Genomic DNA, 72,089 nt, shown 5'->3' with positions numbered 1-72,089 from the left:
GTGAGATTCAAATTTTCCATTGTTTAATTCCAATTGAGTATCAAGAATTATTTGGAATTGATTTTCATGCTTGTGTGTTTGATTATTGATTGATCACCTGATGAGTTTTCATACAATCTATAGCTAAATTAGAAATCAAATCCGTAATTGTTTGATCTCTTTAATTTTTGAAGAAAGTGCAATTAATAATTTTTCGCTTGTGAGTTTATTAATTTGTAGGAACAACGATTGACTAGATTAAATACATCCGCTTGTGTATGTGTTGTCTAAGTTCATCAATTTCACTAGTTTGCATGATATCTTGGATTTAAACCTTAATCGCTTGTATTGGATTAATTCGTTGGTAAGGGTTAGAATGCTTGTGTCTAGTTAACTAAAATTAAGATAAAATAGGAATTAAGTTTCCAATGATGAATATTCAATGAGAATTAATTATTTGTAGATAATCGATGATCGAATGAATAATTTCAAGGGTGTAGTCGACCAAAACCTAGGCTTGTTTTAATTAACTGTTTCATTATTATTTTAATCTTGCATGTTAGTGATAAAATTTAATTTAATTTGTTTTAAATTTTTAGTAGTTAATTTCAAAACTAAAAATCCCTTATTTATTTATTTTTAGTATTTTTAAGAACACGAATAAATTTTACTTTCCTTGTGAGAACGATACCTACTCTTGCTACTACATATTTTATTTATCTGAGTTGAATTGGGTAATTTGGGCGCAATACGACTAAGCGCTACCAAATTTTGGCTTCGTTGTTGGGGAAGACGTTTAATTTATTTGTGTTCTTATTTTTATTTTTATTTCTATTTTTTCCCCCCAGTGCTTCTTTGGTTTGTTCATGCTTGCAGTTGAATCTTCAGAAGAAGAAGAATTTTTCTACGATTCTGAGATAGATAGAACTTTTCATCGACGGAAAAAGGAAGCTAGAAGGATATTTGAAGAGGAAGAAGAGGTTCCATTCGAAGAACTTGAAGAAGAGATGGCAGCCAACGCAAATATGAGCTTGAGACAACTTGGCACTCCTGATTTAAACCAATAGCCTTTATGCATTACTTTTCCCACTCTGGAAGCTAATGTTACATTTGAGTTAAAATCCGGATTAATTCACTTATTACCTTCGTTTAATGGTCTTGAAGGTGAGGATCCCCACAAGCACTTGATGGAATTCCATGTGGTATGCATGAGCATGAAACCCCATGGAGTAACAGAGGAGCAGATCCAACTGAGAGCTTTTCTGTTTTCGTTGAAAAATGCTGCGAAGGATTGGCTATACTACCTACCTCCTGGATCCATCACAACCTGGACTACAATGAAGAGAATTTTTCTGGAAAAATACTTCCCAGCTTTTAGAGTAGCAAATATCAGGAAGGAGATTTATGGCATCAAACAACAGATGGGGGAATCACTTCAAGAATATTGGGAGCGGTTCAAAAAGCTCTGTGCTAGCTGTCCGCAACATCAGATAAGTGAAAATATTTTAATCCAATATTGCTATGAAGTTTTGTTGCCTCATGACAGGAGTATGGTAGTGGAGTAGTGTTTTTTGATAAAACACCGCAAGCAGCAATGAACCTAATAAAGAATATGGTTGCCAATTCTCAGCAATTTGGCACCAACAGAAGTGATTCTGCACCCAGAAGGAGTAATGAGATAAATGTTTCTTCTCTTGAACAACAACTGATTGATCTGACGTCTCTTGCTCGTAAAATGGCTGTAGGGAATGGACAGAATGTGAAAAATTGTGGAATTTGTGCTGCGATGGGGCATTCAACTAACATGTGTCCCACACTTCAAGAGGAAACAGTCGAAGAAGTGAATGCCACTGGAGAATTTCCCGGGCCAGCACAACAGAAGTATGATCCTTATTCCAACACATACAATCCAGGTCGGAAAGACCATCCCAATCTTAGATACGGAAACCCTCCGGTGAATCAGTCTGCACCTCACGTGCAACCGAATACTCAAGCTTAAAAACCACCGTATCATTCTCCACCACAACGTCCTCAAATTCCAGCGCCTGGTGAGTTTCTAGAAAACATTGTTAAGGATCTTGCAACTAATACTTTAAATTTTCAACAGGAAACGAGAGCAAGTATCCAACACTTGAACACTCGGGTGGGACAGTTGGCAACCACAATCAATAGGTTGGAGGCACAAAACTCTCGCAGTTTACCATCTCAGACAGTGCCTAATCCGAAGGAAAATGTGAGTGCAATAACTTCGAGGAGTGGAAGGGATTTGAAGGTTCATGAAGAAGTGGTGCAAGAACCAGTACAAAACGAAGATGTGAAGGAATCCAAATTAGAGGATAATGAGCTTAATCACGAGGATACATGTAGTGACCCGTATCCGTAATTAGCGATTAATGTGTAATTAATCGTATGATCATGTTTTAATTTAGTAAAACATGATTAATGAAATTTTGGATGGAGTAACGAACTTCAGAAATGGACTCAGAATGATCAAAAATGGCCCGAAGGGTAACCAAGAACGGAAGCAACGTTTGTGGATTGGACGCAACGTTCTGGCCAGCTGATGTCATCCGTTACGTCATCAAGATGACGTCATTGCTTACTACCATGATGTGACAATCGGATGCAACGATGGTGGAACGGACGCAACGTTCGCTAACGGACGCAATGAACCCCGAACGGACGTTCCGATCTCTGTTTATAAATAGAGGTGTCGAGGCTCATTTGCAACTCGCATCTCTCCTCTCTTCTCTTTCTTTTCTTAGCCTTCTAACTTAGATCTAGGAAATTCTAGGCGTCCTATTGGGAATCCAAAAGTAGCGGAGCGATCCCGGCATCGTAGCGGAGTTGGGCCTAAGTTTTGGAGTAGTCGCCATCAACAGGCTGACGACGGACTCAGGTATATCTTTTGCTTCCTAAAATTATTTGGGAGTATGCAATATCTTAGTTAAGTATTTTAGATCTTAATGAATGATGCATGAGTATTTACATTGTAGAGCTGATGCTAGGCTTGGAACCTAGAGTGGGACTGCTAGGACTATCTGCAGTAAGGTACGTAAGTACTGACTGAGATGGCCAGCATGATATATGATATATGTGTTGCACGAGTATGTGCTATGTGTTTCCCATGTTTTACTACTTTAGCACATGCATATTTTTACGTACTGGATTACATCCCGTGAGATGTGAGTCATTACAGTTTCCATCGATGATGAGTTACTCCTTATGGATTCGTGTCTGGGGACACTCAGCCCCTGTTTTTGCTATCACTAAGATCGGCCACGATGGTGGGTTTTGACGCTATAGTTGATAGGGGAATATAGGAGCGACATCGCGGACTAGCTATCCGGCATTGTCATGTATATTCATGGCGCCTCTGAGTACTGTTTTACTCTTGTTTTAAAGTCATTTATGTGCTGCATATATTTTATATATCATTGCTTATGTATTGAGCTTAGAGCTCACGTCCTGTCTTTTCTGTGTATCTGGAAACCCCATTCGATGGGGCAGGTGTAGGTGCAGTCATGCAGAGTCGAGCACCAGGAGCTTGGAGTAGCCAGTGACCAGTGAAAACAGCAGGATTAGCTGTAGGTCTTTACCTTAGGATTATTTGTAATTTGATTGGGATGTATATAGGTTTATTTAACCGGTTGTATTCTATCGGTCAGTTTTTATTTAAGTCTTCCGCAACAATTTATTTTAAATGCATGCTTAATTATGCTCTAACTCTGATTAGGTAGTGGATCCGGGTTGGGTCGCTACAATACACCAAAAGGTAAGTTTTCTCCCCTTTCTGAGTATAAACCCGTACCCCATTTTTCCTTAGCGTTGAAAGATTCTAGGAAGGATGAAGGTATTAAGGGGTTGTATGACACTTTTCGTAGATGTGAGGTAAATATTTCATTGTTATATGCTATTAAACAAGTACCTCACTATGCTAAATTTTTGAAAGAATTATGTACTGCGAAGTGAAAACAAAAGTTGAAGGGATGTAAAAAATAGAACTAGGAGAACATGTTTATGTTATGATTCAGAGAAGGATACCCACAAAATGCAAGGATCCAGGTATGTTTTCGATTCCTTGAAAATAGGAGATGTTCAGCTTGATACGGCCATGTTAGACATAGGAGCATCGATTATTGTCATGACATATTCTACTTATGCTTCCTTAAAACTAAGGCCTTTGAATGAAACTGCAACTGTTACACAGATGGCTGATATATCTACTATTTATCATAGAGGTGTGATAGAGGATGTTCTTGTGCAAGTTGGTAATTTGGTTTTTCCTGCCTAATTTTATGTGCTTGACATGAAAAACAATTATTTGAAGAGCCCAATTTTGCTAGGAAGACCATTTTTGAAACTTCAAAGTTCATCATAGATGTTAATAATGGTACTCTCACTATGGAATTTGATGGGAAGGTTGTTAAGTTTAATATTTTTGATACCCTGGAAATTCTTAGTTGTGAAAGTGTTGTTAATGTTATTGATGTCAATAATCACTTGTCACAAGAAAACAAGAAATTTGTGAATGGGAATAAGTTAGAGAAAGTTGTTGCAAAATATGCTAAACACTCCAATGATAAGATTTTCCTTTTTGATTTGCAAGCATCTAGGACTGAGCCAAAACTTCCTCCAGATCGATCAAAAGTTATACCCATGGGAAAAAAAAGAAGTTAGCAAGAGACGGGGACCAGAAATAAATCAAAGCAGAATAAGCGGAGATAAAAAATAACTGCAAAAACTCTCAAGTGGGTGAAGGTGGACAAGACAACTAGATATGAACCACCATGAGCATCAGAAGCATATAGTCTGGCCGAAGACAGTAAACAGAGGCGCTGGCTGGGAGGAAACTCAGTGTCCTTTCCTTTCATTTAGTTTTTGCATTTTATTTTCGTTGTTTTCAGAACCAAGTGCCGCCACCTGATCCGCAATCCAAGTTTCAATATGATTCTTACGTTATTCCGTCAGACGTCGAAGAGGACGACAACGTCAACACTTGAACCAGGGGAGTTCTGTTTTATATTTGCATATCATTGTCATTTTGTTTTTTGTGTTGTGGTGTTTGTGTATTTTGTTTCTGAATCATTGAGGGCAATGTTTTAGATAAGTGTGGGGGGTGCATTTATTGTTTGGCATTTTGTTTTGCATTTGTTTATTGCATATCTGCATATAGTTCATGCATTGTCTTGTTTGTGTTTCTTGTTTGTTTCGTATGCATAAGTAGAGGATGATTTTTAGCCTATGATGATGAAGTAGGAAAGAATGAAATTTGTGAAAAAATTTACTCTTGATTGGATATGAGAAATCGTAGGTTGAGTAGTGAATATTTTTAAGCACACGTATTTAACAATATTCACGTATCGATGTAATTGATGATGTTTGTATCTGTTGGACCATTGCATGGCAATAGGTGTTTGTTGATCTTGATAGTGTCTTTTGAGTTCCAATGATTTTTATAACATTACATGTACGATCTTAGGCGCACCTGTGAATTTTATGAAAATTATTGAGAAAATGAAATTAACTCCATCTGGGTTATGAGCAAGAGATTGAAATCCTAATCACCTTGTTCTTGACTAAGTATGCGGATAAAATAGGGTTAACTTTTTGAAAAAAAATATATATATTAAATAACAATTCCATCCGGGCATGGAAGTGATTGAAATTCTAGTCACTAGTCCATAGCTAAGTTTGCGGATCCAATGGGATTGTAGTTCCATCCGGGCTATAGACGAGGGGATTGAAATTCGAATCCTATCTTAGTTATAGCTAAGTCTGCGGGTAAATAATGGGATTTTAAAATTGTCGGGTGCAAAATTCGACGGTGCGTAATTTATCTCAAGAGAGTTGTGTTGTGTTTAAGGATTGTTGGGAGAAGAGTTCTTGATAGTGAAACTCACAATGATGTGTCCTAGGTCGGAAAACAGTCTTAAAACTATGTCTTTTGAAGTTGCATGTAGCTGGGGTAACATGACACACACACACATTCACATTCTACTGAAGGTGTATCATGAAAAATCGAGAGTATTCGTAAGCTTGTTTTTGTGTGAGAAACTTCGTTGAGGCTATGATATTCATGATTCGTCCTTGCTTATGTTTTTGTTATGTTTATACATTGTTTTTGCATGACTTTCTTGAGGGCAAGCAAGGATTAAGTGTGGGAGAATTTGATAGTCGTGTTTGTGTTGCATATTTTAATGTCATTTTACTGTTGGTTTGCATGCATTTATATGTTTTAATTTAGTATTTTGTTCGTATTTCATGCATCGTATCTACATTACATGTTCACGGTTTATTGTGTAGGAAATGATATTTGGTTGAAAAAGTTGCACAGAACCGTTCTCGCTTGATCTGTTGTTTCTTACCGATCAAGCGAAAGAAGAAGTGATTGCGGGACAGAGCACGCTGCGCTCGATTGGTTAATTTCTATCGATCGAGCGGCCGAAGGAGAAAATGTGGAAGATTTGGGTAGAACTATGTGCGCTCGATCGGTCATTTTATACCGATCGAGGGCGACGTATGTAACACCCGGTATTTTTAAATACGTAAATCCGCATGCATAATTAGGGTATTTAATTATTTAAATTTATGATTTATGGGTTAAATAATTATTTGAATTATTTGTGCATGATTTAATTTATTTTTAAGCATTTAACCCATAATTAGTGATTTTTTATGATTTTTAGTATTTTAATTATTTTATCGCGTAGACGGGACCGTGGACGGACGAGATGACAACTTTCTATCCAATTTATTTCATGAGCCTTTTTAGAGTCCAAAAATATTATTTTGAGTTTTAGTTCCTCAAAATTTTTAGTATTTAATTTTATATAATTTTAGGAGTCCGTTTTTATTCAAAATAAGCCAAAATAATGACTTTTTATTATTTTTAAAATTTCCTTAATTATATATTTCGGGATTTATGATTTAGTATCAGATTTAAATCTTTTAAGTGGAGTTTAAATTATATTATTTTGTATATTACTAACCTAATTAATTATATTATCTATCTACCTAATTTTAATTATTTTAAAAACCTAAAATTTCTATCCAACTCCACGCCCAAGACCTATCAGCCGCCTCCCCACTATTCCTCATCCTCTTCAGCCTCCATTGCCACGCTCCAGCAGCTTCCAGCACCTCCATAGCCTCAACTCTTGTGGTTTTCAAGTCGAATCATCGTCCCGTCGTCCCGGACTCGTCGCCTTCTCGTTTTCTCTACTATTTCGGTGAAAGGCATGATTTTCTTCTTGTTTTTAACATCATATCAGTATGTATTATGTAGGTTAAGGGTAGGCATCGAAATTCTTTAAGTATTTTTCAGAAAATGGTTGAAGCTTGTTGTTTGCATGCATGTTCATGGTTCACGTTGTTTTGATGGCATGGCTTGGTTCAGGGCTGAGGGTTCGGTCAGGAGGGGTCCTTGGGTGCCTAAGGATCGAACCATGGTCAGGTTGCAGGCTGGGTGAGGGCTAGCCGATCGGGTTTTGCTTGGAAGGGGCTGTGAGTGCAGTTTAGGGTTAAGTGGAAGAGTGGTTTGGGTTCGAGCTAGGGGCCATGGCTGGGGCTGAGCCATGATAGGTTGGGACCGCCCAGATGTGGGCTACATCTGGGCGGCAGTGCTCCGGCCAGGGGTGGCCGGAGCCGGCCGAAAGCAGGCCAAGAAGGCCTGCTGCTCTCGGCCGAGAGGAATCAAGGAGGGGGGGTCGGGTTTAATGTCCTGCAGGGTTCCGGTTCAGGTTGTGGGGCTTGGGTCGGGTCAGTAGGTTAGTGGGTCGGGTTAAGTTGGTCCGGGTCCGGGTTTGGTGGGTCGGGCTCGAGTCTTTTTATTTTTAAAGTATTTTAGGAATTAATTGGTTTTTGGGCCAATTAATTAGAAATAAAATTATTTGGGTTCCCAAATAATTTTATTTGGACTTTTAAAATTTTAATTAAGTTAGTCCATTAATTTTATGGGCTTTTGAGTCCATAAAAGTTATTGGGCCAGTCTTTGGGTTTTTGGGCCCATTGGGCCAGTTTAAGTTGTTATTGGGCTTAGAATGTTTTAAGTGGGCTTTAATTATTTAATTGGGCTTAGAATAATTTTTATTGGGCTTAAGTATGTTATTGGGCCAGTCTCAGTGTTAATGGGCCAGATTTAAGTAAATGGGCTTGAGTGTTAGGGCCAGCAGTCCAGGACCATCCATGAGAAAATTTGCATGTGTCCTGATTATATATTTAATTATTTTTATGCATTGAAGTTATTTTAATATTTATATGTTAGTAAGAAATTAAATTAAATATATATGAAGGACACACATTTTATTCAAGTACATGCATTCATGAAATAATATTTTATGCATGATTTAATGTTTAAGGTTGAGCAAGAAAATATTTTATGTTGGAAGTTGAAGTAGTGTGACAATTTAAGGGGGATTCATCCCCATATGATTGAAGGGCAGTTTACTGCCAATTTAAGAGGTGATTCGTCACCGGCCACGTACGTTGGTTTCCACGCTGATCAGTATTTAATGTATGATTTAAGGTTACACTATGGATACAACCATGCTATGTTAGAAAATTAATTTGCTCAACAATGTTATGTATTATGTTATTTTTTTAAGTTAATGTAAGTTATGTTATGTTATGTTATGATATTTTTAAGCATGCTCATGTATACGTATGTATTAGTATGAAATTGATTTAAATTATTTTAAACCCTTGTTATGTTAGCATGTTGGGCCTCTAGGCTCACTACACTGGTATGGTGCAGGTGAGTACATAGAGGAGGATGTAGCTCCCACCGGAGGCGATGATGTATGAGCGGACATGCAGTGACCCCGTGACCGTGATAGATGTCTGAGTCACAGTGCATGTTTTGAGTATTTTTAACATGATACATTTTTATTATTTTTCAGTATTTGTGGTTTGAATATTTCATTGGAATATTTTCAGTGCATGCAGACTTTACTCATTTTTAATTATGCAGTATTTTTAATTAAATGTTTGACTCAGATATTTATTTTATTTTAAAGGATGCATTTTTATTTAAGTATTTAATTGTTTATTTATTTATTTATTTTTAAATCTTTTTATTTTGTGCATATATGTATGGGCATATATGTACATATTTTATTTAGTAAGTATAAAAAAAAAATTTCCGCATATTTATTTATTAATTATAGAGTTAGGGTTGTTTCAGTTGGTATCAGAGCACGGTCCTTGGAGGGGTCATTACTGCTATGCGAGCTCAGAAATCCACGCTACCGGTCTGTAAGTTTTAAGTGTTTATAGCATGATTTAATTTTTAGAATTTAAGTTAGCATTAATGTGAGACCCCGATTCTAATCATCTAATCAAGAATCAATCCTATCAATAGACATCCAAAGATCCAAGAGATAAAGCAAATTTTTTTTTTTTTTTACACAGGGTGACGCGCGGGCGCGCCACCCGAGGCGCGGGCGCGCATACAGACCTGCCCAGGCCTCCGAGAAAGGGAGCAGAACGCGCGGGCGCTCCTCACCAAGCGCGGGCGCGCATGGCCTGCTGTTTTAGCTCAAAATAAGGCTCCAAAAGTGCAATCCAACACCCGGAAAGGCTTCGACATGATCCAACTAACACTTTCCAACAACGAAGTATTCAATTACACGAAAGAGTAGAACATGCATCAATTCTAAGTTCCAAAATCCAAAATACAAATCGAGTCGAATACAATCTAAGTTTGATTTCAAATTCGACTTCTACAACAACAAGGCCTCACTCTATCAACTCATCCACCTAGCCATGCGATCTCTGACTCGGTCCTGCCCCACCTGTTGCCAAGCACACATACAAAGACAAGACAACAGCCGGATAATCCGGTGAGAATAATATTCCCAGTAAAAGAGACAAACATGCAATATCATAAAAACATCTCAAACGAAATGCATCATCTTCTAGATATTCATAAAACAACCATGAAATTCCACAAGCATGTCTAAAACTCAATTCATATGCATAAATGCAATGCATGTCTTTAAATCTGAGATTATCAAGTCGGATAATCAAAACATTTCAGCTTTTGCTTTTGGGATCCTGAGGACGAGATCACGTAAACAACTCACCGACTCTCCCGATCGAGGTGGTGCTACGTATCTTCATCCTCTAGACTTTGGTGCAACTATAAGGAGTATGCTAGCACTAGGTGAAACAGCTACACCCAGGCCACTCACAATATAATTCCCAAAACGTCTATCATCAAAAGGGTCGTCCTGCCCGCTATTCAAATCAGGGTTCATATGCTCAATATGAATGCAATGCAACATAACTCAAATAATCAATTAACATGCAAGTATGTGATTTTTCCGGAACACTCGAATCAAGTCGGATTCGAGTCATTCGTTCCATTCCATTCCAAGTCATCTTATACCTCTTTCAACAACGTCGATGCTCCAAACCTGGAAACAACATCGATACAAGAATTCCAAATCAAAATTCCATTCCAAATCAAGTTCAACGATAAAGATAATTCAATTCAACTTTCGAGGATGGATCAACTCGATACCAAACCTCGATCAACTCTTCAACGATTCGAAAGCTGCCAATTCGGAACTCCACGATCTTCAACTAATCTGCGGAGATAAAATCAATCCAATATCAATCCATTCAAAACGAGCAACTCCCAAAAAAACTCAAACGAATCTCCAATTTCCAAAATCTCAAACCGGCGGCATAACGGCTATAAATTCAACTAACCGAAAATGCAAACAGCATAATATCACTCTAAGCAACTCATACCAATCAACATTCAACCAAAACAATCCAATTCCAACAAATCACAAAACTTTTTCGAAAATCCCTTCAAAAATTCATAACAAATCCGAACGTCGCTCTAATTCAAAACTGACAGATAACAAACGATCAGAACTCCGCCAGGAACAACATACTAGAATCTAAATCGATTCTAACCACCTCCGAAAAACAAAACATATCCGATCGGAGAAATACTTACGGTATAACGAAGCTCTCTCAGCCGTGATCGCTAATCTGCCTTCAGAAATAATTTCTAACGGACGGATCGTGCTCGGGGTGAAATCCAAAAGCTTGAAAAGCTTATCTCACGCCTTCAATGGAGGAATCGGTTGGGAGAGAAGAGGGTGGAGTGAAGGAGAAGTCAAAACAAGGTATAAATATCTAATTAAGTCCATATTTGCATTTTAGTCCCTGAAAAATCCGAAATTTGCAAAAAGGACCCTGATCAAAATCAAGTCGGCTCTTGAACTCTGGAATCTCCGATTATCTCAAATAAAGTCGATTAAGATAAAATCGGGGCGTTACAATTCTCCCCCTCTAAGAAAAGATTTTGTCCTCGAAATCGACACGGTTCCAACACGAACTCTGTTCTCCAAACTACTCCTTCAAGTTTGTCAATCAAAAGTCGACTCCTTCTCTACAGAAAATCCTCCTAAGCTCAGTCACAATCGAATCATCTCTGGTTTCAACTCAAGGCATAACATCCAAAGTTCGACTCGTCTAATCTGGCTGTCCGTCGTTCTGAGGATATCGAACTGAAAAAGTTGAAATCAGGCAACAAAATCTCATCGAAGTCCTTGCCGAAAGAATGAGCGCATCAAGGATCTCTGTCTAAACTGACAGACTTCAACAAAAACAAGACATCTGATGACCTCTGACAAGATATCAATCCTCTAATCTTGACTGAAAGTCATTCTGTACGGAAAACGGTAGCAGATTCCAACAATCGGTCAATCAAATCAGATAGTAGATAAAATAAGAACAGCTCAAAACATCGGTTGCTGCATACAATTCCTCAGATAAAATTCGCAGTAAGAAATCTCATACAATCTAATCCTCTTCTCTGCTTTCAAATCAGTTTCGTCTGCTAAAATAATTACTCCAACTCTTAAGATTAGAACAGATCACGTGAATTTCCGCATAAGACAAATAGAAGAACAGGTCTTCAAATCAATAAGATCGCTACGAGCTCAAAGTCCAGATTTAGACATTGAGTCTCGAGCGTCTTCAACTGTCTCGATGTCTAGACTATAGCGCAATTCCACTTAATAAGAATACATCTCCAAAATCTCGATAAGAAAAGATCGCTGATCGACATAAATTCCATCATCAAATCATAAAATCGAAGAAGACCATTCGATCCAAAAGAATTCAGACATCGAAGAAAAACATACAACTGCTCGGCACAAACATCTGCTATACGAGTCTCAAAAGCTCCGAAAGATCAGTACAATTCTCATTCCAAAAAGATAAGAAATCAGCGATAAAAATTCCTAGTCTCAACTAATTCTTCTAAAAGATCCGGTTAACAGAAGTTAACAACACTACTGGAGTATTCATCAATTCGAACGATTCAACAATTTAAAAGAGGCACATTAAACATAAACAGATTCTTCAATAAGAAGGCAAGAGATTCGCCAGTATCTAACAGTCCAATAAGAATAGGAAACTCAATATCGAACGTTACCTGATCTGTCATTATCGGGTGCAGCCTGAGTCTGCGGATCCTCAGACAGAGCAAAAACTCGTGCCTGCTGTCTGGGAGGCTGGCTTGCATACTGATTACCTTCCTGAACATTCTGTTGCTGAGGTTGGAAAGAGTGGACAGTAGGTGCTTGCTGCTGAGGCTGAGCTGTCTGTCTCGGGAAAATTCCACTCTGAGCTTGCTGAGGAACACGCTGAGGACACGTTCTCGCAAAATGCCCCGCCTGGTTACAAATATGACAGCTTCCAAAAATACCTCTACACTGATCACTGGAGTGACGACCTCCGCAGTTGGCACAAGACATGCCTGACTGTCCCGAACTCTGTCCCGATCCATACTGCCTCGAACCACTCGAGCTCGAAGAACTGGTTCCGTGCTTCTTAAACTGCTTCCCCTTCGGGAGATAGTAATCCTTCCTGTTACCTCCACTGCTACCACCCTCAGAACTCGGTGGTTGGTTCTGAAACTGAAAGGATTGATTTTGGTAATGGAACGGTTGGTTTTGGTATTGAGAAGATTGTGCCTGAAACTGTCCTTGCTGCTGCTGAGGCACAAACTGATTTCCTCTCTGTCTCCACAAACCTGCTTCTGCTCCCTTTGCCTGATTCATGGCATCCGCAAAGTTATTAGGCCTGTTGGTATTTACCAACGTGAAGACGTCGGGGTTCAAACCATTAATGAACTGGTCGGCTTTAGCTTCCTCATCGCTGGCAATCAGCGGTGCAAAACGTAACAGACTATCAAACTTGGCTACATACTCTTCAATATTAAAATTCCCCTGCTTCAGATTTGCAAACTCGGCTCCCTTGTCCTTTCGGTACGACATGGGAAAAAACCGCTTATAGAACTCAGACTTGAAAAGAGCCCAAGTAATTTCCATACCTCTACTCTCCATTGCTTTCTTCGTCAGGATCCACCAACTCTTAGCAACCCCACGAAGCTGATGAATGACTAACCTGATTCAACGGTCATCTGTGTAATCGATGGAATCGAACAACTGATCGATATCATCCAACCAACTCTCACAGTCAACTGGATTTTCTGAACCCATCAACAACGGCGGATTGAACGACTGAAACCTTTTTAACAGGGTTTCCATAGGCGTCGCTGAAGCATCCATCTCCACCGTTTCAGTACTAGCTTGCTCAGTTGTAGGAATAACTAGCGGTGGATTCCTATTAATAACTCGTCGAGGACCCATCTGATTATCAAAGGTTAGGACACAAGATATCTCAATCGCTGCAATTCGGTGCCCTTGCAACCTCTCAGAATTTCGGATACAGGTGAAATACAGTTCATATCTCAAATAATTCATGCTTCATATTTCAAATCATAAAATCATGTAAATCAAGTAATTCTCAACAACAAAGCATGCTCGCATGGTATTTAAATAAATCAATTTAAATAACTCAATCACATGCGAGAATCAATTCATGCGGACTCGATCTACCCCGCTCACTTCTAAATTCAGTCCAAGAATCTTATCGCTCTGATACCACTTAATGTGAGACCCCGATTCTAATCATCTAATCAAGAATCAATCCTATCAATAGACATCCAAAGATCCAAGAGATAAAGCAATTTTATTTTTATTTTTTTTACACAGGGTGACGCGCGGGCGCGCCACCCGAGGCGCGGGCGCGCATACAGACCTGCCCGGGCCTCCGAGAAAGGGAGCAGAACGCGCGGGCGCTCCTCACCAAGCGCGGGCGCGCATGGCCTGCTGTTTTAGCTCAAAATAAGGCTCCAAAAGTGCAATCCAACACCCGGAAAGGCTTCGACATGATCCAACTAACACTTTCCAACAACGAAGTATTCAATTACACGAAAGAGTAGAACATGCATCAATTCTAAGTTCCAAAATCCAAAATACAAATCGAGTCGAATACAATCTAAGTTTGATTTCAAATTCGACTTCTACAACAACAAGGCCTCACTCTATCAACTCATCCACCTAGCCATGCGATCTCTGACTCGGTCCTGCCTCACCTGTTGCCAAGCACACATACAAAGACAAGACAACAGCCGGATAATCCGGTGAGAATAATATTCCCAGTAAAAGAGACAAACATGCAATATCATAAAAACATCTCAAACGAAATGCATCATCTTCTAGATATTCATAAAACAACCATGAAATTCCACAAGCATGTCTAAAACTCAATTCATATGCATAAATGCAATGCATGTCTTTAAATCTGAGATTATCAAGTCGGATAATCAAAACATTTCAGCTTTTGCTTTTGGGATCCCGAGGACGAGATCACGTAAACAACTCACCGACTCTCCCGATCGAGGTGGTGCTACGTATCTCCATCCTCTAGACTTTGGTGCAACTATAAGGAGTATGCTAGCACTAGGTGAAACAGCTACACCCAGGCCACTCACAATATAATTCCCAAAACGTCTATCATCAAAAGGGCCGTCCTGCCCGCTATTCAAATCAGGGTTCATATGCTCAATATGAATGCAATGCAACATAACTCAAATAATCAATTAACATGCAAGTATGTGATTTTTCCGGAACACTCGAATCAAGTCGGATTCGAGTCATTCGTTCCATTCCATTCCAAGTCATCTTATACCTCATTCAACAACGTCGATGCTCCAAACCTGGAAACAACATCGATACAAGAATTCCAAATCAAAATTCCATTCCAAATCAAGTTCAACGATAAAGATAATTCAATTCAACTTTCGAGGATGGATCAACTCGATACCAAACCTCGATCAACTCTTCAACGATTCGAAAGCTGCCAATTCGGAACTCCACAATCTTCAACTAATCTGCGGAGATAAAATCAATCCAATATCAATCCATTCAAAACGAGCAACTCCCAAAAAAACTCAAACGAATCTCCAATTTCCAAAATCTCAAACCGGCGGCATAACGGCTATAAATTCAACTAACCGAAAATGCAAACAGCATAATATCACTCTAAGCAACTCATACCAATCAACATTCAACCAAAACAATCCAATTCCAACAAATCACAAAACTCACTTTTTCGAAAATCCCTTCAAAAATTCATAACAAATCCGAACGTCGCTCTAATTCAAAACTGACAGATAACAAACGATCGGAACTCCTCCAGGAACAACATACTAGAATCTAAATCGATTCTAACCACCTCCGAAAAACAAAACATATCCGATCGGAGAAATACTTACGGTATAACGAAGCTCTCTCAGCCGTGATCGCTAATCTGCCTTCAGAAATAATTTCTAACGGACGGATCGTGCTCGGGGTGAAATCCAAAAGCTTGAAAAGCTTATCTCACGCCTTCAATGGAGGAATCGGTTGGGAGAGAAGAGGGTGGAGTGAAGGAGAAGTCAAAACAAGGTATAAATATCTAATTAAGTCCATATTTGCGTTTTAGTCCCTGAAAAATCTGAAATTTGCAAAAAGGACCCTGATCAAAATCAAGTCGGCTCTTGAACTCTGGAATCTCCGATTATCTCAAATAAAGTCGATTAAAATAAAATCGGGGCGTTACAATTCTCCCCCTCTAAGAAAAGATTTCGTCCTCGAAATCGACACGGTTCCAACACGAACTCTGTTCTCCAAACTACTCCTTCAAGTTTGTCAATCAAAAGTCGACTCCTTCTCTACAGAAAATCCTCCTAAGCTCAGTCACAATCGAATCATCTCTGGTTTAAACTCAAGGCATAACATCCAAATTTCGACTCGTCTAATCTGGCTGTCCGTCGTTCTGAGGATATCGAACTGAAAAAGTTGAAATCAGGCAACAAAATCTCATCGAAGTCCTTGCCGAAAGAATGAGCGCATCAAGGATCTCTGTCTAAACTGACAGACTTCAACAAAAACAAGACATCTGACGACCTCTGACAAGATATCAATCCTCTAATCTTGACTGAAAGTCATTCTGTACGGAAAACGGTAGCAGATTCCAACAATCGGTCAATCAAATCAGATAGTAGATAAAATAAGAACAGCTCAAAACATCGGTTGCTGCATACAATTCCTCAGATAAAATTCGCAGTAAGAAATCTCATACAATCTAATCCTCTTCTCTGCTTTCAAATCAGTTTCGTCTGCTAAAATAATTACTCCAACTCTTAAGATTAGAACAGATCACGTGAATTTCCGCATAAGACAAATAGAAGAACAGGTCTTCAAATCAATAAGATCGCTACGAGCTCAAAGTCCAGATTTAGACATTGAGTCTCGAGCGTCTTCAACTGTCTCGATGTCTAGACTATAGCGCAATTCCACTTAATAAGAATACATCTCCAAAATCTCGATAAGAAAAGATCGCTGATCGACATAAATTCCATCATCAAATCATACAATCGAAGAAGACCATTCGATCCAAAAGAATTCAGACATCGAAGAAAAACATACAACTGCTCGGCACAAACATCTGCTATACGAGTCTCAAAAGCTCCGAAAGATCAGTACAATTCTCATTCCAAAAAGATAAGAAATCAGCGATAAAAATTCTTAGTCTCAACTAATTCTTCTAAAAGATCCGGTTAACAGAAGTTAACAACACTACTGGAGTATTCATCAATTCGAACGATTCAACAATTTAAAAGAGGCACGTTAAACATAAACAGATTCTTCAATAAGAAGGCAAGAGATTCGCCAGTATCTAACAGTCCAATAAGAATAGGAAACTCAATATCGAACGTTACCTGATCTATCATTATCGGGTGCAGCCTGAGTCTGCGGATCCTCAGACAGAGCAAAAACTCGTGCCTGCTGTCTGGGAGGCTGGCTTGCATACTGATTACCTTCCTGAACATTCTGTTGCTGAGGTTGGAAAGAGTGGGCAGTAGGTGCTTGCTGCTGAGGCTGAGCTGTCTGTCTCGGGAAAATTCCACTCTGAGCTTGCTGAGGAACACGCTGAGGACACGTTCTCGCAAAATGCCCCGCCTGGTTACAAATATGACAGCTTCCAAAAATACCTCTACACTGATCACTGGAGTGACGACCTCCGCAGTTGGCACAAGACATGCCTGACTGTCCCGAACTCTGTCCCGATCCATACTGCCTCGAACCACTCGAGCTCGAAGAACTGGTTCCGTGCTTCTTAAACTGCTTCCCCTTCGGGAGATAGTAATCCTTCCTGTTACCTCCACTGCTACCACCCTCAGAACTCGGTGGTTGGTTCTGAAACTGAAAGGATTGATTTTGGTAATGGAACGGTTGGTTTTGGTATTGAGAAGATTGTGCCTGAAACTGTCCTTGCTGCTGCTGAGGCACAAACTGATTTCCTCTCTGTCTCCACAAACCTGCTTCTGCTCCCTTTGCCTGATTCATGGCATCCGCAAAGTTATTAGGCCTGTTGGTATTTACCAACGTGAAGACGTCGGGGTTCAAACCATTAATGAACTGGTCGGCTTTAGCTTCCTCATCGCTGGCAATCAGCGGTGCAAAACGTAACAGACTATCAAACTTGGCTACATACTCTTCAATATTCAAATTCCCCTGCTTTAGATTTGCAAACTCGGCTCCCTTGTCCTTTCGGTATGACATGGGAAAAAACCGCTTATAGAACTCAGACTTGAAAAGAGCCCAAGTAATTTCCATACCTCTACTCTCCATTGCTTTCTTCGTCAGGATCCACCAACTCTTAGCAACCCCACGAAGCTGATGAATGACTAACCTGATTCAACGGTCATCTGTGTAATCGATGGAATCGAACAACTGATCGATATCATCCAACCAACTCTCACAGTCAACTGGATTTTCTGAACCCATCAACAACGGCGGATTGAACGACTGAAACCTTTTTAACAGGGTTTCCATAGGCGTCGCTGAAGCATCCATCTCTACCGTTTCAGTACTAGCTTGCTCAGTTGTAGGAATAACTGGCGGTGGATTCCTATTAATAACTCGTCGAGGACCCATCTGATTATCAAAGGTTAGGACACAAGATATCTCAATCGCTGCAATTCGGTGCCCTTGCAACCTCTCAGAATTCCGGATACAGGTGAAATACAGTTCATATCTCAAATAATTCATGCTTCATATTTCAAATCATAAAATCATGTAAATCAAGTAATTCTCAACAACAAAGCATGCTCGCATGGTATTTAAATAAATCAATTTAAATAACTCAATCACATGCGAGAATCAATTCATGCGGACTCGATCTACCCCGCTCACTTCTAAATTCAGTCCAAGAATCTTATCGCTCTGATACCACTTAATGTGAAACCCCGATTCTAATCATCTAATCAAGAATCAATCCTATCAATAGACATCCAAAGATCCAACAGATAAAGCAATTTTTTTTTTTTTTTTACACAGGGTGACGCGCGGGCGCGCCACCCGAGGCGCGGGCGCGCATACAGACCTGCCCGGGCCTCCGAGAAAGGGAGCAGAACGCGCGGGCGCGCATGGCCTGCTGTTTTAGCTCAAAATAAGGCTCCAAAAGTGCAATCCAACACCCGGAAAGGCTTAGACATGATCCAACTAACACTTTCCAACAACGAAGTATTCAATTACACGAAAGAGTAGAACATGCATCAATTCTAAGTTCCAAAATCCAAAATACAAATCGAGTCGAATACAATCTAAGTTTGATTTCAAATTCGACTTCTACAACAACAAGGCCTCACTCTATCAACTCATCCACCTAGCCATGCGATCTCTGACTCGGTCCTGCCCCACCTGTTGCCAAGCACACATACAAAGACAAGACAACAGCCGGATAATCCGGTGAGAATAATATTTCCAGTAAAAGAGACAAACATGCAATATCATAAAAACATCTCAAACGAAATGCATCATCTTCTAGATATTCATAAAACAACCATGAAATTCCACAAGCATGTATAAAACTCAATTCATATGCATAAATGCAATGCATGTCTTTAAATCTGAGATTATCAAGTCGGATAATCAAAACATTTCAGCTTTTGCTTTTGGGATCCCGAGGACGAGATCACGTAAACAACTCACCGACTCTCCCGATCGAGGTGGTGCTACGTATCTCCATCCTCTAGACTTTGGTGCAACTATAAGGAGTATGCTAGCACTAGGTGAAACAGCTACACCCAGGCCACTCACAATATAATTCCCAAAACGTCTATCATCAAAAGGGCCGTCCTGCCCGCTATTCAAATCAGGGTTCATATGCTCAATATGAATGCAATGCAACATAACTCAAATAATCAATTAACATGCAAGTATGTGATTTTTCCGGAACACTCGAATCAAGTCGGATTCGAGTCATTCGTTCCATTCCATTCCAAGTCATCTTATACCTCTTTCAACAACGTCGATGCTCCAAACCTGGAAACAACATCGATACAAGAATTCCAAATCAAAATTCCATTCCAAATTTAGTTCAACGATAAAGATAATTCAATTCAACTTTCGAGGATGGATCAACTCGATACCAAACCTCGATCAACTCTTCAACGATTCGAAAGCTGCCAATTCGGAACTCCACGATCTTCAACTAATCTGCGGAGATAAAATCAATCCAATATCAATCCATTCAAAACGAGCAACTCCCAAAAAAACTCAAACGAATCTCCAATTTCCAAAATCTCAAACCGGCGGCATAACGGCTATAAATTCAACTAACCGAAAATGCAAACAGCATAATATCACTCTAAGCAACTCATACCAATCAACATTCAACCAAAACAATCCAATTCCAACAAATCACAAAACTCACTTTTTCGAAAATCCCTTCAAAAATTCATAACAAATCCGAACGTCGCTCTAATTCAAAACTGACAGATAACAAACGATCAGAACTCCGCCAGGAACAACATACTAGAATCTAAATCGATTCTAACCACCTCTGAAAAACAAAACATATCCGATCGGAGAAATACTTACGGTATAACGAAGCTCTCTCAGCCGTGATCGCTAATCTGCCTTCAGAAATAATTTCTAACGGACGGATCGTGCTCGGGGTGAAATCCAAAAGCTTGAAAAGCTTATCTCACGCCTTCAATGGAGGAATCGGTTGGGAGAGAAGAGGGTGGAGTGAAGGAGAAGTCAAAACAAGGTATAAATATCTAATTAAGTCCATATTTGCGTTTTAGTCCCTGAAAAATCCGAAATTTGCAAAAAGGACCCTGATCAAAATCAAGTCGGCTCTTGAACTCTGGAATCTCCGATTATCTCAAATAAAGTCGATTAAGATAAAATCGGGGCGTTACAATTAATTTGAAACAACTTATTTATGCATGGCGATTTACGTAAATAAATATGTGGTGGTGCAGAATGCCTCCGAGACCAGTTAACAGACGTGGGGGACCTCCACCTCCACCTCCATCTCCGCAGAACCCTATTGCAGCATTGGAGCAGGCCAATGCAAATATGATGGCAGGGATTACTGCTCTGTTAGAGCAGCAGGCTACTCGCCCCAGGTTGTCCCACGAGGAGGACGTTGCTGAGAGGTTCCAGAAGAAGGGACCCAAGGAGTTTGTTGGTACCACCGATCCTTTGGTGGCGGAGGGATGGATTCGCTCTCTGGAGTCCATCTTTGCTTATATGGGGATCACAGACACCGACAGGGTGAACTGTGCGACGTACATGCTGCGGGGTGATGCAGCGCTCTGGTGGGAGGGTACAGCCAGGGGAGTTCACCTTCCTACACTGACCTGGGCAGAGTTTAGGCGTATCTTCTACGCCAAGTACTTTACTGAGGATGTGCGCAGTCGCATGATCCGTGAGTTTATGAGTCTCCGTCAGGGGGACAAGGCCGTGGTTGAGTATGTGAGGCTGTTCGAGAGGGGCTGTCACTTTGTGCCCTTGATTGCTGATAGTCCGCAGGAGAAGTTGAGACAGTTTGTGGAGGGCCTGAAGGCTGATATCAGGAATGATGTTCGTATGGCAGACGTCCTTACTTATGAGTCTGCAGTCAGTAGAGCCTTGCGTTCCGAGGAGGGTCGGAGAGAGATCCAGAGGGAGCAGCAGGGGAAGAGGCAGTTTCAGGCTGGGTACCAGCGACCATCTTCGCAGCCTCCTGCGAAGAAGCAGTATACAGGGCCGGCTAAGGGCCCGAATCAGCAGCAGAGGCCGCAGCAGCAGAGGGGCGGGGCCCCTAATGCCATAGCTTATCCTACTTGCCCGAAGTGCCAGAAGATGCATTCGGGACCTTGTCTATTGGGAGCAGGAGTTTGCTACCACTGTAGGGAGCCAGGGCATCAGATAGCTAACTGCCCCAGGAAGAAGAACACCGCTGGTAGGGTGTTTGTGATGCAGGCTGAGGAGGTAGATCCAGACACTTCCTTGATCACCGGTATATCTTATCCCTAGCATATTAATAATTTTCCTTTGGTTAAAAATTTAGTCTTTAATTTGGAATTCTTGTTATTTGGGTTATTTAACTGCATGTTAGAATAGGAAGCATGTTTTACTTGTGATTAGAATTAAGAATTTGTAGTGACTCGTTGGGGAAAATTTAGTAGTGGTATGAAACTGTTGGGAATTTTCTGCGTGCAGGGAGAATTCTAGTTGGAGGCAACTCCACGTTTGCGTTGCTAGATTCAGGGGCTACGCATTCGTTTATCTCCCTGGAGTTTATCAGGCGGGTAGGCATCACACCTGAGAGTAGTGACAGTGGGTATGATGTTACTATGCCGTCAGGGCAGATTATTTCTACCTCGAAGGTTATTCAAGGACTGGAGTTAGAGCTGCAGGGACACTCCATTCGAGCAGATGTAGTAGTTTTGCCATTGAGTGGATTCGATTTGATTTTGGGCATGGACTGGTTGACAGTCAATGGAGCTTCGATTGATTTTCGTCGGAGATCAGTGTCAGTGAGACCTACAGTGGGCGACCCATTCACTTTTCATGCATCTCAGAGCAGTGGTATTCCTCAGGTGATATCTCTTATTCAGGCGAGGAAGTTGTTGAGACGGGGTTTCCAGGGGTTTCTAGCGAGTATTGTCACGACTTCAGAGCCATCTAGCAGATCATTATCAGAGATAGAGGTGGTTCGTGATTTTCCGGATGTCTTTCCGGAGGATGTTGCAGGAATTCCACCAGTGAGAGATGTGGAGTTCAGCATCGACTTAGTGCCAAACACCGTGCCTATCTCTAAGGCACCGTACAGACTTGCTCCTACCGAGATGAAAGAGTTGAAGGAGCAGATTCATGAGTTGTTAGAGAAAGGATTTGTTCGTCCTAGCTTTTCTCCGTGGGGAGCTCCGGTGTTATTTGTGAAGAAGAAGGATGGCAGTATGAGACTGTGCATCGATTACCGGGAGCTCAACAGGGTCACAGTGAAGAACAAGTATCCATTGCCGAGGATAGAGGATTTATTTGACCAGTTGCAGGGAGCTTCGGTGTTCTCCAAGATCGACCTGCGATCTGGTTATCATCAGTTGCGTGTTAGAGATGCAGATGTGTCCAAGACTGCTTTCAGGACACGATATGGGCATTACGAGTTCTTAGTGATGCCTTTTGGGATGACCAATGCTCCAGCGGTTTTCATGGATCTCATGAACCGAGTCTTTCAGCCATATCTAGATCAGTTCATCATAGTCTTTATTGATGATATTTTGATCTATTCTAGGAGCATCGAGGAGCATAGACAGCATCTTCAGACAGCCTTGCAGACTTTGAGGGAGCATCGGTTGTATGCCAAGTTCAGCAAGTGCGAGTTTTGGCTTGAGCAGGTGGCATTTCTTGGCCACATTATTTCGAGAGATGGGATTGCAGTTGATCAGTCTAAGGTTGAGGCAGTGCAGAATTGGGGTATTCCGAAGAATGCTTCAGAGATTCGCAGTTTCTTGGGTTTGGCAGGATATTATAGGAAGTTCATCAAGGGTTTTTCCTCTATTGCAGTACCCTTGACTTCCTTGACCAAGAAGAATGCGAAGTTTATCTGGAGTTCAGACTGTCAGAGGAGCTTCGATCAGCTGAAGGAAGCACTCACTACTGCACCAGTGTTAGCGATGACAGTACCACACGAGGAGTTAGTGGTGTACACCGATGCGTCTAAACTGGGTTTAGGCGCAGTGCTTATGCAGTGTGGTAAGGTTATTGCATATGCGTCGAGGCAGCTGAAGATTCATGAGCAGAACTACCCGACGCATGACTTGGAGTTGGCCGCAGTGGTCTTCGCTTTGAAAATCTGGAGGCACTATCTGTATGGCGAGAAGTGCAAGATTTTCACAGACCACAAGAGTCTCAAGTACTTCTTCACACAAAAGGAGTTGAACATGAGACAGCGCAGATGGTTGGAGTTGGTGAAGGATTATGACTGTGACATTAGCTACCATCCGGGTAAAGCTAATGTAGTGGCCGATGCTTTGAGTCGGAAGTCGTCAGTGGTATCATGTTTGACCGTACAGTTACCACTACAGAGCGAGATTCAGAGATTTGGCTTGGAGTGTTATCCGAGTGGTCGTGCACCGAGCTTGTTAGTGTTGACGGTGCAGCCAGTTCTGCGAGATCGGATTAGAGAGGGACAGTCTACTGATGAGGAGTTACAGCGATGGAGACAGAGAGATGAGGCTAGAGGTAATCTCTTGTATACAGTGGAGGATGGTATCGTTCAGTACCGTGGTAGGATATGGGTACCGAACGTCGATCAGTTGAGAGCTGAGATTTCAGCAGAGGCTCACACATCTCCGTACTCCATTCACCTCGAAAGTACGAAGATGTACAAAGACTTGCAGCTATTGTATTGGTGGCCCGGGATGAAGAGTGACATCGGGAGAGTGGTGTCAGAGTGCTTGACTTGTCAGAAAGTCAAGGCAGAGCATCAGCGTCCAGCAGGACTTCTTAGACCTCTTCCTATTCCGGAATGGAAATGGGAGAATATTACGATGGACTTTGTGGTTGGCTTACCGAGGAGTGCCAGAGGTTTCACAGCGATTTGGGTGATTGTGGATAGACTCACCAAGTCAGCTCATTTCTTGCCGGTGAGGACTACCTATACTTTGACACAGTATGTAGAGCTTTACATCAGAGAGATTGTTAGACTGCATGGCATACCAGTGTCTATTGTGTCAGACAGAGATCCGAGATTCACATCTGCGTTTTGGAAGAGTCTGCACACAGCTTTGGGGACGAGGCTTTTGTTCAGTACAGCATTTCATCCCCAGACAGATGGTCAGTCTGAGAGGGTGATCCAGGTTCTCGAGGATCTTCTGAGAGCTTGTGTCATTGATTTTCGGGGCTCTTGGGAGACTAGACTGCCATTAGTGGAGTTTACCTATAACAACAGTTTTCAGTCGTCTATAGGTATGGCTCCTTGTGCAGCATTGTATGAGAGGAGATGTAGATCTCCTGTGCATTGGGATGAGGTTGGTGAGCGGATTTTGCTGGGTCCTGAGATTGTGCAGCAGACAACTGACATAGTGACTCAGATTCGAGATCGGATGAGGACTGCTCAGAGTCGGCAGAAGAGTTATGCAGATGCCAGACGACGAGATTTGGAGTTCGCTGTAGGTGATCACGTATTCCTGAAGGTGTCACCTATGAAGAGAGTAGTGCGTTTTGGCCGGAGAGGCAAGCTTAATCCGAGGTATATAGGGCCATTCGAGATCTTGGAGAGAGTTGGCACGTTGGCCTACCGTTTAGCTCTACCACCAGGGCTAGCGGCAGTGCACAACGTTTTCCATGTATCCATGCTTCGGAGATATGTCTCTAACCCGTCGCATGTGTTGGATTTCGAGCCCTTACAGTTTCCATCAGATCTAGTGTATGAGGAGAGGCCAGTACGGATCTTGGCAAGGGAGGAGCGGAGGCTTAGGACGCGGGTCATACCGATGGTCAGAGTCCAGTGGCTGAATCACTCGGAGGAGGAAGCTACTTGGGAGACCGAGGCAGACATGAGGACTCGCTACCCGGAATTGTTCGGGTAAGTACTTTAATTTCGAGGACGAAATTCAATTTAAGGGGGGGAGAATTGTAACACCCGGTATTTTTAAATACGTATCCGCATGCATAATTAGGGTATTTAATTATTTAAATTTATGATTTATGGGTTAAATAATTATTTGAATTATTTGTGCATGATTTAATTTATTTTTAAGCATTTAACCCATAATTAGTGATTTTTTATGATTTTTAGTATTTTAATTATTTTATCGCATAGACGGGACCGTGGACGGACGAGATGACAACTTTCTATCCAATTTATTTCATGAGCCTTTTTAGAGCCGAAAAATATTATTTTGAGTTTTAGTTCCTCAAAATTTTTAGTATTTAATTTTATATAATTTTAGTAGTCCGTTTTTATTCAAAATAAGCCAAAATAATGACTTTTTATTATTTTTAAAATTTCCTTAATTATATATTTCGGGATTTATGATTTAGTATCAGATTTAAATCTTTTAAGTGGAGTTTAAATTATATTATTTTGTATATTACTAACCTAATTAATTATATTATCTATCTACCTAATTTTAATTATTTTAAAAACCTAAAATTTCTATCCAACTCCACGCCCAAGACCTATCAGCCGCCTCCCCACTATTCCTCATCCTCTTCAGCCTCCATTGCCACGCTCCAGCAGCTTCCAGCACCTCCATAGCCTCAACTCTTGTGGTTTTCAAGTCGAATCATCGTCCCGTCGTCCCGGACTCGTCGCCTTCTCGTTTTCTCTACTATTTCGGTGAAAGGCATGATTTTCTTCTTGTTTTTAACATCATATCAGTATGTATTATGTAGGTTAAGGGTAGGCATCGAAATTCTTTAAGTATTTTTCAGAAAATGGTTGAAGCTTGTTGTTTGCATGCATGTTCATGGTTCACGTTGTTTTGATGGCATGGCTTGGTTCAGGGCTGAGGGTTCGGTCAGGAGGGGTCCTTGGGTGCCTAAGGATCGAACCATGGTCAGGTTGCAGGCTGGGTGAGGGCTAGCCGATCGGGTTTTGCTTGGAAGGGGCTGTGAGTGCAGTTTAGGGTTAAGTGGAAGAGTGGTTCGGGTTCGAGCTAAGGGCCATGGCTGGGGCTGAGCCATGATAGGTTGGGACCGCCCAGATGTGGGCTACATCTGGGCGGCGGTGCTCCGTCCAGGGGTGGCCGGAGCCGGCCGGCAGCAGGCCAAGAAGGTCTGCTGCTCTCGGCCGAGAGGAATCAAGGAGGGGGGGTCGGGTTTAATGTCCTGCAGGGTTCCGGGTCGGGTTGTGGGGCTTGGGTTGGGTCAGTAGGTTAGTGGGTCGGGTTAAGTTGGTCCGGGTCCGGGTTTGGTGGGTCGGGCTCGAGTCTTTTTATTTTTAAAGTATTTTAGGAATTAATTGGTTTTTGGGCCAATTAATTAGAAATAAAATTATTTGGGTTCCCAAATAATTTTATTTGGGCTTTTAAAATTTTAATTAAGTTAGTCCATTAATTTTATGGGCTTTTGAGCCCATAAAAGTTATTGGAGTCTTTGGGTTTTTGGGCCCATTGGGCCAGTTTAAGTTGTTATTGGGCTTAGAATGTTTTATGTGGGCTTTAATTATTTAATTGGGCTTAGAATAATTTTTATTGGGCTTAAGTATGTTATTGGGCCAGTCTCAGTGTTAATGGGCCAGATTTAAGTAAATGGGCTTGAGTGTTAGGGCCAGCAGTCCATGACCATCCATGAGAAAATTTGCATGTGTCCTGATTATATATTTAATTATTTTTATGCATTGAAGTTATTTTAATATTTATATGTTAGTAAGAAATTAAATTAAATATATATGAAGGACACACATTTTATTCAAGTACATGCATTCATGAAATAATATTTTATGCATGATTTAATGTTTAAGGTTGAGCAAGAAAATATTTTATGTTGGAATTGAAGTAGTGTGACAATTTAAGGGGGATTCGTCCCCATATGATTGAAGGGCAGTTTACTGCCAATTTAAGAGGTGATTCGTCACCGGCCACGTACGTTGGTTTCCACGCTGATCAGTATTTAATGTATGATTTAAGGTTACACTATGGATACAACCATGCTATGTTAGAAAATTAATTTGCTCAACAATGTTATGTATTATGTTATTTTTTTAAGTTAATGTAAGTTATGTTATGTTATGTTATGATATTTTTAAGCATGCTCATGTATACGTATGTATTAGTATGAAATTGATTTAAATTATTTTAAACCCTTGTTATGTTAGCATGTTGGGCCTCTAGGCTCACTACACTGGTATGGTGTAGGTGAGTACATAAAGGAGGATGTAGCTCCCACCGGAGGCGAGGATGTATGAGCGGACATGCGGTGATCCCGTGACCGTGATAGATGTCTGAGTCACAGTGCATGTTTTGAGTATTTTTAACATGATACATTTTTATTATTTTTCAGTATTTGTGGTTTGAATATTTCATTGGAATATTTTCAGTGCATGCAGACTTTACTCATTTTTAATTATGCAGTATTTTTAATTAAATGTTTGACTCAGATATTTATTTTATTTTAAAGGATGCATTTTTATTTAAGTATTTAATTGTTTATTTATTTATTTATTTTTAAATCTTTTTATTTTGTGCATATATGTATGGGCATATATGTACATATTTTATTTAGTAAGTATAAAAAAAAAATTCCGCATATTTATTTATTAATTATAGAGTTAGGGTCGTTTCAACGTAGGTTTCGGAACTGATGACTTGCTTGATCAATCTCCGGAATTACGTCCACGAACAGAAAACTAAAACCCTCTGATTGATTGCACTAGAAATCAATCAGATGTTTATCAAAGAGATTAAACAGATTTGATCTGTCAATTTAGAATGTAATTTTTCATAAAAATCACAGACTGAATTCTCTCAAAAAGGAGTAGAGGAATTCGAAAATTCCCCTTGGAATAATATGTGTGATTTTCAAAAAATCCAAGGTTGAATTGTTTTTTTTTTCAAAAATTATACACATATATATATATATATAATTTCTAGACTGGATTAAGTTATATGTCTATTAGGACACTAACTCCTTAGGGACCATAATCCATAACTTAAGCCCAACAAGCCAAGCCTGTTATTATAAAAATTAATATAAAATTCATCATGACTCCGATTGATAAACTGATTTTACCAATGTGCACAGAAACCATTTCTGCACCTTTTAAAGTCAAGATAATTTTTCTGAATTCGAATTCAGTGATTTCCAAAAATGCCCATCCCTATGTCATTTTAGAAAATTCCACTCCCTTTAGTTAAGAAGTCCAACTTCTCTTTCATTAAATTTAACTCTTTAAATTTAACTATCTCAACGAGGATTAGTAATCAATTACTTGTGTGACCCTCAATGGTTCAGGGATACAGCTAGCCGTGGGCTCACAACTCCTTGTGACTCGGAACAATAATTTCCGACTTACCCATCGAATCATGGTAAGAGAGCCTAGCAACATCGCCCCATGATTCCCTAGGTATCACTGATAGTGCCTGCAAGAACCAGTAGGTTTTGGTTAGCTACAGTACGGTCCCTTCATCCATATATCCCGATCGAATCAACAACCATTGGTACATCGAGAGTCGTTCGAGATTCGATAACTATGCAATGCATCTTGAAGATCAAATAGTGACATCGCATGTGCTACTAGGAAACCAAGTAACCTAAATCACATCGAGTACTCTGGCTAGAGATTTGTCACACTAATATCTCCTCAGATCGCATAGGATATCCACACTCGCAAGCGTGTGGTGAATCCTTGACAACAAAGCATCGACTCCTATATGTGTCGTAACTGTACCCAATCCCAACACCTGATGACCCTCATAGAGTCAGTAAACGAGTCAAAGTACAGTACTAGCATATAGATTCTCCATGATGTTTCAAGTAATAAGGACTAATGGTGTACAACCAAAACCGCGGACTTATCCACTCAATTAATAATAACCACTTGGAAAGTCCGAATAGGGTAGTTCGATCATTCATCATATGAATATCCATTTGCATGCTTTGAACATCTCTATGTTCCATACCAATAAAATGTGGTACTTGGCATCGCAAATGCTAGTCTCGATCTCGAGCGATCCTTATCCTTATTTGCGGACGGCTCAATTGACTAGGAACTGTTTAGAATATACATTGACTATAAGATGTGTTTCATGATAGTGATCTCTCTTTATTCACTATCTCATCTTACTTACACTATAGTATATTCAAGGTCTTTATCAAAACAACAATAATATATCACAATATAACATTATGAAGAAAGATAAAGAAAATGTCATTAATGAATGTAAATTATATTAAACAAAGATTGTTTATACATAGAGTCATAAAAGCCCTTAGCCACAAGTTGGCTAATCGGGCACCCACTCTTTCAATCTCCCACTTGCCCTAAAGCCAACTAGTCATACTACGTAGTCTCATTGCTTCGCGATGTTTGTCAAATAATGGACTTGGCAAGGGCTTAGTAAGTGGATCAGCGATATTGTCTGCAGAGGCCACTCTCTCGACAGTGATGTCCCCTCTTTCCACGATCTCCCGGATGATGTGGTATTTCCTCAGTACGTGTTTGGATCTTTGATGAGACCTTGGTTCCTTTGCCTGAGCAACGGCACCAGTGTTGTCACAGTACACCGGGACTGGACCAACAGCTTCAGGAATTACGCCCAACTCTTGGACGAATTTCCTCATCCAAACGGCCTCTTTAGCAGCAGCTGATGCTGCAATGTATTCTGCCTCAGTGGTGGAATCCGTTGTGGTGTCCTGCTTGGAACTCTTCCAAGAGACAGCACTGTCATTGAGCATGAATACAAATCTAGAGGTTGACTTCGAGTCATCCACGTCACTTTGGAAGCTAGAGTTGGTATAGCCTTCCAATTTCAATTCTCTTCCTCCATAAACCATGAATATATTCTTAGTCCTTCTCAAGTACTTTAGAATATCCTTCACAGCTTTCCAATGCATTTGACCGGGATTGGCCTGATATCTGCTCGTGACACTCATAGCAAAGGCTATATCCGGTCTGGTAGATATCATCCCATACATGATACTACCTATGGCTGATGCATATGGTATGTGTGTCATTTTCTCTATCTCTTCGTCAGTCTTGGGAGACATAGACTTGGATAGAGAAACTCCATGACACATAGGTAGATGTCCTCTGTTGGACTCATCCATAGAGAACCTCTTCAATATAGTGTTGATGTAGGTAGCTTGAGTGAGTTCTATCATTCTCTTAGATCTATCTCTATAGATCTGTATTCCTAGAATATAGGATGCCTCACCCAAATCCTTCATCGAGAATCTACCTGATAACCATATCTTTGTTGACTGCAACATCCCTACATCATTCCCAATGAGTAGGATGTCATCAAAATAAAGTACTAAGAATGTCACAGCATCCTTAACTACTTTCTTGTACACGCATGGTTCCTCCGGGTTCTTGATAAAACCAAAATCCTTTATTATTTGATCAAATTTCTGGTTCCAACTTCCTGATGCCTGTTTGAGACCATAAATTGATCTCTGAAGCTTGCATACCTTATGCTCGCTTCCCATGGATGTGAATCCCTCGGGTTGCATCATATAGATTTCTTCCTTAATGTTTCCATTATGAAATGCAGTCTTCACATCCATTTGTCATATCTCATAGTCATACCAAGCTGCTATGGCAATAAGGATTCTTATGGACTTGAACATTGCGACTGGTGAAAAAGTTTCATCATAGTCAACTCCTTGTCTTTGAGTATAACCTTTTGCTACCAGTGGTGCCTTGTAGGTCAGTACCTTACCATCAGGCCCAAGTTTTCTCTTGTAGATCCATTTACACCCTATTGGAAAAATTCCATCGGGAGGATCTACTAAAGACCAAACTTGGTTTGTATGCATCGAGTCTATTTCCGACTGCATAGCTTCAAGCCATAAATTCGAATCCGCATCAGAAATTGCTTCCTTGAAGTTTCTTGGATCACATCCAATGTTGGGTTCACTTTGATCCCCTTCAAGAAGTAAACCATATCGAATAGGAGGTCTAGAAGTCCTCTCGGATCTTCTAGAAAGAGGCGTGTTGTTTAATGGTTCCTGAGGTGTGGGATCGTTATTTTGTATCTCAGGTTCTTCTCGAATTTATTCAAGTTCCATCATCTTGCCTTTCTTATCAAGTAAGAACTCCTTCTCCATGAAGGTGGCATTTCTTGAAACAAGCACTTTTGTTTCAGTAGGATGATAGAAATAATATCCGATTGAATTCTTCGGATACCCTACAAAATAACATAAGGTGGATCGACTATCCAACTTATCTCCCACTGTCTGCTTCACATAAGCAGGACATCCCCAAATCCTTAAGTATGAATACTTAGGCAGTGTTTGGTAGTGTAGATTAGTTGAGGATAACGCTTCTATCACATGTTTGATAGCATTTTTAACCAAAAATGCTTATGTTGAGGGCCCGGTATTAAACCACTGTAGCGCGCGGAAAATGAAGTATTGTTGTCCATGCTTTTTCTGTGGTATTGTTAAGCTCATGTTGCACAGTGTCTTGGACTAAGGATTTTTTTTACCTTAGTACCCTTTGCCCTAAGATTTCTTTCACTCTGCCGCTAGTTCTCTTCCATTTTGGACTCGCTTCGAAGGTAAAAAAATTAAAGAGGATTTTATGTTTTATACAAAGCTTCAACTTTCTTAAATCAATGAAAATAGATTGACTGTTTTGATTATTGGTTGTGTTCAATTCCCCATTAGATTGTAATTAGTTTTTTGGCGTTTCATGTAGTTAATCATCTTCATTCTTGCTTCGATTGTGAGCTCTGTACTCGTTTTCGATGACGAGATATCCAAGTTCTGAAATAGCTTGCAATTTTCGATTTTGTTAAGCAACAAAGTTCTTAGATATATATATGTCGAGATTTCATGTAGTTAATCATCTTCACTTTCTTCTAGAGCTGACCATCTGTCAAAGCCTTCCACTCCCACCATTACAAATATATATTTTAAAATGATGCGTATGAATACTAGTTTTAATTTGTGTGATTTTGGTTATTTGTTCGTCGTTTTGGATCTCGAGATTTACAAGTTTTTCGGTTGATTACAATTTAATTTTGTTAAGTAAGAAAGTTATTGAGATTTGTAGCATGATTCTTGTCAATATACTGCCTTTGGTGTTTATCTATGTGTGTTAATTTTGTTAAACTACTTTCCTGTTCTTTAGTTTAGTATTTCATTAGAACGAAGCAATGTATTCACTTGAATTATGTTTGGGTTATTGAGATTTGTCCCATGATGGAGAGTATGCGTAAGAAAATTCTACTATTTCTCGTCGTACACCTACTCCTTTGTCGGAATATGTTGTTGGTATGCCTTCTAATACGCCAACGATCGAGAATGTCCCGTAAAAGACGTCGTGGCACTCGTCAAGAATCTCTGTCTTACACTATGGTTAATAGGATCCCTGGTCAAATAAGTCATCTGCGGAGGATTATTGATGTTGGCGATGTTCAATGTGTACTAAATTTAAGAATGAATCGCAACGCATTTGGAAGGCTTTGTTACCTTGTAAGTAACATAGGTGGAGTAGCTGATTCGAGATATGTGACAATTGAGGAGAAAATATCGATGTTCTTGTCCATTTTGGCACATCATAAAAAAAACCGTGTTGCTGGACATGATTATAGACGTAGTGGTCAAACCATCAGTGCTTATTTCCTTGAAGTGCTTCGCGCCGTTCTGAAGTTACATTTACTTCTTCTTATGAAGCCAAGTGCGGTTGATGAAAACTGCGCAAACGATAACTGGAAATGGTTCAAGGTAGTACTTCATTTTAGTTTAATTTTTTTTAACATAAACCTTGTTCATGCATATTTATGTCTACTGCATTTTGGTATTACTTGTATTACTTCTTCCATTGTAGGGGTGTCTTGGCGCCTTGGATGGAACACATATTCCCGTTCATGTCCCTACACGAGAGAAAGCGAAGTATAGGACTAGAAAAGGAATATTAGCGGTCAACGTCCTTGGAGTATGCGATTACAATATGAACTTCATTTATGCTTTGACTGGGTGGGAGGGCTCCGTGGCAGATGCTCGAGTTCTTCGAAATGCATTGACGTGAGAGGTTGATTCGTTAAAGGTTTCAGTAGGTAATATAGCTTGTTTCTTTATCCATTCTATATTTGGAACAATTTTAGCAACTGAAAATTTTGGTGACAACGAAGGTAATAAAAATACCTATAAGTTGTTTCTTAATAATGATCTAGGTTGTTACTACCTTTGCGATAATGGATATGCAAACGTGGAGGGATTCTTAACTCCTTATAGATGAGTAAGGTATCACAGGGACGCTTGGGGGCACCGTGGCTGTGGACCAGAAAATTATAAGGAGTTATTTAATTGGAGACACTCCCAGGCTAGGAATGTAATCGAAAGAGCTTTTGGTTTGTTGAAGAAAAGATGGGCCATACTACGCAGTCCCTCTTTCTACCCTTTGGCAGTGCAAAACCAGATCATTCTTGCATGTATTTTATTGCATAATTTTATCCGTTCGCAAATGCCAGATGACCCAATAGAAGAACTTGATGAAGAACTTGTGAGTGTGACCGACGAATCCCAACCCGGTTTTATAAGTACAGTGCAATCTTCTGAGCTGTGGGACGATTGGAGAGAGCAACTCGCACTATCAATGTGGAACACTAATAATTAAGATTTCCTTGTATATCTGATTGTTAAAGTTACTTTGTGTGACGTTTGTAATTTTATTACCTTGTTTTTGTGAATGAAACCTTCTTTTAGTTTTCATGTCATATGGCATGACTAGAATTTATTCCGTTATTTGCCATTTTTTTAAGGTTTTCCCATAATTATTTGACGTCGATCACTAGTGTCTAAACTCATTTGACTTGCTTAACACATTCATGTCTCTTTTGACAAATTTAAAAGCAGGTCAACATGGACAGTAGGGCGAGCTCAGCAAGTGGGATCGGATTGCTGAAGAAAGCAGAAAAGACAAGACGTAGCTGGAGTCCACGTGAAGAAGAATGTTTGATTCAATCTCTGAAGGAGCTAGTCACAAAGGGTTGGAGAAGTGAGAATGGGTTCAGAGCAGGTTACTTATCTCTACTCGAACAATCAATGCAAAAGGCGCTTCCTGGTTGTACATTACGTGGTAGTCCACATATCAACTCGAAAATCCATGTATGGAAGAAAACCTACAGTTCATTGGTGACTATCTTAAGTAGAAGTGGAGTAGGTTGGAATGACACGAATCACACAATTGATGCTACTGACGAAACCTGGGAGTCAATCGTTAAGGTATTCTCTAAACACCTGTTAATCGGCCTATGTGAAATATAAACTAACATATACAACAATTGCAACAGGCAGATCCGACATTGAAGACACTAAGGCACAAGCAGTGGATGCTTTATGATGACTGGTGTGACATCTTTGGGTACGAACGAGCAGCTGGTGATCACTCAGCTGGCTATCATCGTGTGTTGCAGGAGGTTTTGCAATTGGAACAGACTGATGTGGTTGATCTTTCCATTCCAACTTCAACCATTCCAACTGGTTTTGACGATTCAGTTTCTGAAACTGAATCTCCTGCATCAAAACCAACAGAATGTGCCACTTCAAAGTTGAAGAAACGAAAGCAGCCAGCCGTTGTTGATGACTCAATAGTGGAAGCAATTAATAACTTGGCTCATATCACGAAGGATACGTTAGGCGAATTGGTGAAGGAACTCGCTGCTGAGAAGATTTCAGTTATTCAAGACAAGGTTTTTGAGGCATTGGAAAGGATAAGTGAATTCACATCTTTCCAGAAAGTTATGGCTGCAAAGTTGTTATTCAACAATCACAATGACTTAGCACTCTTCCAACGACTTTCTGATGAAGGAAGAATATCATTTGTGACCAAGTTGTTGCTTGATCAGTAGTCGTTATTGTACCATAATTTTTTGGCTAGTATCATCCTCCAAGCTGTTTTTGATGGCATAAACACCCAACGGATGTACATGTTGGTTGTTAATGAACCCATATTATGTGTTGAATTGTTTGGAAGTAATTACTAGTTTTGTTAGTGTACCACCTGAACCGGGATTTTGTTGCCTAGTATTATCATCCAAGCTGTTTTTGATGGCATGTACACCCAATGGTCCTACGATGTTGGTTGTAAATGAACTTATATTATGTGTGTAATTGTTTGGATGTAATTACTGGTTTTGTTAGTGTAGCTACTGGAATTATGTGATGAAGTTTTATATGTACCTAATTGTAGCTACGAATTTTTACATGTTCTTGTTTTTATGCAACAATTTATGGAATCTCCACTTGGATCATAGTTATTTTGTTACAATCTTGTTGGTGTGTAATTAGTTTATCACTATTCGGCTTGCAGGTTAAGAAACACTAGAAACCATTCTTTGTATGGAGTCAAATCTTGTCTCCAATTCCATGTTTCTGGCCATCCTCTTCATATTTGATGAAGTCAAGTCTTGTTTCCAAATTACATGTTTCTGGCCAACCTTTTTTTTTGAAGCTGCACTTGTATCCAATTCTATGTCGAGACAATATATTATGTTACCAAATTCATATATATATTATGGCTCATATCATGAACTTAAACATAAACTGACAATTACTACATGTTGGTTAAATAGATGCTGCATCCTTTTAATTTGATCCAAATATCACTTCAAATTTCATCTTTGAAGTTCAAAAAACCGTACAATTTTAAATGCCAACAAAATATAAACACATCATGCATTAACCACAACTTGAAACTTTGGAAAGTTCACAGTATATCATTACATAATCAGTAGCTTCAATCCAAGCCAAGAAATAAGTGCACCATTCCCTAAAAAATCTTTAGACTTTCCCAAAAAACCAGTGCACCAATTCATGGAAGGGAGCCAAAATGCATACTGTTTTTTCCAGCAACACAATTACACAACAACTTCATATTCATTCCACTGCTAGTACATACAAAACGTAGATATATACGGCTAGTACATATTAAACCATGCACCTCATCAAAGTGACGACGATGAGGCGGAGCTGTCGGGATGCATAGATTCAGAGCTGGTATCTTCAATGATTATGACAGTGGGTTCAGGGCTTGAACCATACTCTTGGCTGTCAAAAGAGTGCTCTTCTGATGTTGCACTCTCAAGTTCGATCTTTGCTGCTTGAGAACTGGTATTCTTTGAGTCGTCTTTTCCATCACTAGCATCTTGCATATCGTTCATATCTTCGGCTTCGTCATCTGAAGAAATCAGAACCAGTTCGACGTTCTCATCAGCTGCAAAGTTTTCATCATCTGCGAAATCTTCAGCATCGGATGAATCACTTGACAAAATAAATATCTCAACTGGCACATCCTTCTTCAAGTCTTCAACTGGTACAGAATTAGAGGAAGAGGAGCTGATTCCATTAGACATCTTTGGACTCTGTCTTAAAAAAAGTGTGCAACAACGTGTGAACTTCTGTAGAACTAGGAGATTTGTTGAAGACATGGGATGGAAACACACACAGAGGAATATATATAAATATATATATGCATGGGCAGGTGAAGAAGAGGACTTAATGGCCTCTCAACCACCAGATTTAATTCAGGTATAATAATGCCATATATGAGGCGTGACATTAGAAGGCAAATAATCAATTTGGGGGTTGTGCATCACTTCATCAAGATTTGCAGCATGCACCAGTTCTGTCATTTATATCTCACCACCATCAATTGTTGTAATGAGTATAGTTAGAACCGACCACAAATATGTGCACAATCTTGTCAACACGTAAAAATAAATCTATAGATTATGTAATATATATTAAATAAGTGGACAACACTTTAACATATGCATAATGATTTTATGCTACGAAAATATTTTAGAAATGATAACACAAGTCTTATAGAGACAAATATGGAAAAGATTAACACACAATTAAAACCATTGTTTACAAACTCATAACAAGACCCATAACTATTTTAATCATCCATTACTGGGTACAAAACAATTTTTACTTTGCATCATCACTCAAGCGAATCGATCTTAACTTTTTCTCAAGGTCCTCGTACATCTCTGCAACCTTTAGAGAATGTTGGCGCTGCTCATGTGCTATCTGTAACTGAACATCTATGAGTTCACGCATCTTTCTGGAATCAGAGTGTTGCCTAGTACTTGACTCCGCCGATGTGCTCGATCCATCACTTCCCATGGAACTACCAGTGAATTTACGTTGAGTTTTCTCCAAGTGCTTTTTGTAGGCTGTCAATGCTGCGTCTCGTGTAGGGTAAGAGCTGTGCAATGCACAGCTAAAGCCTATTACTTCATTTTCTGCTTCTTCCCAAGTATTGTAAAGGCCGGGGTTACGGCCTTTGAATACAACATATGTTTTTCCCTGAAAAGTAAAAACAATTTTAGTCAACTTATTTAGGCTTCAACATATATTTGAAAATTGCTTATTTAAACAATTCAAAATAAAAGTATACGACTTCACCATTCGAGATCGGAATAGGTGATAATCTTTAACTCTGGGACCACAAATATCTTGGATCTGTCTGAAAGATATGGATTATGGTTGCAAACAGATCAATACCAAGACAATTAAATTGATATAGCATAAAGATCAACAAATTTAGTTTTAGTAACTTGGACAATTGAGATTCAAAATAAGAGATTTAATGCAGGAAGCTTAATGGTATGGATGTACTTCGGTTTTATGAAATTTTAAGCTTCACAATTAATATGAGTGTTACTCAACTTCAATCCAGCTTGATCTCTGTAATCCTCTTATTTTTTCGTCTAAATCAAAACAAGCTAACAATATGTAATTAAAAGTCACCTGAAAGTGTATCGAATTTCAAAACTATATCATTTGGGAGAGAACACAATTTTAGGTAACACATATATAACACCATAATGAAATATTAAACATTTCCATTCTAATTACGTGAATACGCAATCCCTTTGTAATTCACATATTTATATATTATTTACAAAGCTTTTCAACCAGAGACTCCAATTCAATTGCGTTCAACCAAGTTAAAAAATTTTTGAACTTATCCTCAAGATTGTGCGTCAGTCCATTTATTTGCAGAAGGCTAGAAGAAAATTATGCGAGTAGAAAAGCATACCTGAGACTGATACCGCACTCACAATTGTGCGAAAAAGGAAGAAGACGAGATCAAGGGCTCTCAACCACCGTGTGTTCACAACAGATGAGGATCAATTATTGGGTTTGGGCCTATAAGGGCATTATAGGCATCACAATAAAATATATCCCAATCACTTCACTTTATCACAAAAAACAAACACCATACACATTAATAATCATTTCTACCAAACACATTTTAATATACAATATTTTTAAAACTATCCATTCTTTATCAACCACTTTATCATATCCCTCGGTTATCCTATCATACCAACTAAACGCACCCTTAGGAGTTTTGCCAGTCCATAATTCATATGGAGTTTTATTCACTGCTTTAGTGTGGACATTTTTCAACAAAAATACCGTCGTTTCAAGCGCATAGCCCCAAAACGAAGGTGGAAGCTCAGTGAAGCTCATCATAGATCGAACCATGTCCAACAATGTTCGATTGCGACGCTCCGAAACACCATTTAGCTGAGGTGTCATAGGAGGAGTCCACTAAGAAAGAATCACATTCTCTTTTAGATAGCCCAAAAACTCGGTACTTAAGTATTCTTCACCTCGATCTGATCGAAGTGCTTTAATACTTTTACCTAGTTTATTTTCTACTTCAGCCTTGAATTCTTTGAACTTTTCAAATGATTCAGACTTATATTTCATCAAATATAAATACCCATACCTAGAATAATCATCAGTAAAGGTAATGAAGTAGGTGTGACCAAATTTAGTATCAATACTAAATGGGCCGCAAACATCTGTATGGATCAAATCCAACAGATTTTGACTACGCTCAGGTTTTCCTTTGAAATGAGTTTTAGTCATTTTTTCTTTTAGGCAGGACTCACAAGTTGGTAGAGAGTTAATATCAGACATATCAAACATGCCCTCTCCCACTAGCTTGTTCATCCTCCTTGAGGAAATATGACCTAGCCTAGCATGCTAAAGGTTTGCCGGGTTTTGACTATCGTTTTTCCTTTTATTTGTTGTTACCGGTTTATCAACATAATTAATTGGAACGTCTTTTAATTTTAAGTTATATAGATCGTTTTTAAATTGTCCATTTCAAATCAAACATTCATTCTTGTAAATATTGCAAATCCCATTCGCAAAATTGCAAGAAATATCTTCTCTATCAAGAATAGAAATAGAAATAATGTTTTAATAAAATCTTGGCACAAATAAAAAACATCTCTCTCAAAATATAGCTTAAAATTGTTTTGCAAAATCAAACAAATGTTTCCCATAGCTTTGGATTCAACTCTGGAATCATTCCCGAGCCTTAACTGGGTCTCACCCATCCTTAGCCTATTACTAATTGTCATCATCTGCAACTCATTGCAAATGTGAGATCTACATCTGGTATCCAATACCCAAGAAGTAGTATTAAGTGAAACATTTATTTCATTATAAAATATATCCTTAGCAGTTCGTAACTACTCGATATATATATTCTTTGCAGTTGCGCTTCCAATAACCGGGTTTCTTGTAGTGATGGCAAACTTATTTAGACTTGTCCATCTTTGCATGTAACATTTGGCCTTGAGATCATGGTCCTACCATTTCTCTAGTTCGTCCAACCTTTTCGAAGTTACATCAGCCGGGGCTGTTTTCGGAGGAGCCTTTTCTAGCACGTAGAAAATCTTCTCCGAACTCAGGACAATCTTTTAACTTACGGAACCATTCCGTATAGTTTGCGTCAGTCAGTTTGTTTTGTTCGAGAATTGAGACATGTGAATTACGAAGATTCATCATAATGATATACTGAGATGAAAGCAGATAATTATCGGTGATTGCTTAATTAATTTACTAAGACATAAAATATGGCGAGATTTATTTTATGAATTTCACTCCCACTATTTTAACGATTTCACTACCCTCTAGTGAAAACGAAAAACTATTTTTTTTAGTAGGAACATGGAGTCCAATTGACAAATCATAGTCCCGAATAATATTAGACAACCATAATTTTCAAAAGGTAGAGCCCAATTGCTTCCAAAGCAATCCCCATGTTTTTACCTCATGTCCAATAAGAGCCCAATAATATGACGCCGTTTATTGTGACATGTCAAGATGACCCATCAATATTAAGTTGTGATGGACGATCGCCATGTGGATCCCCAATAATATGAGCCAATCCCATGGGAGTTTCACCCAACTTACAACATGTGTCGATCCAATGTACAGCTTTCCGACGAACGAGCCCCCCCAATAATATAAGCCGGACCATGCCCGCGGGTAGCATCTCATACATTGATCGTTGATGGAAGGTAGGAACATTTAAACAATATTTAAATTTCATTTTGTTTATCTTGATATCAATTTTAAATCATATTTAAAATGAGAGATTTTAATTTTTGAAAATTGTCTCATCTTTAAATAATTTGTATGCTTGTAGGATTCATGCAATTTAGTCTAAACATGCATACAACAATAATATCATATATTATATAAAGGATTATCGACCCCAATAACTAATCGACCCATGGTTGCCAATCATGAGTCTAAGTCCAATCCTAGGTTATATGCAAGTATGCAATGCAATCCTATTACATTGAGCTTCCAATTTACATTTCTTCGGTCTTTATTGTCTGCTGGTCCCACCATTATCTTCAAATCTTTATCTCCCACTAAGTCTAATAAATTTACAATAAATTTCGATGACAAGTAGGGGATACATATTTAAGGGTGGGAACGGGCCATAAACCAGGCCCACTTTTATTACAAATGACAAATCAAATTGGGCTATAAACCAAACCCATTAATAAAATCCAACAACAATAAAAACCAAATGTAAACAACCTAACATACACCTATAATATTCGTCATGGCAATCGATCATCCTTTTATCCAATATTTAATTCAATAATTAAATCATTGGATAACATGCAATGGCAATTTAATTAAAAAGATAAAATTAAATTTTATCTAATATATTCATAAGATCATATCTTATCATCAATTGTACCAAAATAATTAATTTTATAAAATCTAATTTAACGGATAAAATTTATAAATTTTCCAAAAAATCAAATTTATCCAAAAATCAATTTTAAAAATTTCGGACTCAAACAATTTGATCCGATGCCTCGTGGACCAATCAAAAATAATTTTTGATCGGACCAAAAACTAAAATTTAAAAAATCTAAAATTCTTTTAAAAAATCAAATTTTAATTTTCCGGGCTGCCCGGGACGTTCCCGGGCAGCCCCGCCTCCACGTGGGATAGGGCTGCCCACGTGGAGCTTGATCGCTGCCCCTGGGCAGCGCCGCGCCGTGCGCTGCCCTTGGGCAGCGATAATCGCTGCCCGTGTTGCCCTTCAAAAAATTTTAATTTAAAATTTTGTTTTGTTTCAAAAACCTAGGATAAAAATTTTGTACAATCGATTAATTTTAATCGTTTGATCTGAGAGCAAGCTGTCTCTGACGCCACTATTGGAACACGTTTTCAGATCATAGATCTGATACCCGGTGCAGCGGAAGTTTAAAATTTTTTATATGGAACGATTCCATATCATGGGTATCAAATCCTAACGATTAAATTATGCAAGTAAAATAATAATAACAATTAATATTTTACCTCTTCAAGCTATGGCTTGATTATGGACTCCAACAGATTAAATCTGCTCTTGTTGTAAATCCCAGGAACTGATGACTCGATCAATATCCGGAATTAGGTCCACGAACAGAAAACTAAAACCCTCTGATTGATTGCACTAGAAATCAATTAGATGTTTATCGAAGAAATTAAACAGATTTGATCTGTCAATTTAGAATGTAATTTTTCATAAAAATCACAGACTGAATTCTCTCAAAAAGGAGTAGAGGAATTCGAAAATTTCCCTTGGAATAATATGTGTGATTTTCGAAAAATCCAAGGTTGAATTGTTTTTTTTTTCGAAAATTATACACATATATATATATAATTTTTAGACTGGATTAAGTTATATGTCTATTAGGACACTAACTCCTTAGGGCCCATAATCCATAACTTAAGCCCAACAAGCCAAGCCTGTTATTATAAAAATTAATATAAAATTCATCATGACTCCGATTGATAAACTGATTTCACCAATGTGCACAGAAACCATTTCTGCACCTTTTAAAGTCAAGATAATTTTTCTGAATTCGAATTCAGTGATTTCCAAAAATGCTCATCCCTATGTCATTTTAGGAAATTCCACTCCCTTTAGTTAAGAAGTCCAACTTCTCTTTCATTACATTTAACTCTTTAAATTTAACTATCTCAACGGGGATTAGTAATCCATTACTTGTGTGACCCTCAATGGTTCAGGGATACAGCTAGTCGTGGGCTCACAACTCCTTATGACTCGGAACAACAATTTCTGACTTACCCATCGAATCATGGTAAGAGCGCCTAGCAACATCACCCCATGATTCCCTAGGTATCACTGATAGTGCCTGCAAGAACCAGTAGGTTTTGGTTAGCGTACAGTACGGTCCCTTCATTCATATATCCCGATCGAATCAACAACCATTGGTACATCGAGAGTCGTTCGAGATTCGATAACTATGCAATGCATCTTGAAGATCAAATAGTGACATCGCATGTGCTACTAGGAAACCAAGTAACCTAAATCATATCGAGTACTCTGGCCAGAGATTTGTCACACTAATATCTTCTTAGATCGCATAGGATATCCACACTCGCAAGCGTGTGGTGAATCCTTGACAACAAAGCATCGACTCCTATATGTGTCGTAACTGTACCCAATCCCGACACCTGATGACCCTCATAGAGTCGGTAAACGAGTCAAAGTACAGTATTAGCATATAGAGTCTCCATGATGTTTCAAGTAATAAGGACTAATGGTGTACAACCAAAACCGCGGACTTATCCACTCAATTAATAATAACCACTTGGAAAGTCCGAATAGGGTAGTTCGATCATTCATCATATGAATATCCATTTGCATGCTTTAAACATCTCTATGTTCCATACCAATGAAACGTGGTACTTGGCATCGCAAATGCTAGTCTCGATCTCGAGCGATCCTTATCTTTATTTGCGGACGGCTTAATTGACTAGGAACTGTTTAGAATATACAGTGACTATAAGATGTGTTTCATGATAGTGATCTCTCTTTATTCACTATCTCATCTTACTTACACTATAGTATATTCAAGGTCTTTATCAAAACAACAATAGTATATCACAATATAACATTATGAAGAAAGATAAAGAAAATGCCATTAATGAATGTAAATTATATTAAACAAAGATTGTTTATACATAGAGTCATAAAAGCCCTTAGCCACAAGTTGGCTAATCGGGCACCCACTCTTTCAGTGCAAACAATATGGAACTCCTTTAAATGCTTATGCGAGTCTTCACCTACAAGACCACGAAAAGTTGTTAATAAGTGAATCAAATCAGATTTTAATTCAAAATTGGCTTCAGTAGTAGGAAATTTAATCCATAACGGTTGTTGAGTAGCATTAGGATTAGCCAACTCCTTGAGGGTTCTCTGTGCTGGTTCTGTCATTGTTTCTTCTCGCTCACTTTCTTCAGTTTCAAACTCGGGGCCAGATTCCCTTTCAGATTCGCTCGAGTTCAATTCCGCGTTCGAACCAGGAAATGGAATTGATGCTTGGTTACGTCATAGCCTCGCCTCTTTTCTCAACCTCTTAGTTGTCTTCTCGATTTTTGGAATATATTCTAATTCATCTGTACGAGAAAAATGAGGCATAAAAAATAATTAAATGACAAGAACTCGAAAGAAATAATTATAAACACCGTTCCCCGGCAACGGCGCCAAAATTTGATAGGCCTGTCGTCAGACAACAAACTTAAAATTTTTACTCCCTAACAAACGAGTATAGTAGTGAGCAGGATCGAATCCACAGGGAACGGGTATTTATTTCTTTCAAGTGAATGTGACTAAAAGGGGTTTTTTGTTTTGAATGAAAATTACAAATAAAAAAATAATGTGAGAATTTAATAAATGAGAAGAGCAAATAATTAAATGAGAAATTCAAATATTTTACCAAACTCTGATTCAACGAATTTCCGTATTTTAATTATATCACTGGTCATCGGCTAACAAATAATTTATTCATACAATTTCTAGCAATTAACCTTAATATCATAGGGATAACCACTGGGATTTTTATGTTCTCCTACTTTAATTGACCAAACTCAGCATCCAGTCAAAACTTATCAATAACCAACTGGTCACAATATCGTTCCATATTGATTAAAAATAGCATTTCGATTTGTAAAAATATTTAATCCTAAAATCTAACAATCGAAATAGCTGCAGTTGTTAAATCAAGTTCCGTTGATTTATTTAGATTAAACATGTCGTGATAGCACGCACAACATGCCCAAACTATCGCTACTAAATATCAATCATTCATGATAATTACGGATCACTGAACTCATGGATAGCATTCAAAAAATTGTAAAGCAAATTAATTTGTCAGATTAATCGACCTACAACTTTCATGAAAATAAATCATAAATCAACAAATACTAAAAACAAACAAGAATATCAATTTAAACTCAAAACCTCATAGTGATGAATCGAAATACCGAAAAATATCCTTGAATCAGAAATAAAAACTTAGCCAAGCATAGTTGGCTTCATAATTCTCTAGAAATATAAAAGATTAAGCCTAGAAATTATGAAGAGAAAAAAAAAGAAGAAATTTTTTCTGCTTGGCCGTCTCAAGCGTCCAAAATGTACAAAAGCAGAAATATGAAAATCTCTAAAAAAAACTAAACTAACGGGTAACCTAAGAAAAAATAGAAAAATAAAATATGAAAAATTAAAAAAAAAAAAAGATAAAGCCTAACTAAAAAGATAATGTAGAGATATTGTTTTAAATAAAAAAATCTCCAACTATCTTTATTTATCTAAAAGAAAATCTTCTATTCAAAATTCTTTCATAAATTAAATATCATATTTAGAATTCCTAAAATATGGTATTTTCTTCTCAAATTCTGAAATCTTCAATTCCCACCAGACAGTAATAGCGTAGTAACACAGCGCGCCCACGCCTTGCTTCAGGACCTCTTCTAGTTTGCTCAATTTCTCAAAATTTCTTTTGACAACTCCAAATGTGATAGAATTCAACTTTTTAGCCCAAATTTTGTCCAAGATCATCAAACTTCCTCCAACTACAAAACATGACAAAAACGCACCAATTAACATATGCAAAAGATAAAAACCCGAGAAATATGATACTAAAAATATAAATATTATGAACTTATCAATACTACTGTGCTTTTTTTTTTATCGAAATAAAATACATACAAAACGACCCTGGAAACTGAATCAGTAAAGACAAAAAATCAGTGACAACTAATGAAAAAGTGTCACGAGAAGTCATCCTGAGATGCAAAATTATCAGCAACATCCACAACTCAAGCTAGACGAAAGCAGACCAGACAGTGAGGCGCGAATGTGGAACTGTTAAAATCCTGAGCTGGACCAGTAAGTTATAACTAAGCTAGCGATCAACTGGAAAAGTCACTGTGCAAAAGAGGTCGCCAGATAAAGAAGAGACAATCGCAAACCAGCAGACCCAGAACACGAGGTAGCGGGGACATGATTGTCTGATCCCAACCACATCCCAAAACCAAGTAGACCGATGAACCATAGAAGAAGAAGGCATCTGAACCCGCCAACGTCTACAATAAAAAAAAAATCAAGAACCGGGCAAGGGGAAAACCACAATAAGCGCCCGAAAAATCCTATTCCACTGGAAAACAAGATGACTGGTAAAGGAAAACAAACGAACTCCAAGGACTCCGAAAAGAGGCCGGAAGGCTGTACCTGCAAAGAAAAAATATACCTATATATATATATATATATATATATATATATATATATGTATATATATGAGGACCTACATCAAAAAGAAGAACAAAGAAAAGAAGCCCAAAAGCGAAAAAAGGCTCTAGAAAAACCTAGATCTAAGGTAAGGAAGCCCGGAAAAATCGAAACTGGCCAAGGCAACAATGTGAGTGGGTAAAAGAGCATCAATACCTGTATTTATTTCTCAATTTGTGAAAAAATAAGGTTAATAATAATAATTTCCTTTTTTTTAAAGCAGAAAAAATAAAAAAAAAATATTAAAATTACACTACTGTGCTTTTTAACGATGAACGGATGAAGCTGGTAATTAGCCTAGTTCCGGGAAGAAGCGAAGAGAGAACAAAAATGGGTGTCAAAATCGGAGGCAAAGTGGAGAGAGTGGACGGGAAACTATTGAATTACGCTGAATTTATCAAATATTACATGGCCAGAAACCAGCCCGTTATTCTCACCGGGCTCACCGATGACTGGCGGGCCTGCAGAGACTGGGTCTCCGGCGACGGAAAGCCCGATCTCAGATTCCTCTCCTCACGATTCGGCACCTCTAAAGTCCAGGTAACCATACACTACGACGCCGTCTTGTCACGAATTTATGGGAATCTGAATTTGGGTGTGGTGTTTTCCTAGGTTGCGGAGTGTGGTACGAAGGAATTCACCGATCAAAAGAGGGTGGAGATGTCGGTTTCTGAGTTCATTGACCGTTGGGAGCGGATTTCTGGTTCCGATGATGGCGGCGCTGATGGTAATTCGTTGTTGTATTTGAAAGATTGGCATTTTGTTAAGGTGTGCATTTTGTTTGACTAATATTTTTCTTTGCACCTGAATTATCATCCTTGAGTTACATGTTTGAGCTACCCCGCGGACTTTAATATTCAATTAATTAACATTTTGTAAAATATACTTGAAGTTTAAATGAATACACCGAGTTTGATTCTTGAATCTAGTTTTAGTTTGATTAACCTTGATATTAAACTAGGCCACTGACTAATGGGCTCGAATTCAAAACGTAGTTGGAAGTTGGAACTAAAGTTTACTCTAAATACTTATTTCTTCAAGCTTCAATTGAACTCAGGCCGACTGGATGAATTTCGGGTTTGAGATCAATAGGAAATTAGGGGTGGCATTTGGATGGACTCGATTGCACCATATGCCAGATGAGCTTCATCTCTTGTAATGATTCCAATTTGCTTAATTCTTCAACATTTGCAGGAGTACCCTGAGTACAATGCCTACAGTACTCCATCTTTTTTCTGTGATGACTGGCTGAATCTGTATCTAGATAAATACAATATGCATAGTGATCCCCACACATTAGAAGAACGAGATGAAATTAGATGCTCTGACTACCGTTTTGTATACATGGGAGCAAAAGGTACGTTAATGTTCTCAATGAAAATCATTTTGTAAAACACTAATTTGCAAATGAATATACGAGTAAGGGCAATACACGGTAAGACTCGGAGAAACAATGTGAAACTTTTGACTGCAAGTGCAGGTACATGGACACCGCTTCATGCTGATGTTTTCAGGTCATACAGTTGGTCGGCGAATGTGTGTGGCCGGAAACAATGGTACTTTCTTTCTCCAGGTCAACGCGACCTTATTTTCGACAGGTATTAGTGCATTTTCTCACAGTGTACTGTTGCAGCGCAGAGTTGCCGTTTTTTTTAAATCTGAATATCAAGGAAAAAAGATGAAATTTTTGGGAAATAATGGAAATGAAAGGTATATCTTATTTAGGGTAAATTAGCAAATTTCTAAATCTCTTGTTTCCTCTCGTGGGCTCAGTTCGGATCTTTCTAGTTGGCTATTCATATTTCTATATTTTATTCAGGAATATGAGGTCTTCTGTGTATGACATCTTTGAAGATGTTTGCGAATCAAAGTTCCCCAGAATTGATGAGGTATAATTTTACTCCTTAATACATCGTCTTCTTCTTCAAAGTGCTTTTAAAGGGAAAACAATTTATTTACAGTTACTGGTAATTTGCAAATCTAGGCAATCTGGATGGAGTGTATTCAGGAACAAAATGAGATTATCTTTGTCCCCAGTGGGTGGTATCATCAAGTTCATAATCTGGTATGATTCTAATTTCTATAATCTTCATTTTCTACGTAGTTTGCGAAATATTGAAACGATCTTTTTAGATATTTTCCTAAATTCCATTCTCCTAGTTTTCTTTTTGCCACCGAACATAGAGTTGCACAACTGAGAGAGCTTGTATTCATACCTTGGATCATGTATGTTAGATGCTAATGTCCTACGATTTCTGTGACTATTAGGAGGATACGATATCAATCAATCACAATTGGTTCAATGCCTACAACATATCTTGGGTGGTATGAACATTATTCCAACAACTATTCAGACAAAAAGTGTTTATTATTATGCATTAGGATTTACTGCTCTTATGATATCTTCTCTCTTCAGTGGGATTTGCTTTTGAGGGAATATCGCGAGGCTAGGTGGTATATTGAAGACATCAAGGACATATGTGATGATTTTGAAGGGCTATGCCAGAAAAATCTTGCAGCTAATGCAGGTGTGCCTTTTACTTTTCCTCAGCCTATGAGAACCAAGTCTTGAAAATCTTGGAAATCATTATTTCAATTCAATCACTGTGTGCACAAATCTTTAAGATATTAAGGACATCACACGATAAGGATACAACTATCGTAAATGCTTACATTTTACATGCAATTTATCATGATTATTGATAGAAAAACCAACTATACCACATAAATATATAAAAATTCAAAACGCATGCATTGACAAACACATTTTATTTGTAGTAATTCAAACTTCATTTCAATACCTGATTGCGTTTTTCTGCTGCTGCTTTTTTTTGGAATTTCTGACGCACCAAATATTTGACTCCAAAAGTATAGTCTCTGTAAATAGTAATTTCTTGAAATGTTCGTGCATCATAATTGGAATCAACTTTAATATTTAGTGGTGATTTTACTGTGATAATTATATGGAGTTGTGTTTCCTCGTAGGAATGGATTTCTGTGATCTTTTCATCTTCATGATTCGCTTCGCCTTTGCCAATTTGATCGTACTTCACCAAATAACAAGGGACGATGGAGATATCCACTGGAATTCATCTCAAATGGCTCAGGCTATTTTTTCCAATCTGAAAAGTATCCGACAAATTTCTTTGAACATGAAATCTGTTGGCACATGGGAAGATAAATGTCTCCCTTTTCATTTTATGGATGCCACTGAGGATCAAACGTTCATCGAGTTCTGCAGTGAGCTGGGAAGAACTTATGGCATGGTATTCGACCGTTGTGACATGACTGTCAATCTTAATCAAACCTTACTGGAACATGATAGAGTTAATCTTTCCGACCTTTCGGGTTCTCGTGTTTGTAGTCCTGATGAACTTGTTAGATTTGTGGACTATGCTTACAAAGGTTTTGGAACTGAAATATGATGATTGTGTACTTGCTATAGATTAACTATGAAATCAAATGTTTTAGACAGTAAACTTGTATAAATATTATCATCACTAATTTAAATTCATGTTTGAGCAGATTCAATTAGCAATGTAATCAGTGATTTTCTTTTTTCATTACTTTTTTTTTGAATATGTGAATTTTTATTTATTATTATTCCATTTTATAAACAAATTAATTGAACTTAATTATAACTATAAGGAGTTGTAGTGCCTTTGATTTCTTAAAAAAGATACTTGAAGCAAACACCTTGAGAGTCATTTACTGACCTTTTGATTTCTGATTTCAACATTTGTAAGTCGTTTTCTTCAAAAAAAAAAAAAAAAAAAAGAAAAGAAAAAGAAAAAGAAAAAAGTTGAAATATTTTCGAATAATATAATTTTAGACTATATTGGATAGTTGGGCTAGGTTGTTAATTAGGATTTGTTGACTTAAGCATAGCCAAAGGAATTAATTACGCAATACTCTCACTACTTTAATGAAATTATATATGTCCCCCAAGAAATATAGGAAGAATTTCTTTTTTTTTATTAATTAATTACTTGGTTGACTTAGCCTTAATATATACTTTTTCTAACAAGAAATAGTAAGCCTGCCTGCTAGCTGACTGAGATTACACCTATTATTTTAATTTTATTTTATAGTACTAAAAAAATTAGCTGGAAGATATTGTAAATCTAGTTTTGTGACAGATATATTTTTAAATATAAATATATATATATATATATAGATATATATATGCGACATTTTTTTCTTTGAGTTGTATTTTCACATTGGAGTTGTACGTACCCATGCAGACATTTAAGATTTGATTTTGATTGCACATGTCTCTTTTATTTATATTTGTTGTATTGCATGAGATTTTTTTTCTCTCTTTTTTAAATTTAATTATAATTATATGTCGCGCAAACTTTTAAACGGGTCAAAAATCATTTAAAAAAATCTAATGTATGTACCAATATTAAGTCTTTGTCAATACAAGTTATGGAATGTATACCAAACAAGAAACAAGAATCAGCAGATTAGATGAGAAAGGACAATCAGATAATAAATGGCACCTCTGCTGCAAAAGCTCTGTTTTTTTAACTCCAATTTACATCCAAAGGGAACAAGAAATTTATTACAAGAAGGGAAAAATCAGACAAAAACTACCCTCTAAAAGCAGAGTAAAAAATACAAATAAATAAAGAAGGTCCCAAAGAATTAACAATAATTAAAATCTCAAAAGCAATGAATTTTCGTGAGATAGATATCCAATATACTAACTGAGCATTCATTGCATATCTCTAAGTAAAATATGCAAAAAAATATATTCAGTTAGCATATTAGAAATCGTGGAATCAAATTTTTAATGTTTTTCTGACAATTTTCCTATGGTTGTGAGACGGGTAGACTCGACCCATATTTAAAATGAAAAGTAATACTTTTGATATACAAAGTAATACTTTTTCATGGGTTAGATCGGAGAGAAAATCAGTCTCACGGTAAGTTTTCGTGTTCTTATGGACACCTAGAGTTTCTTCCGGGGCCTCCGTAGTAAAAATAATTGCCCCAAACACTGTTTTTCCCAGCTTTTATGTTGTAGCAATTGGGATGATCGGCCAATAGACGAAGATTGGATAAAGGGATCAAGTTATTGTCCCAATCCACAACTTGCAAATTCCTGAAATACGATGCTTTTGTGAATCCTTCGTCTGCAAAATGCCCACTCCCCATTTGTGTCGATGTATGAGACCCCATTGATCTAGTGTTCACTATTTCCCCTCCAAATTGAACCATGCTTGCGTGCATTTGCAAGTGACTGAACATGAATGATGGCCAGTATCCCACAAGGAGCCCCGGTCCGAATTCGAGCCACCAGTGTCCGTGTTTTGGATCCTGGACATGAGTCACATGAAGTTGTAGCAGATTAGGAGGATCAAACATTGCTTGTTGCACATTAGTTCGAGTCGGTTCGTGAGTTTTCCTAGCAAGCTCAGATATTTGTATTTGATGATTCAAAAGAGTCGAATTTGACATTCATTTGATAGGTCACACCTTATAAACTACTTTCAACTTACGAAATAAATTTATTCTTAAACTAGCTTCATAGAAATTAAGTGTTCAATTAATATAGAACTCGATAAACAATCTTGAACAAAACAAACTAAGCATGAATAAGGACACTAATTTGAGCACAAAATGTTTAATTCTTATGCTTGTCGAAAAAATGTTTAATTCTTATGAGACATGCATCTATATGTCCGAGAGGGGTCGACCAAATCCCCAATCCCATATCTATAGTGACCAAATTGGCATATCTATAGTGACTGGAGTTCTTGTTATGAACTTGCTTGGAATATCTATATTTAACTTCGTTGGCTCTAAAATCTATTAACAAGAAAGAGTGCACCCAAATCTTGGACTCTTGGCTTGTACACGAATACCTAGTTTTTCTCTAGAAAGTTGGAAAGAAGTTAAGTGGAATTAAGAAATGATATTGAGATTCTAAAGCATCTAAGAAATAATTTTTTTTTGCGAGAAAGAGGGAGTCAAAAGTGGATCAAAGCATGCCCTTCGGAAAGAAGAGAATCATGCCATATTTTATTAGAAAACATCGAACAAAACAAAGCGTGGAAGATACAACATTCAATATTAATTAAGCAGCTTTAGTAAATCTAAAAATTAAAAAAATTAATTTATTGTGTATAAGAATCATATTGCTGACCCTTTTTCACTAAATAACTTGTAAAGCTAATGAGAAGCCATTGACCACAGACACGAGAATGCTGGGGTACGACTCACTCGTCGTGTTTTTAAGTTTTAGACGACGTTTCGTCGAAAAACAATTGTAACAAACTCTTCCTCCAATTTAAAAATCGAAAAACTCTGCATATATACCTTCCATATCATAATGCCGATATCGAATTGTCTGGAGCCGTAAGATGACCTCGGAGAGATTGCTGCTCCAATGGCAATTCTGTTGTTAATTTGAACAAATCCGGAGCATAGTAAATTGTAACACCCTGTTTCTTGGTATGCATCCGTCTGTTCATTCCCATACTTTCCATTAGTAATAATAGTTCTTGTTTAATAATTTTTAATAACAATCATCGTACATATAACTATATTAATGTCACGCCACAAATGATAAATATATATATATATATATATACTAACCGTCCAATACGTGAAAAACCTAGGATAGTTGTCTCCATATAATTCCGGGCTGATCTGCATATGGCGTATATAATAACGTTAGTTTCATAGTCAATCAACCCAAATCCCCATTGGTAAAATAAAAACAAAACAAATAAATTCGACACGATATATATCATCATCCATGTCCTTAGTAACTAGTCCACCTGATCGATCTCGAAATTAAATCCTGGTTATTATAACTGACTCGATAATTAAATTAAATTTTTTCGGGTATAGGTACGGGTGGACCTGCCAACCGGCTTCAATGGTGTTGAGATCATGACCGAAGGAACCAGAGATGAGCCATAATTGAGAGAGGCTGAATTCGTATTCATCGGTGACTCGGGGTGCCCACACGTTCAAGTTGGCCTTGGCTCCGTAGTACTCCTCTCCATTCACAAATGCAACTGCATGCTGTATTTATTATACCCACTAGTACTAATCAATCATTCATCGTATAAAATAAATAATATAACAACTATAATTATACATAGTCTTAGGTTGCGTTTGGAGATATGAATTAACAATATATCAAATTTTAAATCCAAACGATCGTCTCATAATTAATCTGACCTCATGATCACTACTCATCGTGTCTCTTCGAACGCCCCTAACGATTTTTTTGCCGAATCTGCGAACGGAACTAGCCCTTAGAACATCCTTCTCTGTTGTTCTTCTGATGGGAATGCTTCCTTCCGGACACCATTCGCCGTGATCGATCCAGGATTGAAATATTCCTGTAATGGAGTCGATATTATTGGATGCATTGCTCTTTGGTCTGTCAGGTGGCTCCTGTAATCAAAGCAAAACAGAAGATTTTTTAATTTTTTTTTTAAGGATCAAGAATTGATATTTTGACATGTATAGTTGAAATTAATTTGAGTAAATCTAAAACAGCCCTTTTGATCTTTTCTCCTATATATCTACCATTTAGTACTCACAATATATATAACTCAAATTAAATTTAGCATAATCAAGAAGATATATATACATGTATGTATGTCATGTTCTAACCAAGAAATATATAAACTGCAGTGATAGAATTAGTTTACCAGTGGCTTCTGTCCTTTGAGGTTAGGATGATCAAATGCTGGTTGATGATGAGCTAAAACACAATCTATGACATCACCATAAGGACTCTACAAATCAAACAAGAGTAACAAACAGTCAGCCCAATTATATATTCAAAGAAAAAGAAATCTACGAGTTAGTATAACAATTACCTGAATTGTTTTGACGGCAGGCTTGTTGATGTTTTTAAGGTAGCTCCTTATTCTCCTCAACTTATGCAAGTACTCGTGCCTTGGTCGGAGCGTCTCGTTGGCCCGTAAACGGCTACCGGCGAGGCTGGTGGCCGTGCTTAGAGAAGAAGCAATAACAAAGAAGGCCGCAAGAAATCTGAATGTGATGGATTGAGAAGAAGCCATATTATATTTGTGGCAGGTGGGTGTGTATTCGTGCGCTTGTTTGTTTGTTGAGGTAGAACTGGCCTAGGTTGCGTTTGTATTCATTCGTAGATTGTCTTGTAATGACAAATAAAACCTAGTCGAGTTGGTTCATATTTTTGGGTACTATGAAGACAATCAAGAAACAGTGGCACACAAAAGAAAAAAAGTTAAACGTCGAGCTGGCTACGCACTTTTGATTATCATTTCATTACTTTTTATGGCCACATGTTAGCTACAGATACTGATCATGCTCTCTATCTCAATCCTCCCACTATGTACGAGCTAGTATTTTTCAAAAATATCCAGAGTGGGGTTTTTTTTTTTTTTTCTATATTCTTTAATCTTCAACTAATTATGTATAATTATATATAAATATATGTAATATTTACGGGTTTTATATATATGAAGATAGAACATTATTATATACAACATATAGGGTTGAGGAGTCTTATTTTTTTGTGACGTGGGAACCCGCAGCCGCTCCTGATCTCTGGTCAAGAGTTCATCTACTCCACTAACTTGGACAACCGTCAGGGGCGCGGGGTTGAGGAGTCTTGTTTGTATATATTCTGACGGGAAGCCGGAAGGGGACATTCAAGGCTCTCTACAGGTTGTTATTTTAGCTAGCTCACACTTAACGCAAGAGTGGTCAAAATTCAAGAGGGGTTCTTTTTTCTTCTTCTTTTTTTTTTCACGAGTGGTGTTTTCATAGGCTGACAAATTTTTATTTTTGTCCAGGGCGCTTCTCCCCAAAAATATTTTTTTACTTTTCTTGGTTTGGAGGGGGGGAAAGATTAATAAGTAAAATTTTTTGCATTTTTTAAATATAATAATAATACCAGCATATCATAATACACACGATACATGTTTTTTTATAGAAAATAAAGAAGAAAATATTTATTAATACGTGATCTGCTGATAGAGCTGTCAAACGGGTCAACCCATGGCGGGGCGGACCGGCCCACCAAAAACCCACCTTTTGGCGGGTTGATGGCGGGCTGAAAATCCTCAACCAAACCCAACCCAACCCAAAGTAGGTTGCGGGTTAGACGGACCGGCCCACGAGTTGGCTCATGACAAAAAAAATTAATAAAAAATATTATAATTAATTATAAATATCATTTCATAAATAATTATTAATAGAACATATTAATAAAAATTTTAATTATTGATTTCATGTGTGTAAATTTTATATAAAGTAATTAATACAAAAAGAAATCACAACTTTTATTAAAAAAATACATATATCACAATAAAAATAAAAATAAATTATTAACAACCCAGGCCCGCGGCGGTCCAACCCGCGCGGGTCGCAGGCCTAGGCGGGTTGGCACATCTAGGCCCACCTTTTATTGGGTTGAAAAAATTTCAACCCAACTCACTTAAATTATGTGGCGGGGCGGACCGGACTAACCCGACGAGCATAACCCAAATTAACGACTTTATCTGCTGAGATAATACGTGAATGTTTGAACTTTTGAAAGTAGATATGATATGGTAATTATGAATTAAATTATACAGTTGCCAATTATTTTTATTAAATAAATATTTTCTATGTTGACAAAGGGTAATTTCATATAATATTTTTTTGCCATAAAGTCGAACTACTAAATATCTCAATCTTTCGATTTAGTACATATAATAATTGTAACGATCTATTTTAATAATATATTCAATAATAAAATTTTTGATTTTGTTGTTCACTCAAAAATACAACAATATTGTTCTCTAAATAATAATAATAATAATAATAATAATAATAATCTATACTATATTATAATACTTGAGACACCTAGAAAAACCGCTCATGTAGACACCATCTTTTCTTCCATTTTTGCCCCTCCTTCCCTTCTTATATTATTCCATAATTCCATAATAATTACCCTTCCTACCCACAATCCCCACTAAAAAACCTCACACTAACTCCACTTTCACATAAAATAAAAAAAAAAACTTATTTTTTATAATACATTAACTTCAATCATCTCACGACTTTTTAATTTTCATCATATTTTTCATTTGGCTTCTACATTTCTTTTTTCATCTGATTTTTTTTCCATTAAGCAAAAGTACAAAAAAAATCAGAAAAATAAAATAATAAAGTGATCGTAACTGAAATTTTTTCGTTGCACATGCATGCGTGTGCCATGTTTACTAGTAATAATAATACACCATTGCATTCAATTCATCCGATGGCGGCAAAATTAGGTCAAGCAGGTCAATTGCCTTTCTCAACATACATGCAAATAGCAAATTTGTCTATCCAACTTTGAGTGTATTTATTTTATTATTCAAACTATTTTAGCGGAAAATTCACGCTACCGAGTCATATTTTTTCAATAATATATTTAAAAATAAATATTTATCAATATATAGAGTTCACTGAAAAATAGTATGAATATGTATTTATAAATGTTCACCCGTAGATTTACCTCCAGGATAATAATCTTGGGAGAGTCAAAAGTTTCTTTTTTAAAGCATAAATCTCTTGAGATGGATTTGAGATAATGAATTTTCAAATCTTTAAACTTATTTGTTTTAAAGCAAAAATCTCTTGAGATGGATTTGAGATGATGAATTTTCAAATCTTTATAAACTTGTTTGAATGAACAAAATTGGAATGAATATCAAAATCCATTCCATATCAAGTTATGCAATTTCAATAATAATCATGATAGATTTCAAATAGATTCAAGATGAATGCAATTTGAAATTCATATCCATCTAATCATTTCCTACATCTCTTCCCGATAGTCAAATTGATAACTTCAAGTGCAACATAAGTGAAAATATAGCCCTTGGGGAAATCAGCATTCGCATGTAAGATAGAACCTTAGAGGAAAGAGGAACCAGCAAATCTAACATGGAATATGAGCAATTTATAAAATTTATCAAAGGTATTTGCGCTTTACCTATGAATTTCAACATCATTAATATAATATTGTTTATCAAATATTTTTGTTTCATGCAAACTACATATATATTATTTGTTATAATATAAAGCATCTAACATCAGAAAAAAATGTCTGATATAAGAATCAATCGCCAGATTTTCCCGAGTAATAAATTGCATAATGAAATTCAATGCTCGATTTACATCGATTTAGATACAATTTCGAAACAAGTGGAAATTTGAAAAGAAAAAAAGGTACAAGAAGAGACAAAACTAGAACCCAAGAAACTCGATGGACCGAGGCTATTAATTTCATGTTGGACCATCTTCAATTCCAACACATGCTTGTCTCAGATTCATGATTACCGTGCTGTGTGCCATTATTATTTATAATAATATAATATATATTATAACTGGAATATTTAATAGTGAAGATGTAAAAATATATATATATGGGGAATTCAGTATTTTTAAATGTTTGAATAAAAAGCATATCCTCCAGTCCTCCCAGCTTGGGTTGAGTCGAACTACCCGATTATCACACACTTAACTTGGAATGATTTGTTCAATTAATATTTTGAAAAGGATGCAATATTAGGAATAGAGAGATGTCATAACAACGCTCCACTCTCGTATCGGTTTACACGGAGTATTGTTTAAATAGATTTATTAAAATATATGATATCATGTCGTAACATTCGTAAGTCATAACTTATATATATTAATTATTTTCGTAGAGATGAGATAAATATCTCGTTCAAGGTGGGGTTGGAAGTTGGAACTCGGGATGTGAAATAAGATATGAGGAATTTGGGGTTGAGATTTCAAAAAAAAAAAAATTTTAGAAAAAATATTAAAATAAATTAGGATTTCAAATTTGGGAAAATAACTTCTTTTTTTTGAGGAAGGGAAAATAACTTTTTAGTCTATTAATTTGTGTTTTTTTATGATTTCGGTCAACTGACTTTTCAATTTTTAGTTTTGGTATAAAAACTTCTTAATTTTGACTATTTTGATTCATTTATCACCGAAATATCCAATTTTCGTCGAGAAACATTGATTAGACGACAAAAAGTTGGCGATTTCTTGATTTTGAAGAGAAATCAATTTAATTGAGAGCAAATTAATTAATAGCAAAAAAAAGTCAAACAAATCAAACTTTACAAGTTTTATGCATTCAACTAAAAAAAAAAGTAAAACCATAGTGACACCAAAATGTGATTTAATTACCACATGATCAGCGTTTTCTGATAAAAAAAAAATTAAATATTCCGGTGGTAGATGAACAAAAATAACCACAATTCAAAAGTTATTGTACAAAATTCCCAAAAAAAAATAAATTACAAGCCTTAAAAAAAATTTCCTAAAAAATTTTTGATCAGGGGTATAAAGGGTGCAAGTTTTATAGCTTGTAACTTTAATGTTATAGAAATATAATATATTTACCATTTAATGTGGAAGATAATTAGATAAAACCGTGTTTTTATTTTTATCTCATCCGTTAATTGTTTGACCTAAATTTCAAAAGATTTGAAATTAAAAATAATCATGTTATCGATATTTATCGACTATCATCTCATATACTTTTAAGGATTTTATCGTCCCATGCATGCCTTATCATATATATTTTCCCCTTGGAGTGTACAAAATGAGGTGATCCTTATTTCATGATTTATTGTCCCCTTTGTTTAATATCGACGTCATGATCGATTGTCTGTGATGTCATTTTCAATAGGGTTACGCCTTGTGCAGCTTAAATAACATTTCTGCGGCATCCAACCACCAAAATTATTGAAAGAGCCTACTCATATTTAATTCTTTTTCCAAATTATTATTATTTGATCACTAGCTTTTTCAAATTTAATTTTCGTACAAAATATGGTTTATTATTATTATTCCATTTCTCTGTGCATGATACTATTTAAATCGTACGTACCAAGTGACTCTCTAAGCAAATTTCTAATTTAAAAAGTTATAAATCCGAGATGCTGCCTGCAGAGATCTAAAATACGATTATCTATCAAACGAAAAAAAATGTAAATTGATTGTATAGTTTTTAAAAAATTCTTTTTCGTGTCCAAATCTCAAATGTTTAGCGGTTGTAATTTATGCATGCATAAATTTAAGGGATAATAAGTTTTTTGGTCCAGTAATTTTACCTCTTTTGGGTTTGCTCCATTAACTTTTTCGATGTAGGTTTTGGTACACTAACTTTGCATTTTTAGTGTTTTTTGGTCCAACTGCATACGTGTCAGCTTCTGATTGCTCCACGTCATCATTTTGAACCAATCAGAAGTTGACGCGTATGAAATTGGACCAAAAAACACTGAAAATGCAAAGTTAGTGTATCAAAACCAACATTGGAAAAGTTAATGGGCCAAAACCAAAACATAGATAAGTTAATGGACCAAAAAACTTATTTTTTCTAAATTTAATACCAATACTTATATCCAATCCGTTGCTAAAAATTAGATATAAGACAGTTCCCAAAAGAAAAAAAATATAAGAAGGAATACTCTATAACATAAATAAAGTTGAATAACAAAAGACGATCATTCACATAAAATGTGCGTATAATAGGTGATCACCATATTAAAATTATATATATTTATGAATTTATATTTTCACATATATTAAGAAAATCATTAACTATTATGCTATATGATTGGGATGGATAAAAAAATGTCATCTAAATGAGTGTGACGTACAGGGTAGAAAAAAATAAATTTATAAGAAAAAAGTTTCTATTTTCTCCTTATTTAATGTGTATTTTAATATTATAATTTTTTTAAATCAATTGATTTATTTAATTATTGGAGAAAATTGGTTAAATAATATATAAAATAAAAATCTCTATTCTCATACTTATCTCTTACTATTTAATTAATAAAGGAAGGGTAGTTCAAAGTAACTATATTTGGTATTTTAATGTGAAGATCCTAAAATACCTTTAATTATACTATATTTGGTATTTTAATGTGAAGATCCTATATTTGGAGTAAATTTTTTAAAAAAACAATACAAGAGAAGGGTAAAAAAATAACATTTCATTCTCATTATCTCACTTTCTCAACCTCTCTCTCACATTTATCTCTATTATATATTGTAAAAACATAAAACATTTTATGTTCTTTTTTTTTTTTCACTAAAATTTTTCTTTCAATTATTATATTTCATATAGTTTTCACACTCAACTTGTGTGGTTTTTTGCTAGTATATATATATACACACACGTTTATCTGTTTTTTCACTTTCACATAGATTAAAAAAAATCATTGGAAAAATACTACATTATTTACAAACAATCTTTCTATTTTATTTCTATTTACGTCATTAAAAAAATGATGATATGTTTTTCAAGACCTAGTTAGCAGGGCATTACTGGTAAATAAAACAACAAATGATACTAAACATAAAAGGGAGTGAACTATAGTATTAGGGAATCGAAAAAGGGAAAGAAACATATATAATATATTGGCATGGATGATGTAATAAGTATGAAAAATAGACTACATATTTGAGATAAATGGAAAATATATATATATAATTTTTATATGTATATATTACGGGGAAGTATTATCTATTATATAAAACATTTATACCCAATTAATTAGGGGGGGAAAGTTAGCAATGAATATTGTAAAAAGTGCATTAAAAGAGGGGAGATGCTATGATGATGACTTTATAGAGTTGTAGAGCAATGTTGTCTGCCACTGTTGGCAGAGGCCCTCCCCAATTCATTCTTGCTATTCATTTCTCATCATCATTACTTTAAATTAATTATTTTATTTTATTTTATTTTATGTATCTCTTCTTTTAAGAAAAGGCCCACTCACATTCTCATCTGCAAAGGAATTAGGAACTGTTGAGGAATATTGGCCCATTACATGTCACTCTCGTTTCCCAACAATGGAATAAATAAAATAGACTCGCCATTTTCATTTATTTAATTTAATTTTCAGTGCAAACATGCACATTAATTATTTTTTGTAAAGTTGGTTGGTTGGCATGAACGAGAGTTACCATTTTCAACTCAACAATTAATCCCCAAGTACATCACACAAAAAACTCATACTATAAAATTGTTTTATCCGTCAATTTTGTAAATGTTATAAGGATGTATTCCGAATTATGAAGAACTTGTTAATCAACAGCAACAACAGCAGCGATAATAATGAATAAAATCGAGGCGAGAGAAACTCTCTATCCGCAAGACGAAATTGCCCGTTAACACTGTTGGAGAACGCGGCGATCAGATCAATCAGAATTGATACCCGGTGCAGCGAAAGTTTAAAAATTTTATATGGAACGATTCCATATTGGGTATCAAAACTTTACGATTAAATTGTGTGTGTAAAAATTAAATAACAATTATAAATTTTTACCTCCAAACTCGAATCGAGATTTTGGACACCAACAGATTGCTCTGCTCTTGTTGTATATCCCTGGAACTGATGGACGAACTGTTCTTCAATCAGGTCCACGAACGGATATTTAATCCCTCTGATAGATTGCACTAGAAAATCTATCAGAAGTTTCTACGAAGAGAATTAACGAATTTGATCCGTTAAACCAGACTGTAATTCAAAATTCACAGACTGGATTTTTCGGAGCAGAGGGAAGGGGGGCGGCGGCCACACTTAGAAAAATAGGGTTTTTCGAAAATAATTTTGTGACCTGTTGTGTGTAATTTTTGTACTGCAATAACTTATTTATAATGTAGGCCGCTAACAGCTTAGGGCCCATTAGTCATAAGTTCAAGCCCGACAAGCAAAGCCCGCATGTTCAGAAACTAATATAAAATTCATCATGACTCCGATTGATAAACCGATTTCACCAATGTGCACAGAAACCATTTCTGCACCTTTTAAAGTCAAGATAAATTTTTCTGAATCCGAATTCAGTGATTTCCAAAAATGCTCATCCCTATGTCATTTTAGGAAATCTTACTCCTCTACTCTTAAATAAGAAGTCCAACTTCTTTGTTCATTAAATTTAACTCTTTAAATTTAACTATCTCAACGGGGATTAAAAATCCATTACTCTGTGTGACCCTCAATGGTTCAGGGATACAGCTAGCCGTGGGCTCACAACTCCTTGTGACTCGGAACAACAATTTCCGACTTGCCCATCGAATCATGGTAAGAGCGCCTAGCAACATCGCCCCATGATTTCCTAGGTATCACTGATAGTGCCTGCAAGAACCAATAGATTTTGGTTAGCGTACAGTACAGTCCCTTCATCCATATATCCCGATCGAATCAACAACCATTGGTAAATCGAGAGTCGTTCGAGATTCGATAACTATGAAATACATCTTGAAGATCAAATAGTGACATCGCATGTGTTACTAAGAAACCATTTCTTAAAACACATCATGTACTCTGGCCAGAGATTCGTCACACTAATATCTCCTCAGATCGCATAGGATATCCACACTCGCAAGTATGTGGTGAATCCTTGACAACAAAGCATCGACTCCTATATGTGTTGTAACTGTACCCAATCCCGACACCTGATGACCCCAATAGAGTTGGTAAACGAGTCAAAGCACAGTACTAGCATATAGAGTCTCAATGATGTTTCAAGTAGTAAGGACTAATGGTGTACAACCAAAACCGCGGACTTTATCCACTCGATAAGTGATAACCACTTGGAAAGTCCGGATAGGGTAGTTCGATCATTCATCATATGAATATCCATTTGCATGCTTCGAACATCTCTATGTTCCCTACCAATGAAACGTGGTACTCTGCATCGCAAATGCTAGTCTCAAACTCGAGCGATCCTTATCCTTATTATCGGACGGCTCAATCGACTAGGAACAGTTTAGAATATACAGTGACTATAAGATGTGTTTCATGATAGACATCCCCATGTTCTACCACATCTTACATACACTATAGTATATTCAAGGTCTTTATCAAAACAACAATAGTATATCACAATATAACAATATGAAGAAAGATAAAGTCATTGCCATTAATAAAAATGTAAATTATATTAAACAAAAGATTGTTTATACAAAGAGTCATCAAAGCCCTTATCCACAAGTTGGCTCACCGGGCACCCACTCTTTCAATCTCCCACTTGCCCTATAACCAACTAGTCATACTACGTAGACCCATTGCTTCGCGATGTTTGTCAAATAATGGTCCTGGCAAGGGCTTAGTAAGTGGATCAGCGATATTGTCTGCAGAGGCCACTCTTTCGACAGTGATGTCTCCTCTTTCCACAATCTCCCAGATGATGTGGTATTTCCTCAGTACGTATTTGGATCTTTGATAAGACCTTGGTTCCTTTGCCTGAGCAACGGCACCCGTGTTGTCACAGTACACCGGGACTGGACCAACAACTTCTGGAATAACGCCCAACTCTTGGACGAAATTTTTCATCCAAACGGCCTCTTTAGCAGCAGCTGATGCTGCAATGTATTCTGCCTCAGTGGTGGAATCCGCTGTGGTGTCCTGCTTGGAACTCTTCCAAAAGACAGCACCGCCATTGAGCATGAACACAAATCCAGAGGTTGACTTCGAGTCATCCACGTCACTTTGGAAGCTAGAGTCGGTATAGCCTTCTAATTTTAGTTCTCTTCCTCCATATACCATGAACATATTCTTAGTCCTTCGTAAGTACTTAAGAATGTCCTTCACGGCTTTCCAATGCATTTGACCGGGATTAGCTTGATATCTGCTCGTGACACTCAGAGCAAATGCTACATCCGGTCTGGTAGATATCATCCCATACATGATACTACCTATGGCTGACGCATATGGTAGATGTGTCATTTTCTCTATCTCTTCATCAGTCTTGGGACACATAGACTTGGATAGAGAAACTTCATGACACATGGGTAGATGTCCTCTCTTGGACCCATCCATTGAAAACCGTTTCAATATGGTGTCGATGTAGGTTGATTGAGTGAGTTCTATCATTCTCTTAGATCTATCTCTATAGATCTGTATCCCTAGAATTAGGATGCCTCACCCAAATCCTTCATCGAGAATCTACCTGATAACCATATTTTTGTTGACTGCAACATCCCTACGTCATTCCCAATGAGTAGGATGTCATCAACATAAAGTACTAAGAATGTCACAGCATCCTTAACTACTTTCTTGTACACGCATGGTTCCTCCGGGTTCTTGATGAAACCAAAATCCTTTATTGTTTCATCAAATTTCTGGTTCCAACTTCTTGATGTTTGTTTTAGACCATAGATTGATCTCTGAAGCTTGCATACCTTATGCTCCCATTCCATGGATGTGTATCCCTCAGGCTGTGTCATATAGATTTCTTCCTTAATGTCTCCATTAAGAAAAGCAGTCTTCACATCCATTTGCCATATTTCATAGTCATACCAAGCAGCTATGGCAATAAGGATTCTTATGGACTTGAACATTGCAACTGGTGAAAAGGTTTCATCATAGTCAACTCCTTGTCTTTGAGTATAACCTTTCGCCACCAATCGCGCCTTGTAGGTCAATACCTTACCATCAGGCCCAAGCTTTCTCTTGTAGATCCATTTACACCCTATTGGAACAATTCCATCGGGAGGATCTACTAAAGACCAAACTTGGTTTGTATGCATCGAATCTATTTCCGACTGCATAGCTTCAAGCCATAAATTTGAATCCGCATCAGAAATTGCTTCTTTGAAGTTTCTTGGATCACATCCAACATCGGGTTCATCTTGATCCCCTTCAAGAAGAAGACCATATCAAATAGGAGGTCTAGAAGTCCTCTCGGATCTTCTAAGTATAGGCGTGTCTATCAATGGTTCCTGAGGTGTAGGATCGTTATTTTGTATTTCGGGTTCTTCTAGAATTTCTTCGAGTTCCATCATCTCACCTTTCTTATCCAATAAGAACTCCTTCTCCAAGAAGGTGGCATTCCTCGAAACAAACACCTTTGTTTCAGCAGGATGATAGAAATAATATCCGATTGAATTCTTCGGATACCCTACAAAATAACATAAGGTGGATTGACTATCCAACTTATCTCCCACTGTCTGCTTCACATAAGCAGGACATCCCCAAATCCTCAAGTACGAATACTTAGGATCTTTGCCATTCCATAACTCGTATGGTGTTTTGTCCACTTCTTTAGTGTGGACGTTGTTCAACAACAATACCGCCGTTTCAAGCGCATAGCCCCAAAACGAAGGTGGAAGCTCAGTGAAGCTCATCATGGATCGAACCATGTCCAACAAAGTTCGATTACGATGCTCCGATACACCATTCAGCTGAGGTGTCATAGGAGGAGTCCACTGAGAGGGAATCCCATTCTCTTTCAGATAGTCCAAAAACTCGGTACTCAAGTATTCTCCACCTCGATCCGATCGAAGTGCTTTAATACTTTTACCTAGCTTGTTTTCTACTTCAGCCTTGAATTCTTTGAACTTTTCAAATGCTTCAGACTTATATTTCATTAAATATAAATACCCATACCTTGAATAATCATCAGTAAAGGTAATGAAGTAGGTGTGGCCATATCGAGTACCAATTCTAAATGGACCACAAACGTCTGTATGGATCAAATCCAACAGATTTTGACTACGCTCAGGTTTCCCCTTAAAAGGAGATTTAGTCATTTTTCCTTTCAGGCAGGATTCACAAGTAGGTAGAGAATTAATATCAGACATATCAAACATGCCCTCTCCCACTAGCTTGTTCATCCTCCTTGAGGAAATATGACCTAGCCTAGCATGCCAAAGATTTGCCGGGTTTTGACTATCGATTTTCCTTTTGTTTGTTGTTGCCGGTTTATCAACATAATTTATTGGAACGTCTTGTAGTTTTAAGTTGTATAGATCATTTTCAAGTTGTCCATTTCCAATCAAACATTCATTCTTGTAAATATTGCAAATCCCATTCACAAAATTGCAAGAATAACCATCTCTATCAAGCATAGAAACAGAAATAATGTTTTTAATCAAATCTGGAACAAATAAAACATCTCTCAAAAGTAACTTAAAACCGTTCTGCAAAATTAAATAAATATCTCCCACAGCTTTAGCTTCAACTCTGGAACCATTTCCGAGCCTCAGCTGGGTCTCACCCATTCTAAGCCTGCGACTTCTTGTCATCACCTGCAAATCATTGCAAATGTGAGATCCACATCCGGTATCCAATACCCAAGAAGTAGTATTAAGTGAAACATTTATTTCAATATAAAACATACCCTTCGCAGTTCGCAACTGCTCTAGATATTCTTTGCAGTTACGCTTCCAATGACCGGGCTTCTTGCAGTAATGGCAAACATCCTTGGACTTTTCCATGTTTGAAGCCTTTGTCTTGTACTTCTTCTCGGGTTCGATTTTCTTGGGTGGGGCAGAACGTTTCTTACCCTTTGTACTTGGCCCCTTCTTAGCAGAAGAAGAGGAGCCCACCAAGAAAGCCGGTTTATCCTTCTTTAAAGTGGATTCATATGTCACAAGCATATTGACCATCTCTTCAAGGGAGGCCTCTATCTTGTTCATATTGAAATTCACCACAAATCCGTCAAACGAAGAAGGAAGAGATAGAAGTAGTAAGTCCACGTTGAGTTCATGCTCCAACACCAAATCAAGCGTTACCAACTTATGTATGAGCCAAATCACTCGTACCCCATGATCACGGACCGAAGTCCCTTCACGCATGCGACACGTCATTAGCTCCTTTACAGTAGCGAACCTTTCAGCTCTCGATTGAGCCCCAAAAAGTTCCTTGAGTTGTACGTGAATGTCAGCAGCATTCACGGTATCCTCAAATCGCCTCTGGAGTTCATTAGACATCGAGGCTTGCATATAGCATTTGGCCTTGATATCATGGTCCCACCATGTATCAAGTTTGGCTAACTCTTCCGGACTTATGTCAGCTGGTGCTTCCTTCGGAGGAGATTTTTCTAACACGTAGAGCATCTTCTCCGAAGTCAAGACAATCTTCAACTTACGGAACCATTCCGTATAGTTTGCGCCAGTCAATTTATTTTGTTCGAGGATCGAGAAAGGTGGATTACGCGAATTCATCTTTATGAAATACTGAAAAGAAACAGACAAATATCAGTGATTGTTTAATTAATTTACTAAGACATAAAATAGGCGAAATTTATTTTATGAATCTCACTCCCACTATTTTAACGATTTCACTACCCTCTAGTGAAAACGGGAAACTGTTTTCCTTAGTGAGAACATGGAGTCCAATTGACAAACTATGGTCCCGAATAATATCAGCCAACCATAATTTTCAAAAGGTAGAGCCCAATTGCTTCCAAAGCAACCTCCATGTGTTTACCTCATGTCCAATAAAGGCCCAATAATATGACGCCATTTATTGTGACATGTCAAGATGACCCATCAATATTAAGTTGTGATGGACGGTCTCCATGTGGATCCCCAATAATATGAGCCGATCCCATGGGAGTTCCACCCAACTTACAACATGTGTCGATCCAATGTACAGCTTTCCGACGAACGGGCCCCCCCAATAATATGAGCCGGACCGTATCCGCGGGTAGCATCTCATACATTGATCGTTGATGGAAGGTAGGAACATTTAAACAAATTTAAATTTCCTTTATTTATCTTGATATCAATTTTAAATCATATTTAAAATGAGGGATTTTAATTTTGAAAATTTGTCTCATCATTTTTAAAATTTTGTATGCTTGCCGGATTCACACAATTTTGTCTAAAACATGCATACAACAATAATATCACATATTATATAGGATGATCGATTCCATTTCTAATTGACCCGTGGTTGCCAATCACGAGTCTTAGTCCAATCCTAGGTAATATGCAGTATGCAATGCAATCCTATTACATTGTGCTTCCAATTTACATTTCTTCTGTCTTTATTATCTGCTGGGCCCACCTCCATCTTCAAATCTTCATCTCCCACTAAATCTAATGTATTTACAATAAATAACAATGACAAGTAGGGGATACATTTTTAAGGGGTGGGAACGGGCCATAAACCAAGCCCACTTTTATTACATATGACAATTCATATTGGGCCATAAACCAGGCCCATTAATAAATCCAACAACAATAAAAACAAATGTAAATTCCTAACATACACCTACAAAATTGGTCATGGCAATCGATCATCCTTATCCAATAACATTTAATTCAAAATTAATTTATTGGATAACATGCAATGACAATTTAAATTTAAAAGGATAAAATCATATTCCATATATAAAATCTTATTTTACATACAAAATCATATTTTATCTTTTTATCAAATAAAATCATATTTTATCTATAAAATCCAATTTTATACATAAAATCATATTTTACTCAATATATCCATAAGATCATATCTTATCATCAATTGTACCAAAAATAATTAGTTTCATAAAATCTGATTTAACGAATAAAATATTTAAATTTTCCAAAAATTCAAATTTATCCAAAAATCAATTTTAAAATTTTCGGACTCGAACAATTCGATCCGATGCCTCGTGGACCAGTCAAAAACAATTTTCGATCGGACCAAAAATAGAATTTTAACATATTAAAATTTAATTTTAAAATTAAAAAATTAATTTCGCGGGCTGCCCGGGTTTTGCCCGATTTTTTTTTTATTTTATTTTTAAAATATTTATTTTGTTTCAAAAACCGAGGCTTAAAAATTTTTGTACAATCGATTAATTTAATCGCTTGATCTGAGCAACCTGGCTCTGATACGACTGTTTGAGAACGCGGCGATCAGATCAATCAGAATTGATACCCGGTGCAGCGGAAGTTTAAAAATTTTATATGGAACGATTCCATATTGGGTATCAAAACTTTATGATTAAATTGTGTGTGTAAAAATTAAATAACAATTATAAATTTTTACCTCCAATCTCTAATCGAGATTTTGGACACCAACAGATTGCTCTGCTCTTGTTGTATATCCTGGAACTGATGGACGAACTGTTCTTCAATCAGGTCCACGAACGGATATTTAATCCCTCTGATAGATTGTACTAGAAAATCTATCAGAAGTTTCTACGAAGAGAATTAACGAATTTGATCCGTTAAACCAGACTGTAATTCAAAATTCACAGACTGGATTTTTCGGAGCAGAGGGAAGGGGGGGCGGCGGCCACACTTAGAAAAATAGGGTTTTTCGAAAATAATTTTGTGACCTGTTGTGTGTAATTTCTGTACTGCAATAACTTATTTATAATGTAGGCCACTAACAGCTTAGGGCCCATTAGTCATAAGTTCAAGCCCGACAAGCAAAGCCCGCATGTTCAGAAATTAATATAAAATTCATCATGACTCCGATTGATAAACCGATTTGACCAATGTGCACAGAAACCATTTCTGCACCTTTTAAAGTCAAGATAAATTTTTCTGAATCCGAATTCAGTGATTTCCAAAAATGCCCATCCCTATGTCATTTTAGGAAATCTTACTCCTCTACTCTTAAATAAGAAGTCCAACTTCTTTGTTCATTAAATTTAACTCTTTAAATTTAACTATCTCAACGGGGATTAAAAATCCATTACTCTGTGTGACCCTCAATGGTTCAGGGATACAGCTAGCCGTGGGCTCACAACTCCTTGTGACTCGGAACAACAATTTCCGACTTTCCCATCGAATCATGGTAAGAGCGCCTAGCAACATCGCCCCATGATTCCCTAGGTATCACTGATAGTGCCTGCAAGAACCAATAGATTTTGGTTAGCGTACAGTACGGTCCCTTCATCCATATATCCCGATCGAATCAACAACCATTGGTAAATCGAGAGTCGTTCGAGATTCGATAACTATACAATACATCTTGAAGATCTAATAGTGACATCGCATGTGTTACTAAAAAACCATTTCTTAAAACACATCATGTACTCTGGCCAGAGATTCGTCACACTAATATCTCCTCAGATCGCATAGGATATCCACACTCGCAAGTATGTGGTGAATCCTTGACAACAAAGCATCGACTCCTATATGTGTTGTAACTGTACCCAATCCCGACACCTGATGACCCCAATAGAGTCGGTAAACGAGTCAAAACACAGTACTAGCATATAGAGTCTCAATGATGTTTCAAGTAGTAAGGACTAATGGTGTACAACCAAAACCGCGGACTTTATCCACTCGATAAGTGATAACCACTTGGAAAGTCCGGATAGGGTAGTTCGATCATTCATCATATGAATATCCATTTGCATGCTTCGAACATCTCTATGTTCCCTACCAATGAAACGTGGTACTCTGCATCGCAAATGCTAGTCTCAAACTCGAGCGATCCTTATCCTTATTATCGGACGGCTCAATCGACTAGGAACAGTTTAGAATATACAGTGACTATAAGATGTGTTTCATGATAGACATCCCCATGTTCTACCATATCTTACATACACTATAGTATATTCAAGGTCTTTATCAAAACAACAATAGTATATCACAATATAACAATATGAAGAAAGATAAAGTCATTGCCATTAATAAAAATGTAAATTATATTAAACAAAAGATTGTTTATACAAAGAGTCATCAAAGCCCTTATCCACAAGTTGGCTCACCGGGCACCCACTCTTTCAAACAGTGCTCAACGTTGGCGGCAATCGTCTCTAAGATACAACGACTATTCAATCGAGATATAGCAGCACAACAAATATCTCGATCTTCGTCGAACTAAAATATGTAACAACTTTTACTTTTGTGAGAGTGAGGGAAGAATTCTGCAGAAATCTGATGTATACACGTTATCAGATGTTCTGTATATTCTACCGCTCGAGCGGTCAACTTTTATCCAACCTTATGTCTCGCATTTTTGGTGTCGCGCGCTGGCGGTAATAATTTACCGCTCGGGCGCAAGCCACTTCGAAGGATGCGCTCGAGCGGTAATTTATTACCGCTCGGACGCCCAACTTCTGCCAAGTTTCTGTCCCGCATATGAGGTGATGCGCTCGAGCGGTAATTATTTATCGTCCGGGCGCACTCAATAAAATATCGGTGCCCTAAGGACCCAATCCCATAGTCCAAAGTTGGACTATATAATGTGAACAATACATTGGAAATCTTCCAATGTGGTATATTGCTTCCCTCCAAATTATTCACCACAATTCAAATTTTTGGGACAAGCAATTCAAAATTTTGAGACAAGCTTTCAAGCTCATTTCTTATTTCTTACAAACTTTTGGTACAAGGCTTTCAAGCTCATTTATTCATTCAATAATTTACAATAATCCCCCACATGAATGAATTTCACGTACATTATCATTCTCATTAGAAAGTCTTTATGAGATATTGTTACATCAGGATAGGTAGCTTGTGGCTTTGAACCTACCTTAGTAAAATACTATCGGATTTACTAGTTGCATAGTGACGCGATGTCTTGAACTAGTCAACCGTTTATGTAAACCAAGTCAATAGTACTTACATAACAATACTCTAACATATTTTGTTCTCACGTTGTGTCCATTTCGACCCTGGACCATATCTTAGATTCATAAGTGTTGCAATCAAAGCGGGGTTTTTTTTATATTTAATTTAAAAAAAAATTAAATTTCAAAAATAATTTGAAACAGGGAGAGTTACAAAAATACCTCAAAACGTTCTTGCAAACAGCGGACCTTGCAAAAAAAAATGCAGGGTCCGCTTTTAAAGAGAGCTTTGCAGCGTCCGCTCATGCTGGCAGCGGACGCTGCCAGCATGTACATGGGGACTTGCAAAAACGCAAGTCCCCAGGTACACCTTTCTTTCTTTTTTTTTTTTATTTGTTTTTAATTAATTAATTATATAATTAATAATATTTTGTAAAATTATATTTAATAATTTAGTAGTATGATCATTTTTTTTCAAAATTTTAAATTTCGAATTTGATAATCGGTCTGAAAAATTATTAAAGAAACAAAAC

At 37.4% G+C, this 72,089-nt stretch overlaps 2 protein-coding genes across 3 annotated transcripts; one reads left to right on the top strand and one right to left on the bottom strand.

The window, feature by feature from the left end:
* The first annotated feature begins 46,536 nt into the window (after window positions 1-46,536).
* LOC140882460 (arginine-specific demethylase JMJ20) lies at window positions 46,537-49,796 on the top strand. Of its 2 annotated transcripts, none has more exons than XM_073288475.1 (9): window positions 46,537-46,818; window positions 46,891-47,046; window positions 47,473-47,635; window positions 47,759-47,876; window positions 48,098-48,167; window positions 48,263-48,343; window positions 48,547-48,603; window positions 48,695-48,806; window positions 49,264-49,796. In XM_073288475.1, exons 1-9 carry the CDS (start codon window positions 46,558-46,560, stop codon window positions 49,701-49,703), a joined length of 1,458 nt encoding a protein of 485 aa, XP_073144576.1. In that variant the 5' UTR covers window positions 46,537-46,557; the 3' UTR covers window positions 49,704-49,796. The 2 variants fall into 2 exon arrangements, with proteins under 2 accessions (XP_073144576.1, XP_073144577.1); XM_073288476.1 differs by having other exon boundaries at window positions 46,597-46,818; window positions 46,891-47,005.
* A 1,012-nt stretch (window positions 49,797-50,808) lies between these two features.
* LOC140882356 (protein neprosin-like) lies at window positions 50,809-54,465 on the bottom strand. Its single transcript, XM_073288312.1, has 7 exons — window positions 54,129-54,465; window positions 53,958-54,044; window positions 53,479-53,697; window positions 53,155-53,319; window positions 52,885-52,938; window positions 52,606-52,752; window positions 50,809-51,603 (listed from the first exon to the last, which is right to left on the bottom strand). Exons 1-7 carry the CDS (start codon window positions 54,330-54,332, stop codon window positions 51,226-51,228), a joined length of 1,254 nt encoding a protein of 417 aa, XP_073144413.1. The 5' UTR covers window positions 54,333-54,465; the 3' UTR covers window positions 50,809-51,225.
* Window positions 54,466-72,089: the final 17,624 nt, after the last annotated feature.

Source organism: Henckelia pumila, chromosome 2 (assembly GCF_033568475.1).
Source record: "Henckelia pumila isolate YLH828 chromosome 2, ASM3356847v2, whole genome shotgun sequence".
NCBI classification, from domain to species: domain Eukaryota; kingdom Viridiplantae; phylum Streptophyta; class Magnoliopsida; order Lamiales; family Gesneriaceae; genus Henckelia; species Henckelia pumila.
The sequence above is the reverse complement of the archived record's forward strand: the minus strand, read 5'-3'. Positions and strand labels throughout refer to the sequence as shown.

Coding starts and splice junctions, on each gene's coding strand:
- LOC140882460 (XM_073288475.1), top strand. CDS start 46,558: ATGAAGCTGGTAATTAGCCTAGTTCCGGGAAGAAGCGAAGAGAGAACA. Junction 48,168..48,262: donor AGTTCCCCAGAATTGATGAG/GTATAATTTTAC, acceptor TTGCAAATCTAG/GCAATCTGGATGGAGTGTAT. Junction 48,604..48,694: donor CCTACAACATATCTTGGGTG/GTATGAACATTA, acceptor TTCTCTCTTCAG/TGGGATTTGCTTTTGAGGGA.
- LOC140882356 (XM_073288312.1), bottom strand. CDS start 54,332: ATGGCTTCTTCTCAATCCATCACATTCAGATTTCTTGCGGCCTTCTTT. Junction 54,045..54,128: donor CTGCCGTCAAAACAATTCAG/GTAATTGTTATA, acceptor TTTGATTTGTAG/AGTCCTTATGGTGATGTCAT. Junction 52,753..52,884: donor GGTTTTTCACGTATTGGACG/GTTAGTATATAT, acceptor GGGAATGAACAG/ACGGATGCATACCAAGAAAC.